The sequence below is a fragment of the Vigna umbellata genome, chromosome 4 (genome assembly GCF_029865625.1).
Source record: "Vigna umbellata cultivar VRB3 chromosome 4, Vumbellata_1.0, whole genome shotgun sequence".
In the NCBI taxonomy this organism is placed as follows: domain Eukaryota; kingdom Viridiplantae; phylum Streptophyta; class Magnoliopsida; order Fabales; family Fabaceae; genus Vigna; species Vigna umbellata.
In genome coordinates this window covers 51,594,692-51,666,780 of record NC_142168.1, presented here as the reverse complement: position 1 = coordinate 51,666,780, position 72,089 = coordinate 51,594,692, and the positions used below count along the sequence as shown (strand labels likewise).

At 35.2% G+C, this 72,089-nt stretch overlaps 1 pseudogene; it reads right to left on the bottom strand.

The window, feature by feature from the left end:
* Positions 1–40,971: 40,971 nt before the first annotated feature.
* LOC148200550 (uncharacterized) lies at positions 40,972–44,100 on the bottom strand (annotated as a pseudogene).
* Positions 44,101–72,089: the final 27,989 nt, after the last annotated feature.

Below are 72,089 nucleotides of genomic sequence, written 5' to 3'. Positions count from 1 at the left end.
AGACCGAGCACCGCTTATGACGAACGCTAGGTAGATGACCGAGCACTGCTTATGACGAACGCTAGGTAGATGACCGAGCACTACTTATGACGAACGCGTGGTATAAGACCGAGCGTTATTTAGAACGAACGCTTGGTTTAAGACCGAGCGTTACAAATTTTAAAGTTTAAAGGTATTCATATATAGCTAAGCTGAACCGAACGCTCAGACATAGCATTTCATAGGAGGACGGTCGTTCTCAATCAGAGTTCTTTCCGAATGAAAGAATTCCATTTTAAATTATTTTACTAGGAAACCGAACAGTATAAGACCGTTCGATGACGAGCGTAATTTATCATAGGGAGTAATTTACATTTCAGATTTTTCATGTATTTCAACTCAATATGTCTCATACAATTCATACTTTATAATTTCATATCCATCGTTAATTCACATACTTTATAGAATTCATCATATTAACAACTCATACTATACATTAATCATCCATCTTTCAACTCATACGTATCACAATCAACATACAGTTCAACCAACATAAATCACATTCATCCAGTACAACAGTGCTAGTTCAAGCATACTCAATCAGCCCATATTCATACATATATCATACATTCAATCCATATCATGATTTCATACAACATACAAGTATAAATTAAATTAATAAGCTTCCCTTACCCGGATCAGTGAGTGATACGTCCTAATGCAAAGGTTTGGTTCGTCCTCTTACAACGTTCTACCCTCAGATTCACTCAATATCTTTCACTTAATCTAAACACCAAAATCAAAAATAACTCAGATATAACCCATGCATGAATCCAGAACCTAGTTTCGCATGAAAGCTAATGGACGAACGGTCAGAGACGAGAACTTACCAGCTCAGATTCTAATTCTGTTTGGATCAGAATAACGCTCACGTCTCAGGGAAACGTCCTCACGGTTCTGAAACGTGATCGAAGAAGAAAGTGATGAGTTACAGTAGAGAGAAGGTGAACTGGTTCTAGAGAGAAGGTGGAGAAAATGAAGAGTTGAGTTCTGAGGAAGAAGAAGAGTGCGTGCAGGTGAGTGGGAGGGTTTTTCTAAAATCCAGTTTTGTTCAATCCACGTCCGTTTGAACGAACGTCTCCTCTGCCGACACCTGCACACCCACTTCTGACTTTGGAAGCTTCTCTCGTGACACGTGGCGCTCGTGCATGTAGTGCAAAGTGCGTTTTTAATTACTCTGAACCATTGACGTGGGTGCATTAATTTGATGTGACAGAGATTTTCAGTGTTAATTATCTAGGGCCTCACAAAAATACTCAATAAAATATTAATGCAAATACATTATTTTAAAAAAAATTAAATGAATTTCATCAAAATTTAAATTTTAAAAATTAATCTTTTATAAAAATAAAAATATATGAAGTCAAAATTTGAATGATTATTTCAATATTAATATTTCTTTCACTAATAATTTTATTTTGGTCACTTAACTTAGAAAGAATTCTCAAACATATTATTAAAATAATTATTTGTGAGCAGGTATCCACGGGTTAGATTCCGTGTTTGAAGGATTGGATACTTTCTGGTTTTAAACTCTAAAAATTTGCTTGTATCATCATCAACATCCTCCCAATTCTTTAATAATGGAGATATATAAGAAGAAATTTCATTCTTTTTTATTGATATTCCATAACCAAATAGTACATTGAAGTTCTATATAACAGTCAATATCATACAATTTTATAAATATAATATTTTGTCAAGTCCATCTTGAACCTTATATCTAAAACTGAAGCAATTGTCAATGTATCATGAATATCAATCCAATAAATTTCAAAATTATATAACATTGTTTTACCATACTTTGAATGATTGTAATACAAGATTTAATCCAATCATCTATTTCATGCTTGACCTCATAAATCTTTAGGAAAAAAATGTTGTTAGTCAGGTATTTTGAGATACAAATGATTTTTGTGATATCACTAAACAATCTTAGTCTTTAACAACCCTTTGTTTTTTTGCAAATTCTCACCACAAAATTAGCTCTCAAATAAATGTATTAAGCTCCACATTGCTTTAACAAAAAAAAAACATATCCTTATATCATATCAAAATATCAAGCATCTTATAAGTGAAATTCCATCTACTTGAACTTAACTTTCAGTGAAAGAAATTCAAAGTTATTCAGTTGTTTCCTCACATTTTTCCATCCGTTTAGATGATTGTTGTCCAATATTTTACACTTTCTCAAATTTTTTCCACCCTCTTTTCTATAACTGTTAAGGACTCTTAATAATACGGGAGTGATAATGTCCACCCTACATGGCTATTAAATCTCCAATTGAGGATGACACCATCATTATTGTAGAGGTTGATCCACTAGTAAAAAAAAGGTTTTTTTAACGCGCTATATACGCCTCGGTTCTACTGAAACCGAAGCGTATAAAAGTGCGGTGGCATTTCGGTAAATATTAAGTGGTTATATGTCTCGGTTATATATGAACTGATGCCTATAGATGTTACTACCTCGAGTAGAAGACCAACCGAGGCATATAATATGAATTTTAATTGGTTTAGGCACCGGTTTGCTGTGTAACTAATGAACTTAAAGGTTTAGGCACCGGTTTTAAATATAACTAAGGTGGTAACCCTTAGGTTAAAATCAAACAATTTCTCTCTCGCACTCTCGCTATTCTCTCATCTTTGCCTCCCTCTGCCTCACGATTTCTCCTCTCCACTAAACCCCATCATCAGGTCGCCACCATCACCAGCCATTAGGATCGCCGCAAGCACCATCGTTCAACCACGCCGCCGGCCACCACGCGCAAACCCGCAAGCCGCCACCATAGCGCCTTCGTTCTCGTCCAAACTCCATGGACGCCGCGACCACCATCTTCATCTTCTCATGCCACGCGAATAGGGTTTTGTCTTCCTCCTTGAGCATCGAGAGCTTTCTTCTTCCTTCTCCACGAGCTTTCTTCATCATCCACAACACAAACAGGTTTTAATTTTTATTTTATTTTCTGAGTTTTGTATCAGATAACCCAAATTAAGTGGGCGTTTGTATCATCACAAAGAGGGATTTCTCTTTTGTGTCGTCGAGAGGGAGGCGCGTCGGAGACGCGACGGAGGCAAAAGGCGCAGTAGCCGTTCTTGTTCTTGCGGCGGAGGCGCAAGGGCGCAAGGGCTCCTCCTCGGGTACTTGGGTGGTTCTCGAGTGGTTCCTCCTCAACCCCAAAACGCCACCTTTCGCTTCTCACAAGACCCTCTTCGCTTTCCTGTGGGTGGCGGCGCTGGCCTCGCTTTTCGTCTGGCAGAGGAACACGATCAATGGCTTTCTAGTGTTGGGTGGTGTTCTGGTGCAGCCGCCGCCGAAGCTGCGGGCCGGTGGTTTTCTGTTTGATTGAGTTTGGTGGGGTCGGTGGTGGCGTTACTCTCAACATTGAGGCGTTTGAGAAAGGTGTTAGGGCCATTTCCTTCCTGAAGCTTTTTCATTCCTGCCTCTATTTATATTTTCCCTTCATCTTTCTTCTGAATTTGCCCAATTTGATAAATGGGTATGATGATTCCACTATGCTTTGTCCTTTCTTCTTTGAAGAAGAATTTTCAGTTTTTGAGTTCACATTCTTACATACCTGCACAGCTAAAATGGTTGCTGTTATTTTAGTTAATTGTGTGTTCTTCTAACTTATGTTCAGATCTTTGTATTTTGTAGTGAAAGAGCTTGAAGGGGGAAAGGAGAATTGGTATGAGAAAGTGAATAATGTTCTTGTTCAGAGGATGACATTCACATAGGATACCCAATCTGAAACCAATATGAAGAACCAATCTGAAAGGATACCCAATCTGAAACCAATTTGAAACCAATCTGAAGGCTCTTGGAAGAACTGATACTGACTCGGTTCAAAGAGAACTGAGTCGAATCCTAAATATTGCTTATGTTAAAGAAAACCGAGGCGAATCGTAGTGACTTTTTACCTCGTCTACATATGCCTCGATTCCCAAATCGAGGTCTATGGCCAAAAATAACTGGTGTCAATTCGTTTAACTGCACTAGTGATCCTAAGGAATCTAAAAAATACTACGTCATTAGCCTAAAAGCCACATCTTACTCCTTGAAGACCTCTACCACTAATGACACTACTTAATGGATAAGGTACTGTAGTTACTCAAACTAATCAAAGCCCAACAAAAGATCCAAAACAAGCAACGCATCACATTGAGGAGATATTCTGATATCCCTTTTTAGCTAACAAGTGAAATCTTGTGCCTTTTGCCAACAAGATTGACCTTAAACCTAAAGTTGAATTTGAGGAATCTAAGCCTACCTTTGATGTGATAATGGTCAACCTTTAGTTAGGTCACAAATTGACTTAACGTACAAATGTTGACAATATAATTAATCATATCCACAAAGTGAGATAGACGAGTATTGACAAAAAATTATTTACCTCTTTTTATGGGTGTCAAACTAATATGCCAAATATTAATCCAAAGTTTATTTCCACAAGCTTGCGATTCTTCCCCAAGCTATGCTATCTAGTGGAGAGAAAATGTGATCCTAGGGATGAAAGACATGTAACGATTGACGAGAAATTTTTCATTTTGGTGGGTTTGAAGCTAGCCAAGTTTGGTGGTGAAAGTTGGCTAAGTTGGTGTTTGGTGCCAAGTTTCGGGGCCCCCGCCGACGTCTCCGGACTCCCTAACGTTGCCGTCAGCCGCCACGTCCCGGTTCAGGAATTTTAACCCGATTCCCTTTCAGAGTACGCGCTGAAAACACTATCAGACGGGCTTCCCCCGTCCCTTAGGATCGACTAACCCATGTGCAAGTGCCGTTCACATGGAACCTTTCCCTCAGAAAGCTCTTATAAGCCGAACTCAACAAAGAGATCATGTAGATAAGATGACTTGCATGTTATGGTCAAGAAATCAAATGACTTGGGATGGAAACAATTCACAAGTTTTTAAACTTCGTAACGAGGATGAGGATGGATATATATATATATATATATATCTAGGGTTTGCTAACTTATGTATCCTCTTAAAGTGTGTCAAATTTTAGTTGAAAATTTTTTTTTATTCATAAAGAAGACATACTTTAAATATAATGGTATTTTAATAATTTTTATTTTTAATTTAAAATAAAAAAGATCAAAAAATATTCAAATACTCCTAACCTTAAAACTTAAAATTCATAATATACTTAAAATTCATAATATATGAAGGTATTTTTATCAACTAAAATTTGGTACACTTTAGAAAGTTACAACAAACTTATATATATATATATATATATATATATATATATATATATATATATATATATATATATATATATATATGTCATTCTCATACACATTTTAAATTATTAAAACCTATCTTTAAATTATTTCATACTTTTTTTTTGAAATCTATGCAATTATAATATTTTTACTTATTATTTAACATTGAAGAGAAGAAAATGTGTATCCTTTTGACATTGAATTCTCGATAATGTTTTTTTACTGTGGTTTTTTATTTTTTTTAAAAGAGTATTTAATAAATATTTGTGAGAGTACGAATTTGTCAAAATAAGTGCAGCTATTACTCTACATAGATAAAGATAGGTTTAATAGCCAATTTAGTCCCCACTTTGGTTGAAAAATCTCAATTTAGTCCCTCGTTATAAAAGTGTTTTACATTAGTCCTAACTTTTAAAATAGTGGGTCAGATTGGTCCCTTTCGTTAAATATAAGTTAATGAAATTAATGGATGATGATGTGACACAGCTTAAAGCTGATGTGTTAGATTGGTCCCTCATTAGCTTTAAGTTGTGTCACATCATCATCCATTAATTTTGTTAACTTATATTTAATAGAAAGGACCAATCTGACCCACTATTTTAAAAGTTAGGACTAATTCAAAACACTTTTATAACGAGGACTAAATTGAGATTTTTCAACCAAAGTGAGGATTAAATTGGCTATTAAACCATAAAGATATAACAAATGTCATACTTATAAGATATAAAAACTAAGACGTGTATGAATTTTTAGATTTGGAGATTAAGACAAGTATAATCAAACTCACATTTGTTTATTTTCACTATCATCCCTAAATTACAAAATATGTAAAATTAGAAAAGAATTTCACAATTTTACCTGCATGATTATAAATTTAACATTTTCAAAAAGTTTAGTTGATAAGGACATTCAACATGCAAAATAAATAACATGTACAGTATAAACTTTAAACAACTTTTTGGACATTTTCAAATTCAACTAAGTACACAATTTAATATGTATAAGATAAAAAAATATTAGAAATAAAGAATTATATATATATATATATATATATATATATATATATATATATATATATATATATATAGACGAGAAATAAAAAAAATGTAATGAACTTTTAATATATTTACTGACAAAGTCATTTATCTAAAAATAACTAATCTACACTCTAATTTTATAAAATTAATTTCATTTTGAATCTATTAAGTATCATTTATACTTATAGTATTTATTCTTTCATGTTTAAAATTATATTAATTTACTGAATATTACAGTGTCGCAATTGAAACTTAAATGTTACGAATTGTTGCTATAAACAATTATAGTTCTAAGACAATTCATATTGTTATCACATTTTAGTTCATGGAAGAATTAAAATTAAGAAATTGTTATGCATGATAAACCATCTGTACAATTGAAACATATTTGTTTTTTGTTTGAAAGTATGAAATTAACACAAATAAATTTAAAACATTTAAATTTTCACCATTGCAAGAGGGAAGAACTTTATTGTGTGTATATTAATCTTAAAATCATAGTGAAAGTGAATGTAGAAAATCTTGTTATTCTTATTTAACTATAAGATTTTATGTGAAAACGTGTAATGTTGGGATGAATCTGCGGAAAAATAACATGATCCGTCTTCAGTTTCTTCGGAGTCGGTGGTAGTTGGACTTCAAAGTCAAAACGGTGTCGGTGGGTCTATCTATCCACCAACTTTCCCTTTTCCCTTTTTTATGTATTTTATTTTTTCTTTCGGCATTCTAATTCATTTTTCTTAAATTTTTTCCCCTCAAATGAATAGGATAATCAAAATCTTTTTGTATTTTAATTCTTAAAATAGGAACACGCGTGCCCAACCGTTTCTGTTATTGATTTCAAACTGTGTAAAGATTTCTCATTGGCAGTGTTATAATTACACATTACTTTCTTTTAGGAATAATTATATATTGTTTACTACTTTAAGATACTGATAATGTTATAGGTTTGACAATCATTCTTTGTTATCCATTTTTATTTTTTTATATAAAGGAATCTTATTCTGACGTGGATTAGAACTTTAGTTTGGATATGTTTATTCTCCACTTCCATGTTTCATTAGCATATACTTTAATTTTCTAATTAACTAATACAAATAAAGTTTCTTTGAACAGATTATATATACACATTTCTCTTTATGTTAAGATCTTAATTTGTGAAAATTCAAAATAGATAATTCTCACCTACTTGTCTTAAAAATGATACCAAGTTTCTTTCTCCGTAAGTAAAGGTATGTTGCCGTCATTATGCTTGTATTATATTATAAAGAAATTTTAGTTAATAAATTTGAGGTAAAATTAAAATTTGTTTTATTTTAAATTTTAATACAGTTTAGTTTTCAAAAATTCTAAAAGTAAATAAATATAGTTATTTTAATAGTATTATATTAAATTTTTTAAATGTGATGAATTTTTTAGGTTAATACTTGATGTATTTACCTTATTTGTCACGTTCTAACTTAAATATTAGTTTGAAATATCATTTAACATAAAAAAAAATTATCACTTTTAAACTAAAATGACTATATACATTCATTTTTAAAATTTTCATATTAAATATATCAAATTTTGAAACTGAAATTGGGATAAATATCAATTCCATATTTAATCATGTTATAAATCTATTAGAAAACTTGTACAAAACTCATAACAATCTAAAATATAACCTTTATATATATATATATAACTTAACATGTCACAATAATTCAATTGCATTCAAAATTCAACATACAACCACGTACACTACACATAAATATATACATCAAGGATATTCACACAAGATATACGAAGATTTATATCACAAAATTTCATCATGCTTTTTTAACATCATATTCATTGAGTTCAGACATTAAATTTGTGATTTGGTTGGTTCTTTTTCCACTCATGGTGATCAAGCTTCACTACATAGAAAATCATTATAAAAATACAAATTAAGTATTGTGTGGATGTGATGACATACTCTCTAACCACGACCAAGCACACTCAAGTAGATTTAGAGTCATATGTAAAAAGTAGGCCCAAGTTCTTATCATTATGGGTCACTAGTGAGTTCTTAATATAGTAAATTTATTTTGAGCTTGTATTATGGACCTAGTCATATAGGGTTTTTCTTTTGAGCCATATATAATATGGTAAGTAGTCTAGGTTTTCATTTGGGTCAAGTAGTATTGTGTTTTTGGGCTTGTAAATGACCTAGGAGGGGTGCATTTTGTAGTTGACTACAAAGTCAACATGTGCCTATATAGAAGGCTAGCTCTCCAATGTTGAGGGCTTCTTGCATTTTCATCATTAAGAGAGTAATGCCCATGTGTCATGCTCCTAATGGAGAATATTTCTCCTTAGCAGTGGCAACATGTTATTCTCCTAATGAAGAGAATTTCTCCTTAGTAGTGTCCATGTGCCATGCTCATTAGTGGTCGTGTGTCATGATCTTAATGGAAAGCATTTTACCTTGGTCTCTAAATTAGAGTTTTAAAGTTTTTGCTTCTACAAGTTGGAGACACCTTTAAGGTTACCTATTATTGATATTTGCAAGTGCACCAAATCCCACAAGTAATAAAGTGAGAAAGTCCAAATATCCTTTTTTCCAAGAGACTTGCGATGTTAGAAAAACTATGTTTATTTACAAAGTAAGGATAAGACTTTTGAATAATAAAAAGTATGGATTTTTAATAAAATTATTCAAAATATTAGAAAACAATTAACTTAATGAAATTAACTATATGAAAGAAACTTCATCGAGGATAAATTTCATGTATTAAATCAATATGAAAACATTAAATAATATACTTTTAATTTTTAATGTATCATTTACACCACAAATTAACAAACCCTAATTCCTTAGAGGCAAGTTTAAACCTTAATAGTAAAATAATACTAATTTCTTAGATATTTTGCCAAAGTTTGCACTAAGTTATGAGATTCACATAAGGACAAAAACCAAGAGGAGGATGAATTGGTTTACTTAACAAAATTGTGCCTTCTAAAATTTTTCTCTTTTTATAAACATATTGTATAACAAAAATTGATTCTTTATAACAAGAACAAGAAAGATAAAGAGTGTAGAGAAAGAGAAAGTTGAACAAGTATTTTTATACTAGCTCGAATCAAAAGACCCTATGTCAAGTTGTTAATCTCTCTAAAGAGAGATTAATCACTAGGAAATAACCACAACTTACAATCATAAATAGTAGAGTAAAAGGTAGAAAACACCTCTCTTGAAGACACAAGAGATGAATAACACTTTGACACACAAAGGATGGACAACTTTTCCTAGCCACAGTAGACGTATACAATCACTTAAGACACACTCAATAAAAGCTCTCACTTATACCAACACTAGGTTTTACAAACCTCTTTTCAAAACATAGAGAGAGTTTCTTTTGTAGCACAACACTAAACCTTTGAATAAAACATTTTTTTTTAAATTAGGTTTAGCCAAAATATATAGACTCTTATTTTTAATGTAGCATTTAGCGGTCATATGTTAGACGATGTATTTCATAAGCTGCTTTCCTTGAGTTAACACTATATTGAATATAGCTTTTTTTAGATTCAGTGTTATAAAAGAGATAAACTTTGTTCATAAGTATTTCAAAATCACTTTCTTTCCTTAGACATTGTTCATAAACTTTGTTCATGAGACATTTCTATCTAGAAAACGTTATTGTAAGCTTGATTTTTTCTAGAAAGAATGTTACAAAATATTTTTCCTTTAGACATTATTTCTTTAAATACATCTTTTCATGCATAACAATATTTCGTTTAATGTTTTTACTAAACTTCAAAACCTGAGTTTGTTTAGACGGTCTAATCTCTAAATAATATTGTATTAATACTGCTTGCTATGTTTTAAATAGAATTCTTATTAGATTAATTTTTGAAAATTACTCTTTATGAAATTTTTAAAGGAGAAAGCCAAATGATTCTCATTTAAAAATCTTTGGACGTAAATGATTTTCCTTAAATAATGGAAAAGAGAATTTTGGAAAATTTGACTCCAAAACTGATGAATCAATATTTTTGGGATATTCTCTCACAAGTAAAACATATAGAGTTTTTAATAGAAGAACTTTAAATACTAAAGAATTTATGCATGTTATTTTTTATGAAATTATGGACCTTAAGGAAAACCCTCTTAAGTCAGATAAGCCAATTACAAGAGATGAAGAATATTTAAAGAAGGATCTTGATGAGATGTACCTCGATGAGAATCCTATTCCTCAATTTGACAATCTTACAAAAAGTTGGCAATCATGAAGAGGATTGTCATTAGACAATATAATAGGAGACATCTTAAACGGAGTAACTACAAGAAGAAACTTAACAAACTTTTGTATGATTGTAGCTTTTTTTTTGATAGATAGAGCCAAAGAAAAAAGAAGAAGCTCTTCAAGATGACAAGTAGTCCATTGCAATGCAAGAGGAATTGAATCAATTTGAAAGGAATGGTCTTTGGAAACTCATTCCTAGAAAAGAAACACACCAAGTCATAGAAACAAAATGAGTGTTTAGAAATAAACTGGATGAATATGGACATATAACCAAGAATAAAACTAATCTTGTTGCAAAAGGATACAATCAAGAAAAAAGGTATAGATTAAGATGAAACTTAGGCTTTTGTTGCAAGGTTAGAGATTATATGCTTACTTTTTGGTTATGCTTCAATTATAAAATTTAAATTATATCAAATGGATGTTAAGAGCGTTGTCTTAAATGGATTTATCAAGGGAGATATGTGTGTAGAACAATCCCCTGGATTGAAATCACAAGAAAACACTAGGGGGAAGGTGTTTTTAAAACTTTTCAATAACAACTAATAGGTTTTTAAAAAGATTAATAACTAAGAATATGTTCAGACGATGATGTTTAAAAGAGCTTTAGGAAGCGTTTGAAGAAGCAAAACAATAAAGCACAAATTTTATACTAGTTTACTCAACCCGAGCTACGTTTAGTTCTCCCTTAAGAACTCTTAAGGGGTTCCACTAATCTTCAATTTTACCTCTCCAGGTTTATAACAAGTATTCTTACTACTCTTGGTTCACTTAGTTAACACGACTGGTCCATGTTTAATCAGTCCTGGTTTATAAGTATTCTAACCACTTTTGGTCTAAGTATTCTAAGCTCTTCTGTTATCAACCCTAGACAACATGTCTAGACAGTTTAACTCAACTAAGTTAAACATCAAGTGTTTAATTCTATTCAGAATGTACAACACAATCATAGTTATGAGCAAATACAAATTAATAAATCCCAAAGAGAGGATAAAAGCAATACAAAGAAATATGAGATTTTGCTAAGGATTTTCTTTCTTTGAAAATATTTTGCTTCAGACAATGTATGAGCACAATGAGACTGTTTGAGCATTCATGACTTCACTATATTATCCTTTTTATCTTCTGTTCATGCTTTCATCTATTTATAACTTTTCTTGAGAGATGGTCGTTAGACAAAGAGATTGAATGTACGATGTGACAAAGCAAAAGGCTTTGTAAAGGTGTAGCCTTTTGGTGAGAAGTCAGACTCAAGTCTACTTTGAAGAGGTATAGTGCTTTGTCACAGCCTTTATCAAAACATAGCTTGTACGATGTGACAAAGCAAAAGGCTTTAAGGAAAACGTTTCCAAAATGTTCTTCATATCTATCAATAACTTTTTCTTAGATGTAGTGATTTTGGTAATATCACTAGTGCAAACACAACGTATTACGTCATTTACTTTTGGCTTTTAACGACGAATTAGAGACCGACGTCATAGAAGGTGACGTAAATTTTACGTTGAAGATTACGAAGTGACGTTAATAGGACAATTTCACGTCGATTATATCGATATTTGTCGTAAACCTAACGTCGACATTGTGCAATGACGTCAGGTTATGTCCGTTAGTAAAGATATTGACGTTCAATATTTGAATAAATATTTATATTTATAGTAAGTGTCAACACTCAATTTTGTCCGGGTTGTAAAAATTCTATTGGTTATTTATTATTTTCCTTTTATCTTATTTTACCTTTTTGTTTTATTCTATTTTTATGCTTTTAATTCAATTTCTATTTTATTTCTTATTTTCAATTTGTTTTAATAGAGTTAATTAATCAAAATAATTAAAAAAATTAATTAATTAAAAAAATTGAAAAATAATATTAAAAATAATTGAAAAATAAAATAAAATTGAGATAAAAAAAAATAGAAAACGTGGAAAAGGGGATATGGGGGACGTGTCTGAAGGAGGGAGACAAGGTTGTTAGAAAGGACTTTTCTAAGATTTTTTTTGGAAAAAAAAGAGGGGACCAGGTGGTTAGAGGGGATTTTGAGGGGGGCCCGAGATCTTTGGAAAGAGAGAGCGGAGAGAGGGATCAGAGGAGAAAAGAAAGGTTTTAGAGAGTGACGGGGGGAGATCATCGGAAGGAGGCGGAGGAGGTCTGAAGTGACGAATACCAGAGGCATTCTCAGGTATGCATTTTATCCTTTATTCTCTTTCTCATGGTATGATAAAATTAGAATGATAACGCATACGAGGATTACCTATAATCTGTTCAAAAACACTATGGTGTGTGGTCATCATCCTTCTCCATGACCGCTTGCTATCATCATCGGTCAGCTTGATTCCATAGTTACCATATACATACATCATACTCTCGTGGGAAACTCAGTAAAAATCACTGCCAAAAAACGCTAACCCAGTAATATCCACTTTACTCATTGCACCATTTTTCGTGAAACCCTTACGTCCCAAGACTCAAGTGGACCCTCTGAAATTCGAAGTCTCCTCCACTGGAATCGCCCTTTCGGTGAAGATGAATGGGACGATGGAGGCGATGGCTTAATACCCCTACTTTGAGCAGGCTTGAGATGAAGAGAGTGGCTGGTTGTTTCGTGGTTGGCGGGTTGGAAGTGGTAGTCTGCTGTGTGGTGGTGGCAGTGGCGTTGCTAAGGTTGTCCTGGTAGGTGATGGTGGCCGTGTAGGGGGCCGTGGAGGTGGTCGAGGAAGTGGACGGGGATAGGCACGGGGAGCCTTATCGTGGCAGTGGTTGTGGTCGTCGTGGAGGTTTTAGCAATGGTGAAGTTGACGATGATGGGTGTGGATGACGTGAAGGGATCGGAGATGAAGGCGGAGGAAAATCTTCGCTGAGAATCGCTGGTTTTTGAAGAGAGAAGAGTGGAGATGGTGGTGTCTTGGCTGACGGTGGTTCTGGTGGCGCGAGGTGCCGCCGGCGAGGCCAAGGCGTGTTCTGGTTGGGGCGACGGTGCCCGGTTATAGTAGAGGCGACGGTGAGTACGTGGTGCAGAGTAGAAGACCTTAGGTCTCTATAGAAGGCGCGAGTTGGAGAGTGAGAAATGGGGATGAACCTTCTGAACCCCTAGAAAATTCTAGGTTAGAAATCATTCCATTGGGCCTGGCCCAGAAATGAGCGTACGTCCGGGAGCCTTGGGCCTCTTTTGGAACGCTCGTTATATAGCGTCCGTTCGCCATCTCCCCAACACGAACGCTCGTTATCAAAATGAACGAGCGCTCGTTAAACTTAAGCCTTTTCGACCGTTCGCTCATCCTTCTCCCTAACGAACGTTCGTTATCCAAACGAATGAGCGCTCGTTAGCTAAAGGAATGAGCGTTCGTTAACCTTAAGCCTTTACGTCCGTTCGCCATTTCAATAACGAACGTTCGTCCTTAAGCTTCCATTTTTGAACGTCCGTTCGTCATGTCAATAACGAACGTTCGTCCTTAAGCTTCCATTTTTGAACGTCCGTTCGTCATGTCAATAACGAACGTTCGTCCTTAAGCTTCCATTTCTGAACGTCCGTTCGTCATGTCAATAACGAATGTTCGTCCTTAAGCTTCCATTTTTGAACGTCCGTTCGTCATGTCAATAACGAACGTTCGTCCTTAAGTTTCCATTTCTGAATGACCGTTCGTCATTTCAATAACGAACGTTCGTCCTTAAGCTTCCATTTTTGAACGTCCGTTCGTCATGTCAATAACGAACGTTCGTCCTTAAGCTTCCATTTTTGAACGTCCGTTCGTCGTTTCGAACAACGAGTGTTCATCCTTAAGCTTCCATATCTGAACGTCCGTTCGTCATGTCAATAACGAACGTTCGTCCTTAAGCTTTCATTTTTGAATGACCGTTCGTCATGTCAATAACGAACGTTCGTCCTTAAGCTTCCATTTTTGAACGTCCGTTCGTTGTTTCAAACAATGAGCATTCGTCTTTAAGTTTCCATTGTTGAACGTTCGTTCGTCATTTCAATAACGAGCATTCGTCACAGCCTCAATTTCTCAACGTCCGTTCGTCATCTCTTCAACGAGCGTTCGTTATTCAGCCTTCATTCCCAACGTTCGTCCGTTATATCTCTCGACGAACGCTCGCTATCCTTAATATTGTCCCCAACGGACGTTCGTCCTCTCCCCAACGAACGCTCGCTATCCTTAATATTGTCCCCAACGTCCGTTCAGTCTCTCCAATTTCTTTTGTTTATTTATTTTTCTTTATTGTCTTATTTTATTTTGTTCTATTTATTTATTTTAGACATTCACTTATCCTAAAATATATATTTAATAATACGATATTGATAATTTAAATAAAAAGAATTTACAAGAAAAGTTTTAAAGGTTTAAGCGCACGTGTGACCGCTCGCGTCGTCCTTGTGCTAAAAACCTTTTCTTCTTTTCTTAAATAAAATTTCAAAAATACGTTTTAAAGGTTTAAGCACACGTGTGACCGCTCGCGTCGTCCTTGTGCTAAAAACCTCTTCTTCTTCTTAAATAAATTTACAAAAAAGTTTTAAAGGTTTAAGCACACGTGTGACCGCTCGCGTCGTCCTTGTGCTAAAAACCTTTTTCTTCTTCTTAAATAAAATTTCAAAACGTGTAAAGGTTTAAGCGCACGTGTGACCGCTCGCGTCGTCCTTGTGCTAAAAACCTTTTCTTCTTTTCTTAAATAAAATTTCAAAAATACGTTTAAAGGTTGAACACTCGTGTGATCGTTCGCATCGTCCTAGTGTTCAATACTTTTCTCTCTTATTTACGTAATATTAAACGAGGGTATGAGTGCTCGTGCGATCGTCCGCATCAGCCTAGCACTCAATACTCTCAAGTCTTCCTAAATAAGTAGATAACGGTATGAGTGCTCGTGTGATCGTTCGCATCGGCCTAGTGCTTAATATCGTTATCTCTCTTTTCAAAAATAATTAAAAATATTTAAATATCATTTTAAAGGTATGAGTACTCGTGCGACCGTTCGCGTCGGCCTAGTACTCATTACCTTCTTTTTCTCGAAAATATTAAAAACATAAAAATCTCCAAAAATTAAAAACATCTGCTTTTCCAAACAACAAACAATCTTTAACTAGAACTACGTAACCCTGATTTCTCATTTTGAATGAGAATACGTAGGAGCAAGGTCAATCCTTGTCGGGCCCAAAAAACTAAAAAATATGTTTTGTTTATTTAGAATTTTATTTTAGGGGATAATTAAACATTTTGAAAAACCACATCATATTCGTGCATTTAGTTAAAGGTACTGCCTTAGGGCAGGCGTTGTGGGGTGCTAACACCTTCCCCACGCGTAACCGACTCCCGAACCCAATCTTTGGTTTTCGTGGACCGTGCTTTATCGTTTTGAGGTTTTTCCATAGTTTTCCATAATAAACTATGGTGGCGACTCCAAATCTCTTTTCAAAACCCGTTTCTTTTTGGATCGTCGTCCCGTCGCGATTCCGGTTGCGACAGATGGCGACTCCACTGGGGACGTCTAGAGAGTCGAGCCATTTAATTAGATGCGCGAATTTGGTGTGGTTTTGCTTTGTGTTTTTCTTTCCCTTTTCTCTATCTATGTGTGATATTTGGAATAACTGCAATAACTGTGGAATATTGAACCCTAGGGTAGACAATATGTTTATATCTGCCTGGGAATTTTTCTGGTTGTTTTGCAGGTGAGGGTTTGGGTGTGCATAATTTCCTCCCTTCACACACACACTTTTGGCATATCATGAGTGGGGCCCTATACCCGGGTCTGAGCGTAGCTTAGAATTAGAGGAGTTGTGTAGCGGTGTCACTCTGGGATGTACTTCCTGTTTGGCTATCGTGAGAACTCCAGCTAGAGTCTGTTCTCTTCATATGTGTTTTCACACCTAGTTGATTACTCGACTGTTGTGGAATGCTATGAAGGGGGCCATAGCTCTAGTGACCTTTGACCTTTAGGTTCAGGAAATCATCCTTGTGAGATTGCATATACTTGACCTTGAACTCAAAGCAATGAACCTTTGTAGGGCACGATGGGAGGAATATATGCTTCTGTAACCCTCACGCTGTTCGTTTTTTTATGATATTACATTTCATACCATGCATGTGTTTTGTTTTGTCATGTTATTTTATTATCATGCATCATATTCATACATCATTTAGTAACATGTTAATTTTAAGGGAAATCACAGGTACCTACTTGACTTCATACGAGATGGATGTTAACACAAGATCCGATGCTACACGGCACACCGACTCTTCCGATTTAAGAAAGAAGTATAGTCTAAGGACTCATGTTGGAAATTTGACCGGGCTGATAAACTTGGGCAAAAGGCTTAAGACTATAAAAGAGAAACCTTTCAGAGAAGATATGGAAATTTGTTGAATTTAATGGAGGTTGAAGTACAAATACCCGCTATCACAGCCTTGGCACAATATTATGATTCTCCGCTTCGATGTTTCACATTTCAAGACTTTCAGTTGGCGCCAACCATAGAGGAGTTCGAGCATATCTTGGGTTTGCCATTGGAGGGCACCACTCCCTATCAACATTTAGAGCATCATGCCTCTATACCCACTATTGCTACCATCATGAAATTACATCCCAAGGAGCTTGAAGACAGGATGATGATGAGGAATCAAGTGCATGGGTTATCACAGGGATATCTAGAGCAGTATTTACATCATCTGGCTGATAAAGAGGATTGGGAAACTTTCATGGATGTATTAGCCCTCACCATATATGGCATTGTCTTGTTTCCCAAAATAGAAGAATTTGTGGATTACACCGCGATAGACGTCTTCGTGGCGAGTAAAACCAGATCAGAGAATCCTGTAACAGCAGTTCTTGCGGATGTTTATGGGACTTTGAGTTTTTGCCATGAGAGAAAGGGAAAGAAGATTCTTTGTTGCTTACCGGCGTTGTATACATGGATGACAACGCGCGTGTTTAAGGAATGGTCGACGTTAAGAGTCTATCGGAGACTTTGTCACACCAAGGGCTTAAAGGTAAAGGAGGAAACGATTGGGCCCGATTCCTTGCCGGCTTGAGCGAAAGAAGTATAAAATGGCGCCTTCCTTGGCTCGGAAATAAACTGGCTATACAACATTGTGGTAGTTTTCCTAATGTGCCTCTCATAGGTGCCCGGTACTGTAAATTACAACCCTCTTTTGGTGCAAAGACAATTTGGGCATCCATAAAAGGGGCACCTTCATCAGATTACCTTGCTACCCTATTCATTTATTACGAAGACGGGCATTTCATCGAATTGTTAAGAAAGGTTAAAAGCGCCTGGGAAAATGTTGTTCGAGCAGAGAAGGACTTGAGGGATGGAGTAGTGGATAGCAGTGTTAGTTATCACACCTGGATTCTGGAGAGAGTGAAAGTAGTCAAGCTGCCTTTCAAGCCAATCAAGGATCAATCAGCTAGTGAAGGACCATCCCAAGCTCCAGAAAGTGAAGAGGTGCAACAATTAAAAGCTGAGATGGAGAAATTGAAAATTAGGAATGCTAGGTTGGAAAACGAATTACAAAGGGCGCGTAATGATCTTGTGGATATGAAAAATGATAATGAAGAAAAGTCGCGGGCTTATGAAAACCTTGTCAAAAGCCAGAAGGCTGAGAGGGATTACACATTTCGAGTGAAACAGGATCTAGCTGCCGCGAGTAAGGAATTATCCATGAGGGTAAATGAGAAGAAGGTGGCTTTAGAAGAGGGAAAGGAGTGGAAGCACCTCTACGAAGAAGCCAAAAGAGATAAACGAGAAGCCCTGAAGAGATTAAGAGAAGCGCAGATTCAGATAGAAAAAGCGGGGCATGAGATGAAAGAGATGGCCATGTCGTTTGAGGCGGATATGAATAGGGAGCGTTGGAAGCTAACAGAAGCAGAGGAAGAGCATCGAACTCTGATAAAACAAATGGAGGAATATATCGAGGAACAGGAGGAGCGATGGAGGTCGATAGAATTTGAAGAAAGGCATCAGGCCTTGATAAAGCGAATGGAAGAGCACATCGCCGAGCAAGAAATGGCTGTAAAGCACTGGAAGGAAAGATTCTCTCAGTTGGCTGCTTTGGCAAAGGGGCAATTGAAGACATCCCCAGGATGGTGTCGAATGCTGAAGCAAGCACTCATTTTTGTAACTCACCAGCGGAAATAGAATTGTTTATTAATCATTGTAAATGGTTGGTGGGAGAGATGAAATCTTTCATTGCCCGGGCGCGGGATTGATGTACATCAGAATTATGGTTTTGTTCCTTAGACTATGTAATGGATCAAATTTTCTTTAAATGAAAGAAGGGATGTTTGTTGGTATCGGCTTGTGTTAATTTTCCATCAGTATTGTCATCGTTATCCTGTGATTTCCACTTATCACTAGCATGCATCATGTTTTCTTGTTTTGCATTTTTCATCCTTATCTAATTTAATTTAATAAAAATAATAATCAGCAGTACAAGTGAGAAAACAACGACAAATTTTCCACGACATCCGTACAGGACCAGAGCTAACTCGAAGGTCATGGAGAATTGGGAGCAGTCACACGAATCTATTAAGGCTGATGTCAGCCAGTTGAAGGATCAGATGGCCCAGATTTTGGCGGCTCTCGAAGCCCTAAAGACTACGGGAGGGGCGACGCCTGCGCAAGTTGAGGGAAGTGCTCAATATTACCCTCCGGTGTTCAGTTCTGGGAGCCAGTCTGTTCCGTTCCCAATGTATGGATTACCTCCAGGTTACACCCCACCTGTGGGAGAATACACAGAAGGGGAGCAGGCTTCATTCTCTTTCCCTACCACTGTCAACATACCGCCAATCAGTATTCAGGGACCTGTTGTAATGTCCGCACCCATGGTAAATGAAGGAATGCATGCAAGCATGTCTGATGGAATACGAGTAACTCCGGTGCCACCTGTGATTACCGGAGAGGGCTTTTCTACAGGGGCTGCACCATATACTTTGTGTCAGGGAGTAACTAGTAATGTCGATGGGGCAAAGGATAAACTCGAGAGCCTAGAGGCAAGATTGAGGGCTGTGGAGGGGTATGAAAGTTATGGATTTGGGGATGTTTCTAGATTGAGCTTGGTTCCTGGCGTCAAAATTCCACATAAGTTCAAGGCGCCAGATTTTGAGAAGTATAAGGGAAATACATGCCCAAAGAGCCATCTAACCATGTTTTGCAGAAAGATGGCTGCATATGCTATGATGAGCAGCTGCTCATTCATGTTTTTCAAGATAGTTTGGCTGGAGTGGCATTAAACTGGTATACCCATTTGGAGCCGACTCGAATTCGTTGTTGGGGACTTGGCTGATGCTTTTGTGAAGCAGTACATATACAATACACATGTGCGCCAGATCGTTTACAGCTGCAAAACATGTCGAAGAAAGAAAACGAAACTTTTAAGGAGTATGCTCAGCGGTGGAGGGAATTGGCTGCACAAGTTGAGCCGCCTTTGTATGATAAAGAAATGGTGGCAATGTTTGTAAATATGCTCCAACCACCATTTTATGAACATATGGTGGGAAATGTATCTTCAAATTTTGACGATATCATCGTGATAGGCGAGCGAATAGAGATCGGGTTGAAAAATGGGAAGATTGCATATGGCTCGTCGGCGGGTGCAAATTCCAAAAAACCCAATTTCAACTCAGGGAAAAGAAAAGAGGGAGATGTGCATGCAACATCTGTAACCCCCGTGTGGAGAGGTCAGGCTCCCACCCATAACTATCGACCATACTAGGGTCAACATCCACATGCAGCCAACGCGTCATTTGGTCAACAAATTAGGCCTCAACAACAACCAGGGTACTATCAACCACAATACATTCCGATGAATAATTGGAGGGGAGGGGCAAACGTAGGTTCCAATATGAATGTGGGTCCCAATACTTATCCAAGAAGGAACCAGGAAAGAAATTATGTTAACTTTACTCCAATTCCTACAACTTATACGGAATTATTGCCTCATCTTATCAAACAAGGTTTAGTTGTGGTTTGTCCCCTGAAGCCTTTGCAGCCTCCGTACCCAAGAGGTTATGATGCAGATGCAAAGTGTAGTTATCATGGAGGGGCCGCTGGTCATTCCACTGAGAGGTGTCTGGCTTTCAAGCATAAAGTGCAGACTCTAATTGATTCTGGGTGGTTAAAGTTCCAAGAGGATAAGCCTAATGTCGAGGCCAATCCTTTATCAGGGCATGGAAGTGCTTCGACGAATGCTGTCGAAGTGAAAGAACATGAGCTGGTGAGAAATGTGGAAGAAGTCAAGAGCTCTAGGAGGTTTATTTTGGAGGCATTGCTGAAAGTGGGTATCTTGAAGGGTGATTATGATGAGAGTATGGCATGCGCGCTCCACCCAGAGGCTGAGCACTCTATTGAGGAGTGTGTTGAATTTGAAGAAATTCTGCAAGACCTGCTAGATCGTGGTCTGATGCAGGTATGCTACAAGAGGGATGAAGGTGATGTATTTGCACAAACTGGTGATGAATCTGGTATGATTGTACCGGAACCATTGGTGATTCATTTCACTAAGACTACCTCTATCCCACCAGCTCAAGGAAGGTCGCCCGTTGTTATCCGTGTACCAGCTCCTTTTCCTTACAAGAACGAAAAAGCCGTCCCATGGAGATACGGGACGCATGCGTCAGGCGAAACGCAAAGCGTTGACCCTGTCGTCAAAAACGTATCAGGGATAGGGGGAATGACTAGGAGTGGTCGAATTTTCACGTCACCAGAGTTGGCACGAGAAAGGGTTAATGATAAGGAAGCAACGATGGCCGCGAAGGCAAAAGAATTCTTAAAGGGGAAGGGTGCACAGACAGAGGAAATCCCCGACAAGGGAGAGAGGAGAGAAGTTTCTGAAGAGGAGGCTTGCGAATTTTTAAAATTCATACAACAAAGTGAATATAAGGTGGTGGAACAGTTAAACCGTATGCCTGCTCGTATATCCTTGTTAGATTTGCTCATGCATTCGGCATCACACAGAAAGTTGCTAATGAAGATACTCAGTGAGGCTCACGTGGAGCAAGGTATTTCGTTGAATAAATTCGAAGGTATTGTTGGCAATATTGTTGCTAATAATTATCTCACTTTTACGGATGATGAGATACCAGCTGAGGGAAGAGGGCATAACAAGGCTCTTCACGTCTCTGTGAAATGCCTGGATCATGTTATTGCACGTGTTTTAGTGGACAATGGGTCCTCCTTGAATGTCATGCCGAAAGCAACTCTGGAAAAGCTACCTTGCGAAGGAATGCATATGAGGCCAAGTTCAATGATTGTGAGGGCGTTTGATGGCAGTAAAAGAGAAGTGATGGGAGAAGTGGATTTACCAATGCAAGTTGGCCATGCGTTTTTCAAATAACATTCCAGGTTATGGATATCCTGCCAGCTTATAGTTGTCTGTTGGGGCGCCCATGGATTCATTCGGCGGGAGTTGTGCCTTCTACACTACACCAGAAGTTGAAGTATGTGATAGGAGATAAGCTGGTGATAGTATCAGGAGAAGAGGATCTTCTTGTGAGTGGGCCATCATCCACGCGCTACATCGAGGCGGTTGAAGAAGCTCTCGAGACAGCCTTCCAATCGTTGGAAATTGTGGGAAATGCTTGTGTGGAACCGTTTCCAGTAAATCCTCGTCTATCATGTGCTTCTATTATGATGGCCAAGATTATGCTAAGAGAGGGCTATATATATGGGGAAGGTTTGGGCAAATATCGGCAGGGGCGAACATTCCCTCTAGAAATCGTTGAAAACAAGAACAGATATGGCTTGGGGTATAAACCGACCAAGGAAGACAGGAAAAGGGTGATTGAAGAAAGAAAAGAGCGCAGTCTGGCCCGTGTAGAAAGACGAGGGCCCAGAGAGAGCAAAATTCACATTGTTGACATCAAGGAAAGCTTTCGTAGTGCTAGGTGGATCAACACTGGCCAGATAGCAGCCATGGAGGATGAAGAAAGGCCTCAAAGTTCTAGCTTTGTGTGGGCTTGCTCCCCTGATACTCAACTCAACAATTGGGAAACACTGGATTTACTTGTGATGCTTAATGTGAACAAAATGTAATAGTTTTAATTAAGCTTATAGTTTCGATTGGGGCTTTAGAACTGAGGTTTTGCGGATTGATTCTTTTTACTTTTCACTCAGCGTGATAATAAAGTTGCATTTCATCATCATTTGGCATTTTTCTTTGTTTATCTTATTTATTTATACTTTTTCATAAATTTAAATGATGCAGATGTGACAATGATTGTTTTGAAAATAATGATATCAATGTTCCTAATTTTGAGCACCCTATCAATAATACGGAAGATGATTTCGAAGATGATGTGGAACCCTCTCCAGAATTGTTGAGATTAGTGGAACAAGAGTCTAAGGAGATAAAACCCCATCAGGAGGAGATTGAAATACTCAACTTGGGAGAGAAGGATGAGATAAAAGAGGTGAAAATCGGTACTAGTATGAAAACGGAAGTGAGGGAAAGATTGCGTGTCCTGTTGAAAGAGTTTAAAGATGTGTTCGCGTGGTCTTACAATGACATGCCGGGTCTAGATACCGATATTGTGCAGCATAGGCTCCCACTCAAGCCGGAATGCCCTCCAGTCAAGCAAAAACTGAGAAGAATGAAGCCGGAAATGTCACTAAAAATTAAAGAAGAGGTCCAAAAGCAATTTGACGCAGGATTTTTGGCTGTGGCAAGATACCCACAATGGGTAGCGAATGTGGTACCAGTGCCTAAGAAGGATGGGAAAGTTCGGATGTGTGTTGACTATCGTGATTTGAATCGTGCAAGTCCGAAGGATAATTTCCCGTTACCACACATCGATACTCTGGTTGATAATACGGCCAAATTTTCGTTATTTTCGTTCATGGATGGATTCTCGGGATATAATCAAATTAAAATGGCATCGGAAGATATGGAAAAAACGACCTTTATCACGTTATGGGGAACATTCTGTTATAAGGTGATGTCTTTCGGACTCAAGAATGCTGGGGCAACATACCAAAGGGCAATGGTGACACTCTTTCATGATATGATGCATAAGGAAATTGAAGTTTATGTGGATGACATGATTGCAAAGTCGGAATCAGAAGAGGAGCATATTTTCAATCTAAGGAAATTATTTGAGAGACTGAGAAAGTACAAACTCAGGTTAAATCCTGCCAAATGCACGTTTGGAGTAAAGTCTGGAAAATTGTTGGGCTTTATTGTCAGCCAAAGAGGGATAGAAGTTGATCTGGACAAAGTAAGAGCGATAACGGAAATGCCTGCGCCCAAAACAGAAAAGGAGGTTCGAGGTTTTTTAGGAAGATTGAACTACATTGCTAGGTTCATCTCCCAATTAACTGCTACTTGTGAACCAATGTTCAAGTTACTACGGAAAAATCAGGCCGTAGTCTGGAATGAAGATTGTCAAGTTGCTTTTGAAAAGGTCAAACAATACCTGCAAGACCCTCCTGTATTGCGTCCACCTATGCCAGGAAGACCGCTCATTTTGTATTTGACCGTATTGGATAATTCAATGGGTTGTGTATTGGGTCAGCATGATGAAGACGGGAAAAGAGAGCATGCCATATATTACTTGAGCAAGAGATTCACAGATTGCGAGCAACGATATTCGTCGTTAGAGCGAACTTGTTGTGCACTAGCGTGGGCTGCTCATCGTCTAAGGCAATACATGTTGAGCCACTCTACTTGGTTGATATCCAAGATGGATCCTATCAAGTATATTTTTGAAAAGCCTGCTCTCACTGGAAGGATAGCTCGATGGCAGATGCTACTATCGGAGTATGACATTGTATATGTTACTCAGAAATCTATCAAGGGTAGCGCTTTAGCGGAATATTTAGCCCATCAGCCCATTAATGATTATCAGCCAATGCAACCTGAATTTCCTGATGAAGATATCATGGCTTTATTTGCTGAGAACAAAGAGGACAAAGATGAAAAAGCCTGGACGGTATTATTCGATGGGGCTTCGAATGTAATGGGGCATGGAATAGGGGCAGTGCTTATCTCTCCTAAGAATCAATACATTCCAATGACGGCAAGGTTGTGTTTTAATTGCACGAATAATATCGCAGAATATGAAGCCTGTGCCATGGGAATTCGAGCAGCAATAGAGTCTAAAGCAAAAATTCTGGATGTATATGGAGATTCAGCTTTGGTCATCCATCAATTGAATGGAGAATGGGAGACTAGGGATACTAAATTAATTCCATACCAAGCTTACATCAGGGGATTAATTGAGTATTTCGATTCCATCACGTTTAATCATATACCGCGAGAAGATAATCAATTAGCAGACGCATTGGCTACCTTGTCATCGATGTTTGAAGTTGATCAAGATGCAGAATTGCCAATGATTGAAATGAAGAGTCATGCGAAGGCAGCGTACTGTCATTTCATCGAAGAAGAGGTAGATGGTAAACCCTGGTACTTTGATATTAAGCATTATCTTAGGACCCGAGAATATCCAGAGAAGGCATCAGAAAACGACAAAAGGGCGTTAAGGAGGTTGGTTGGCAGTTTCATTTTGAGTGGGGATATTCTATATAAGAGGAATCATGATATGGTTCTCCTTAGATGCGTAGATGCAAAAGAAGCCGAGCTGATACTAAAAGAAGTACACGAGGGTACATTTGGCACGCACATGAATGGGCACTCAATGGCCAGGAAGATACTGAGAGCGGGGTATTTTTGGTTGACTATGGAAAATGATTGCTGTACACATGTGAGAAAGTGTGAGAAATGCCAGGTATACGCAAGTAATATCAATGTTCCACCCACGACCTTGAACGTGTTGTCTGCACCATGGCCCTTTTCGATGTGGGGAATAGATGTCATCGGAGCTATAGAGCCAAAGGCGTCAAATGGACACCGTTTCATATTAGTCGCAATCGACTACTTCACTAAGTGGGTTGAGGCCGCTTCTTATGCTAATGTGACTAGAAAGGTGGTGACCAAGTTCATAAAAAGGGAGTTGATTTGCAGATACGGGCTCCCTAACAGGATCATCACTGATAATGCCACTAACTTGAACAACCAGATGATGACAGAGTTATGTGAGGAGTTCAAAATTCATCATCTTAATTCTTCTCCTTATCGTCCAAAGATGAATGGGGCAGTAGAGGCTGCTAACAAAAATATCAAGAAGATTGTGCAGAAAATGGTGGTCACATATAAGGATTGGCATGAAATGCTTCCTTTTGCTTTGCATGGTTATCGCACTTCGGTACGAACATCGACTGGGCAACACCTTTCTCGCTTGTATATGGAATGGAGGCAGTACTTCCGTTTGAAGTGGAAATTCCGTCCTTACGAGTTTTAATGGAAACTCAATTAGAAGAGGCGGAATGGGTTCAAGCTCGTTTCGACCAGCTCAATCTCATCGATGAAAAAAGACTAACAGCAGTATGCCATGGACAATTGTACCAAAGAAGAATGAAGAAGGCATTTGACAAAAAGGTACACCCAAGAGAATTTCATGAAGGTGAGCTGGTGTTGAAGAAGATTCTACCCATACAAAAGGATCATAGAGGCAAATGGACTCCAAATTATGAAGGGCCATTTGTAGTGAAGAAAGCATTTTCTGGTGGGGCACTAATTCTCACGAGAATGGACGGAGAGGAGTTACCATTGCCAGTTAATTCTGATGCAGTAAAAAAGTTTTACGCATGATGATTCCGTGATAGTGGTTGCTATTAAAGGGATGTTGATATTGTCTTTAACGCTTATTGTACTCTGTGTTTTATTCAATAAATAAATTTCACGTGATTTCATTCATATTTTGGTTGTTTGCATTCCATCTGAAATATTGCATGTCACGCTGAGCTGTTAAGTAGTCAAGTGGAAATGAAAATGAAAATAAGTAAACGCGTATTGATAAAAGCATCACAGGTATATCAGGTTGGCAAGCTTGGTCCTGGAGGATGTCGAAAAGGAAAAACGAAAAAAAGAAAAAAAAAAGAGGTTACATGTTGAGTTTGTTGTTAATAAAGTTGTCAAGGACATAGTATTTTCGAAAAAAAGTTTTGAAAAATACCGTTGGTGAGTACTTCCCTGATTCAAGGTTTTGGGAGTAACCGGTGTTCTTTTTTTGATAAAGCATCTGCATTCACATTACTTGAACCCTAATTTTTGTTTCCCACAAGATGAAGGATTTCGCCATACGTCTAATATTGGGGCAGTTTTCATCATGTTACATACTACTGATAATCCATTGATTAAAAAAAAAAAATTAAAAAAAAAAAAAAGAAAGAAAAGAAAGGAAAAGAAAGAAGGAGAAAACAAAAGAAACAAAAAAAAGGAAAAATGAAGTTGATGTGTCAAGCACTACATAGTTTAGTTTCAGGGTTAAATTCAAGAGAAAGTCAGACAAACAAGATTCGGAGTGACGTGTGGCCGTTTTTCGTTATCCAATCGTTAAAAAACAGTTCATCCAATTGCACCCCTTTTGAGCCAAAATGCATAATTGTTTTCATCACCCTAGACAAGAATCATTAACAGGTCGACGTCAATTTAAAAGGGTACATCATAAGCATCCAAAGATGAGAAAAAATGAATGAAAAGGAAAGTATCATAAAGGATCACAACAGGGGCAACGATAAGAATGATCCAAAAGGAAAGAAAGAAAAAAAACAACAATAAAGGATGCTTGAAGTTCAAATCTCTAAAGACAGTTGACTGGGCACCTTGCAAATGATTCTTGTTTAAAAACTTTAACCGTCAAACACTTATTTGGGCCTTCATTATCCTTTCTTTCAAAACCTTTTGACCTTTAACCACGGTACAAGCTAATAAAAGTCCACGCTGACTGAAAACTGTTTGTCCTAATCTTTCTCACGAATTTAGCTTGGAAACAGAATGATGTGGTGAACGACGCATTCAGTTAAAAAAAAAAAAATGGGTCTCCCTGTCAATTGAAGATCATCCAATTTGGGGGGAATTCTTCATACACAAATCTTTTCACTTTTCCAAAGCATACTTATTGTGCAAAATTGGGGCAATATGGGAGCCCAACATGTTAATAGCACTTTCCCCCAAATAAAGGACACGCATACGTTAATATTTGCTCACAGAAAATCATTATTCATCTGCTTTTCATAACCATTCTTCCACATCCTACAGGGTTCAAGTTAATTTGGATTGCAAAAAGCGATAAAAAGAATTTTAACTCAGGGTTACGCTTTCTTCCTGCTCATCAAAGGGTTTTATACATATCAACGTTGTTTTTAAGGAATGCGTTTTGAACGTACATCGTGTTTGATGACAATATTAACAATGGATTCCAAGCATGGAACTTTAAAAAAAAAAAAAAATGATGATGATGAGAAGCGAGAGTAAAAGAAAAGAACAAAATGAAAGTCTCATGTGTCTATGCATTCATGCACCATCATGACATAACATCATCTCAGAGGAAGCGAGGAGAATTGTTTGCAAAATCTTCATGTTTAACTCGGCATTTATCAACTTTTCAAAGCTACAAATCATGTTTTAATTTTCTGTTATCGGCCCTCCACATGGCAATGGCCGGATTTAAATTTCTGTTCTGTGAGTTTGGCCCTCTGCGAGGCAATGGTCAAATCCAGGTTTTAATTTTCTGTTATCGACCCTCTGCATGGCAATGGTCGGATTTAAATTTCCGTTCTGTGAGTTTGGCCCTCTGCGAGGCAATGGTCAAATCCAGGTTTTAATTTTCTGTTATCGACCCTCTGCATGGCAATGGTCAGATTTAAATTTCTGTTCTGTGAGTTTGGCCCTCTGCCAGGCAATGGTCAAATCCAGGTTTTAATTTTCTGTTATCGACCCTCTGCATGGCAATGGTCAGATTTAAATTTCTGTTCTGTGAGTTTGGCCCTCTGCGAGGCAATGGTCAAATCCAGGTTTTAATTTTCTGTTATCGACCCTCTGCATGGCAATGGTCGGATTTAAATTTCCGTTCTGTGAGTTTGGCCCTCTGCGAGGCAATGGTCAAATCCAGGTTTTAATTTTCTGTTATCGACCCTCTGCATTGCAATGGTCGGATTTAAATTTTCGTTCTGTGAGTTTGGCCCTCTACGAGGCAATGGTCAAATCCAGGTTTTAATTTTCTGTTATCGGCCCTCTGCATGGCAATGGTCGAATTTAAATTTATGTTCTGCGAGTTTGGCCCTCTTCGAGGCAATGGTCAAATCCAGGTTTTAGTTTTTGTTACTGATACTTTACTTGACATTGGTCGTTTGGCATCGTGACTTGAATCATTTTGTTCGTTTTGTTTTCATGATTGAAATGTTAGCAAAATGATGAAGATGAAGTTTTGATGATGTCCAAATCAAGTCAAGAGAAATCAAGATTCAAGATGTTATGAAGACTTGTATTGCTATGGAAAGCTTTTGTAATAATTGTAGTTTAGTGTCTAGGACTTAGATTTTTAGTGGTTTTGATTCCATGTAATTTTATATTATATAATTAATGTCCAGAGTCAAAATCGCACTGTATTAATCGATTAAAACAAGTATTAATCGATTAAAACAGAGGCTGGCCCTGAAAACCCAAGTGCCACTAGAATAATCGATTAAAGTGTATAATAATCGATTAGCTAATCGATTAATCTTGAGAATAATCGATTAACACTGACCGTTGGGGTTTTCAGATTTGAAAAACTAGCCGTTGTACTCATTTTAATCGATTAATACTTATGTTAATCGATTAAATGCGTTAGATGGCCCGTTTTCGAAGAATGGAAGAGTATTTGGCTGAGTCTATAAATTGGCTCTCTGTTTATCTCAAAAACAACTCTTCCCTTGTGCTCTAGTACTCAGAAATCATTGAGACTTGTGTGTTCTTGTTCGGCTTGTGAAACTCGTGTCTGTGGAGCTGGTGAAGTGCTGCTACGGTGACAGAGGAAATAGCCAGGTTCATCCTTGGTGTGTCTAAGGAGGTGTTCGGAAGAGAATCATCCTTCGTGAAGTATTCGGAGGAGGTGTTCATCCTTTGTGAAGACTCAAAGGAGGTGTAGGTTCATCTCTTGTGGTATCAAGAGAGGTGGTTTCTAAACTTTTACAAATTGTGTTTCTTTGTGATTCTAATTTGTAATTGTTTTGTGTTAGTGAAAAAGGTTTATCTTGTTTGAGATAAGCGACTGGACGTAGGATTGGTAAGATCCGAACCAGGATAAAATCATCTGTGCAAATTTCTCTCAACCTTACTCTCTTTATTTGTCTTTATTATTTGCTTGGTAAGTTTAATTGAGTAGAAATTAAAAGGCACACGTTCGTATTAAAAACCCTCTTGGTTTGTTATTCCACGCTAACAATTCCGCTGCAGCGATTCTAACAATTGGTATCAGAGCTTGCTTTGATAGTCATTCAAATGGCAGGATCACATCAAACCTTTGCAGAGGGTGCTTCAATCAATAGACCCCCACTATTTACAGGTGAGAACTATGCATTCTGGAAGGTAAGGATGCAAATATTTATTGAATCTATTGATTGTGAAATTTGGGATGTTATTGCGTCTGGTTCTTCTGTTCCTACTAACAATATACAGGAAACAAAGCCCCGTGGTCAATGGACCATTGAAGAAAAGAAAAGAATTCAGAATGATGTAAAAGCTCGGAATATTATTGCATCAGCATTGACTATTGATGAGTTCTACAGGGTTTCTGTCTGCAAAACTGCTCAAGAAATGTGGGACGTGCTCAGAGTGACACATGAAGGAACGGACGACGTAAAGAGGGCAAGAAAGAACTCCCTAATTCAAGAGTATGAAATGTTCCGGATGAAGCAAGGAGAAACAATTTCCGACGTTCAAAAACGCTTCACCAACATTGTCAATCATCTCATTGGACTAGGTAAGTCATTTGATACTGATGAATTAAACATTAAAATCTTGAAGTCTTTAGACAGGTCGTGGCAACCTAAGGTGACTGCAATCTCGGAGTCACAAAATCTCAACACCATGACTATGGCGGCACTTTTTGGAAAGTTGAGGGAACATGAACTTGACCTCGGAAGACTAGATGAAGAAGAAGCAAAAGCAAAAACCAAGAAAAAGAGTCTAGCCTTGAAATCTGAGGTAGAAAGGAGCAAGAGCAAAATGGAAGATGAAGATTCAGAAGATGAAGAAAATTTGAGACTCATGATAAAAAGGCTCAACAGGTTCATGAAATCAAAAGACAAAGGAAGATTAAAATTCGAAAAGAAAGAAAATCAAGGATCTTCCTCACACTATAAATGTTATGGTTGCGGAGAAATGGGGCACTTAAAAGCGGACTGCCCAAATCAAAAAAAGAATGAAGAAATAAAGGAAAAGAAAAACTTCAAGAAAAAGAAAGCCTACATCGCATGGGACGATGACAACGAAACAATTTCCGATTTGAGCGAATCTGATGAAGAAGCAAACATTTGTCTAGTGGTGAACGACGACGCTGGAAGCCAAGTAAGTACATCTAGCGATTTTGATAATTATAGTCAAATTAGTGAAGATGAATTGCATGAAACTTATGCTGCTTTAATAGTAGAATCTGAAAAATTAGATAAAGCTCATAAGAAATTGAAAAAGGATTTCAAAAATTTAAAATTAAATTTTGAAAATATTTCTGAAGAAAATAAAAATTTGAAATCAGACTTTGAAAATATTTTTGAAGAAAATAAAGATTTGAAAAATAAAGTTTTATTTTTTGAAAAAGGTAAATTTACTAGTAGTGATGAATGTGCTTCTTGTGAAAATTTTAAGAAACTACTAGAACACACAACCTTAGGAGAATGTAGTAAAAATAATGAAAATAAGGTTGTTAAAAATAAGTATGTTCCTAAAATTAAAAATAAACATAATAATAGAACCCGTAGAACATGGGTAGAAAAAGGAACAACTTATAGGAACACAAACTTTGTATCATGCTTTTATTGTATGAAAAAGGGTCATACTTTAAATAAATGTAAAATTAAGCATTATGGTGTTCCAAGTGGTAGATATGTTTGGGTTGTAAAATGATTTTTTTTAAATCTAACCCAAAGGACCCATACAAGTAGTTGGGTACCTATTGTTTAATATTTAGAATTTCTTTAAAACAAAATTTAAGAAAATTTTATTCCAAGGCCGATGAAACTATTTTTTTTTGGATATCTTCTAATATACAAAGCATATATAGTTTTCAATCGGAAAACATTTGAAATAGAAGAATGTGTGCATGTTGTCTTTGATAAAATTGTAGACCTTGAGGCAAAACCTCTTGAGTCAGTTGAATTAGATGCAGGCAATGATGAAGAGTTGTAGAAGACAACAAATGAAGCGAAGAATGATGACAATCCTCAAGATGAAGATCTAAACAAAATATGGAAACAACCTAGAGGATTATCATTACGAAGTTGGAGGCGTATCTACAGGGGTAAACATTAGAAGAGATCTAGGAATTTTTTAGAAATATCTTAGGATTGCATTTTTTTAAAATTCCTATCTTATATAGTTCAATATATGATTAAACAATGTTTTATAAGTTCTTTAATCCTAAAAATATTTGCTTTATATATCCTTTTGTGCATGTTTGAATGAATCTTTAAATTTAAAATATTTTTAGCTCATATGCATACTTGCTTTTATTAAGGGGGAGTATTATCTTAGGAGGAGAACATCAAACACAACTTTTTAATTATGATAAAAAAGGGGGAGAAAATGTTTAAAGCTTATTTGCCTATTTGTGCTATTTGTGCTTATTCACTAATGCACTTTTTCTTCCGTAAGTTGTGTTTTATCCAGATTATTACTAAAAGCTTTAAATCAAAGGAGTTTTTGATCATCATCAAAAAGGGGGAGAATGTTAGCAAAATGATGAAGATGAAGTTTTGATGATGTCCAAATCAAGTCAAGAGAAATCAAGATTCAAGATGTTATGAAGACTTGTATTGCTATGGAAAGCTTTTGTAATAATTGTAGTTTAGTGTCTAGGACTTAGATTTTTAGTGGTTTTGATTCCATGTAATTTTATATTATATAATTAATGTCCAGAGTCAAAATCGCACTGTATTAATCGATTAAAACAAGTATTAATCGATTAAAACAGAGGCTGGCCCTGAAAACCCAAGTGCCACTAGAATAATCGATTAAAGTGTATAATAATCGATTAGCTAATCGATTAATCTTGAGAATAATCGATTAACACTGACCGTTGGGGTTTTCAGATTTGAAAAACTAGCCGTTGTACTCATTTTAATCGATTAATACTTATGTTAATCGATTAAATGCGTTAGATGGCCCGTTTTCGAAGAATGGAAGAGTATTTGGCTGAGTCTATAAATTGGCTCTCTGTTTATCTCAAAAACAACTCTTCCCTTGTGCTCTAGTACTCAGAAATCATTGAGACTTGTGTGTTCTTGTTCGGCTTGTGAAACTCGTGTCTGTGGAGCTGGTGAAGTGCTGCTACGGTGACAGAGGAAATAGCCGGTTCATCCTTGGTGTGTCTAAGGAGGTGTTCGGAAGAGAATCATCCTTCGTGAAGTATTCGGAGGAGGTGTTCATCCTTTGTGAAGACTCAAAGGAGGTGTAGGTTCATCTCTTGTGGTATCAAGAGAGGTGGTTTCTAAACTTTTACAAATTGTGTTTCTTTGTGATTCTAATTTGTAATTGTTTTGTGTTAGTGAAAAAGGTTTATCTTGTTTGAGATAAGCGACTGGACGTAGGATTGGTAAGATCCGAACCAGGATAAAATCATCTGTGCAAATTTCTCTCAACCTTACTCTCTTTATTTGTCTTTATTATTTGCTTGGTAAGTTTAATTGAGTAGAAATTAAAAGGCACACGTTCGTATTAAAAACCCTCTTGGTTTGTTATTCCACGCTAACAATTCCGCTGCAGCGATTCTAACATGAAACCCAGACAAAATTAGTGTTTTTATCTTTACTTAGCTTTACTTAAATAATACGAAAAGATTAAATTTTCATATTATTTAGTAATATCTAAGTAAAGAGGGGCAGCTGTCAACACTCAATTTTGTCCGGGTTGTAAAAATTCTATTGGTTATTTATTATTTTCCTTTTATCTTATTTTACCTTTTTGTTTTATTCTATTTTTATGCTTTTAATTCAATTTCTATTTTATTTCTTATTTTCAATTTGTTTTAATAGAGTTAATTAATCAAAATAATTAAAAAAATTAATTAATTAAAAAAATTGAAAAATAATATTAAAAATAATTGAAAAATAAAATAAAATTGAGATAAAAAAAAATAGAAAACGTGGAAAAGGGGATATGGGGGACGTGTCTGAAGGAGGGAGACAAGGTTGTTAGAAAGGACTTTTCTAAGATTTTTTTTGGAAAAAAAAGAGGGGACCAGGTGGTTAGAGGGGATTTTGAGGGGGGCCCGAGATCTTTGGAAAGAGAGAGCGGAGAGAGGGATCAGAGGAGAAAAGAAAGGTTTTAGAGAGTGACGGGGGAGATCATCGGAAGGAGGCGGAGGAGGTCTGAAGTGACGAATACCAGAGGCATTCTCAGGTATGCAGTTTATCCTTTATTCTCTTTCTCATGGTATGATAAAATTAGAATGATAACGCATACGAGGATTACCTATAATCTGTTCAAAAACACTATGGTGTGTGGTCATCATCCTTCTCCATGACCGCTTGCTATCATCATCGGTCAGCTTGATTCCATAGTTACCATATACATACATCATACTCTCGTGGGAAACTCAGTAAAAATCACTGCCAAAAAACGCTAACCCAGTAATATCCACTTTACTCATTGCACCATTTTTCGTGAAACCCTTACGTCCCAAGACTCAAGTGGACCCTCTGAAATTCGAAGTCTCCTCCACTGGAATCGCTCTTTCGGTGAAGATGAATGGGACGATGGAGGCGATGGCTTAATACCCCTACTTTGGGCAGGCTTGAGATGAAGAGAGTGGCTGGTTGTTTCGTGGTTGGCGGGTTGGAAGTGGTAGTCTGCTGTGTGGTGGTGGCAGTGGCGTTGCTAAGGTTGTCCTGGTAGGTGATGGTGGCCGTGTAGGGGGCCGTGGAGGTGGTCGAGGAAGTGGACGGGGATAGGCACGGGGAGCCTTATCGTGGCAGTGGTTGTGGTCGTCGTGGAGGTTTTAGCAATGGTGAAGTTGATGATGATGGGTGTGGATGACGTGAAGGGATCGGAGATGAAGGCGGAGGAAAATCTTCGCTGAGAATCGCTGGTTTTTGAAGAGAGAAGAGTGGAGATGGTGGTGTCTTGGCTGACGGTGGTTCTGGTGGCGCGAGGTGCCGCCGGCGAGGCCAAGGCGTGTTCTGGTTGGGGCGACGGTGGCCGGTTATAGTAGAGGCGACGGTGAGTACGTGGTGCAGAGTAGAAGACCTTAGGTCTCTATAGAAGGCGCGAGTTGGAGAGTGAGAAATGGGGATGAACCTTCTGAACCCGTAGAAAATTCTAGGTTAGAAATCATTCCATTGGGCCTGGCCCAGAAATGAGCGTACGTCCGGGAGCCTTGGGCCTCTTTTGGAACGCTCGTTATATAGCGTCCGTTCGCCATCTCCCCAACACGAACGCTCGTTATCAAAATGAACGAGCGCTCGTTAAACTTAAGCCTTTTCGACCGTTCGCTCATCCTTCTCCCTAACGAACGTTCGTTATCCAAACGAATGAGCGCTCGTTAGCTAAAGGAATGAGCGTTCGTTAACCTTAAGCCTTTACGTCCGTTCGCCATTTCAATAACGAACGTTCGTCCTTAAGCTTCCATTTTTGAACGTCCGTTCGTCATGTCAATAACGAACGTTCGTCCTTAAGCTTCCATTTTTGAACGTCCGTTCGTCATGTCAATAACGAACGTTCGTCCTTAAGCTTCCATTTCTGAACGTCCGTTCGTCATGTCAATAACGAACGTTCGTCCTTAAGCTTCCATTTTTGAACGTCCGTTCGTCATGTCAATAACGAACGTTCGTCCTTAAGTTTCCATTTCTGAATGACCGTTCGTCATGTCAATAACGAACGTTCGTCCTTAAGCTTCCATTTTTGAACGTCCGTTCGTCATGTCAATAACGAACGTTCGTCCTTAAGCTTCCATTTTTGAACGTCCGTTCGTCGTTTCGAACAACGAGCGTTCGTCCTTAAGCTTCCATATCTGAACGTCCGTTCGTCATGTCAATAACGAACGTTCGTCCTTAAGCTTTCATTTTTAAATGACCGTTCGTCATGTCAATAACGAACGTTCGTCCTTAAGCTTCCATTTTTGAACGTCCGTTCGTTGTTTCAAACAATGAGCGTTCGTCTTTAAGTTTCCATTGTTGAACGTTCGTTCGTCATTTCAATAACGAGCGTTCGTCACAGCCTCAATTTCTCAACGTCCGTTCGTCATCTCTTCAACGAGCGTTCGTTATTCAGCCTTCATTCCCAACGTTCGTCCGTTATATCTCTCGACGAACGCTCGCTATCCTTAATATTGTCCCCAATGGACGTTCGTCCTCTCCCCAACGAACGCTCGCTATCCTTAATATTGTCCCCAACGTCCGTTCAGTCTCTCCAATTTCTTTTGTTTATTTATTTTTCTTTATTGTCTTATTTTATTTTGTTCTATTTATTTATTTTAGACATTCACTTATCCTAAAATATATATTTAATAATACGATATTGATAGTTTAAATAAAAAGAATTTACAAGAAAAGTTTTAAAGGTTTAAAGCGCACGTGTGACCGCTCGCGTCGTCCTTGTGCTAAAAACCTTTTCTTCTTTTCTTAAATAAAATTTCAAAAATACGTTTTAAAGGTTTAAGCAAACGTGTGACCGCTCGCGTCGTCCTTGTGCTAAAAACCTCTTCTTCTTCCTTAAATAAATTTACAAGAAAAGTTTTAAAGGTTTAAGCGCACGTGTGACCGCTCGCGTCGTCCTTGTGCTAAAAACCTTTTCTTCTTTTCTTAAATAAAATTTCAAGAAACATTGTAAAGGTTTAAGCGCACGTGTGACCGCTCGCGTCGTCCTTGTGCTAAAAACCTTTTCTTCTTTTCTTAAATAAAATTTCAAAAAATACGTTTAAAGGTTGAATACTCGTGTGATCGTTCGCATCGTCCTAGTGTTTAATACTTTTCTCTCTTATTTACGTAATATTAAACGAGGGTATGTGTGCTTGTGCGATCGTCCGCATCAGCCTAGCACTCAATACTCTCAAGTCTTCCTAAATAAGTAGATAACGGTATGAGTGCTCGTGTGATCGTTCGCATCGGCCTAGTGCTTAATATCGTTATCTCTCTGTTCAAAAATAATTAAAAATATTTAAATATCATTTTAAAGGTATGAGTACTCGTGCGACCGTTCGCGTCGGCCTAGTACTCATTACCTTCTTTTTCTCAAAAATATTAAAAACATAAAAATCTCCAAAAATTAAAAACATCTGCTTTTCCAAACAACAAACAATCTTTTAACTAGAACTACGTAACCCTGATTTCTCATTTTGAATGAGAATACGTAGGAGCAAGGTCAATCCTTGTCGGGCCCAAAAAACTAAAAAAATATGTTTTGTTTATTTAGAATTTTATTTTAGGGGATAATTAAACATTTTGAAAAACCACATCATATTCGTGCATTTAGTTAAAGGTACTACCTTAGGGCAGGCGTTGTGGGGTGCTAACACCTTCCCCACGCGTAACCGACTCCCGAACCCAATCTTTGGTTTTCGTGGACCGTGCTTTATCGTTTTGAGGTTTTTCCATAGTTTTCCATAATAAACTATGGTGGCGACTCCAAATCTCTTTTCAAAACCCGTTTCTTATTTGGATTGTCGTCCCGTCGCGATTCCGGTTGCGACAGTAAGATTTGTCGTCTTATGTAGTAGGGAATGGACGTAAACTTAACGTCCATGCGGTTGATAAAGGACGTAATTTTCACGTTGAATTTCAGAGAAGACGTCAATTTTTGAGTAATATTTGAATAAATATTTATATTTAAAGGAATATTTGACATCAAGCATAAGGGTATGGACATAAGGTTAACGTCGAAGTTTTCTATATGTGACGTTACTATCGATGTTTGAACGTCAAATGGTGTATACTCGACGCTACCTTCAGTGTTTTTTTTTGGATTTGATTCGGTTTAGCTATTTCAACCAAACCTGAAATACAGAAACTAGTTTTCCAATTCAGATATATTCACAGAATTAATTAATTTAAACCATGCTACCATCAATTCATCAATTCCAATTAAATAGTAAAACTAAAAGACACTAATGCTAACATCAAAACTTTAAAGAACTCAGTTTTCTATTCATCTATTCACAATATTCATCTATTCACAATAATCAATTAACATTTTAAAAGATGCACAAGTAAGCAAATGCTACTATCATGAAAGGGAAAACCTAAAGCTATATAGCTATTTAAAATGTTTATTCAAATATCGTGCCAAATCCTCTCTTATCGTTGGTATTACTGAAGTGGACAATGGAGAGGTAGTGTTGAACCGCTGCATAATCAAGGAAACTTTATTATATTATATTCATTTTAATGTCAAAAGTTTATTGATATTTCTAAATTTTCAAATGTAAATTTTTACCTCACTCAATTTCCCTCTAATTTCTGCTTGGATGATTGCCTTCATCCATGACATGATGTAGTAGCCTCATGTCCAGGAATCATTCTGCTTATTACACTAAACATGTGAAAGAACTTAGTCAAATGTGATGGTTTAAATTTGACTACAAAAATTAAAGGTTAAAGATAAACGAATTCCAACCTTAGGATATATAATTTCAAGTTGTTGTCCTCTGGTCCTAGTCAAAACTCTAAACAAATTTGAAACATTAGAAACATAAGTTAATATATTAATATCATAATGAATTGATAAGAATGAATGTAATACTTACGTTTGTATCAAGGACTTCAACTCCGCTTTAATCTTCCTATGAAGAGAACAAAACCATACAACTTGTGCTTGTTTTGGAATGATCACCCTGAGTTGCCAATGGCCCCTGTCATGTACCAACAACTAGTGAGTTTGTTTATCGATTAAAATTTGATAAAAGTTGACAATATTGGGAAACACATACGCATCAATATATGGCGCGATATATATCTCTCTGTTAGACTCAATCATCCATGTTTGAATATATGATTTTCTGGAATCTAATATGTTTCCAGATGGTTGAATGGTCTGAGGTTCAAGAAAGCCATAAACTGACACCCGACCTGATTCAACTACGACGGTGTCCATGTACCTGTAAGAATAAAGTTAAGTATATTTATTAAAAATTAATAATACTAATATACAAATCGGAAAATAACAAATAAAAAACTTACATGCACCATAGTCGTATGCATGAAATGTTGAGCATTTTTTCTCTACCAATGATCTCATATGCATCATCGAAATTAATATACAATGGAACATGGCACTCGAGGCCGTATGTTCTTAACTCCCACAGCATCTCTACCGGTCATTTTCTAAACTTATTTAATCTAGAGGTCAATATGGATATATCATCATGGTCTTCTGATTCCTCACGAGCCTCGTTCACAGGTTGAGCAATTGGTTGTTTCTTAGGACGGTAGACCTGCAACTCCCATTTACAAAAGTTAGGAATCGTTTAATTATAACTTGAACATTTAAGATAATAAAAAGAAGAATATAATACCGTTGGTGGGCCAAAATATGGCATCATCATGGCCTTAGGCCAAGCTATAAATGTGCCTAAGGCCTCCCCCACGAATTGGATTTCAGATGTAGGCACTAGCACTCAAGCCTGGGGTCTCTTGGATCATCAATCATTACCCGCGCGTGAGTAGGCAATAAGGGAGCATCATGAATGGTCTGGCCTCCTGCAATTTGTCGTCCCACGACCACTACGCTCGGAGGATCCTCATAAACCAAAAACTCATACTGAATATTGTAATCAGTACGATCTGCAGTAGAGCATGAGCCTTTGGTGCTCACACGAGGTTCAGTAGGATCATCTATAGGGGCCTCCTCCTGCCGTGACTGTTGTTCTTGCTCTTGTTGTTGCTCTTGTTGTTGTTGTTGCTGCTGTTGATGTTGTTGGGTGATCATCGCAAGTTTTTCTTCGAGCATTCTGAAGCGTTCACCCATGCTTTCCTCTAATTCGACTTGGACCTGTTGCCTGATGCTACTAACCATTTCCTGAGTCATGACTTTTGCGCTTCTTGGTTTAGGGCCAAAGTAGTCCCTCAATCCAACAGCTCCTTCAATAGCACGCACACGACCTGGACGGTCTAGCCGACTTGGGGCTACTATTAGTAGGTCCTCTCTACCTTGTGCCACAAATGTGCCTTTACTCTGTTGTTCAACCAAGTCATCCTGCAGACACATTAAAAAGTTTGTTACATAATTATTTTAGGAACTATGGTAATTAATGCTGCATAATTCAAGTTTTGTGTAAAAATAGGTTACCGTTTTTTCTGTTATTGTATTGTGTGCATGTATATAAACCTTACGTCTTTGTGAATAAAGTTAGTGAAGTTATCTTTCTTCATTTTCAGTCTTCGTTATTATGCTAAGAATAAAATCTTCCTTAAATTCATTGCTTCCAGTTTCAATAGCAATTAGTTAAAAGTTTCCACTTACAATTCTCTGCGATGTAAACTGGCCATTGGACTTTGTCCGTGCAGCCTTCCACAATTTATGTATGGCTGGTGGAGGTACTAGATCAGGTGACTCAAGACCTAACTCATCAGCGTGACGTTTTCTCATCTTTTTCTCTAATAACGCATAACCACCACGTGACAGTACGTGTGGTGTATCATTAAGCTTCTGCCTCTGTTGGGCGGCTATCCTTTTCACCTATGAAAAAATGAAAATCATTAAGCATAAATCACAAATTAACATCTTGTGTGACTAGAGCAAAATATTAAAAAACATACTTGCCACTCAGGAGTAAGTCTAGATTCTTTAAATTGCACCCACTCCTGCTTAGTTATTTTATATTTTGTACAGAGAGTGTCGTTCTGTTTAGAGCCAAAGACGTATTGACGTGTCATACTCGTCTTGAAGTCCCTCCACCGAACTATAATGTGGGATAAAATCTTCTTCCTTATCCTCTCATCATTAGGGATATCCCAATTTGCCTGTTAAGAACAAAATTAAAGTTAAAGCATGATCAACAAAAATAAATCAATGATGGAAGTAAAACATCTTAAACATACCAAAATATCCTGCCATAATAGATTTTTGTCAACCTGTGGGACATCATCCCAACAGGTAGCGGCAATAGGGACATGTGCTTTTGCCATCATGCCCAAGTAACTTTTGAACGATGTTGCATGTTCCCCAATAGGCACAAATGTTCGGGGATCAAACTCCACCGTCACTGGTTTCTCATTAACCCGACGGGATGTGACATCAGGCATCCGAGTCACAGATCTACCCCCTCCTCCCGTCGGACCTGATCCAGAGCTCGTCATACCTGTTTATAAAGTGTTAATACATTATAGTTAGAACAGACAAAACAAATAAATTGTACAAGTAATTAAAACAATGTTAAGACACCTATTTATCCCATATGCCTTCGTTGTGATCACATCGAGTTGCATGTATTTCATCGAGTACCTCATCAACCTTATTTTCAACGGTTCTTGATGAGAAGGAGCTTGTCTCAAGTATATCTAGAGAGTCTTCATCATGAGTTGTGTGCATGGCTCTGCCTTCCAATACCACTGGCCATTTATGATTCACTAGGTCAGTGACATAGAATATTTGTCTTGCTTGACTAGCCATAATAAATGGCTCATCCGTGTAACTCATTTTGTTAAGATCCACCAAAGTGAATCCGAGGTCTTTTGTCACCACACCAGAATTACTGTCAACCCATTTACACTTGAAAACTGGAACTCTAAAAGTGACAATCGATTTCCCAAATTTCTTGAATTATTCCAAAATAACTGATTGATGATGTAATTGGATTATTATCCTTGGAACTGGAAAAGTGGAAGGCCTCAGCCTGTAGGGTAACTCCACTGTTTTGAACTCTACTTTTATCGTCTTCCTCCTTTGAATAGAATAAGTAATTGTTTATGTAATAGCTGCCGAAAGTGATCACATCAGTGTTAGGTCCACGAGCTAGTCTCAATAGATTTTCATAAACATTCGGAGTCTCATAAATCTTTTTCTTAAACCAAGCTAAAAAGGATTTGTTATGTTCATTAAGTGTCCACTTTTCACTCATACGTGGATGTGCTGACTTAATTTCATAAATGTGTTGTGAAATGTAAGGAATAACATCCTCTGTGTTGTTTAAAATGTACAAATGTGCTTGATTAACTTCTCTTCCACTAACACTTTCAATCCTTACTCCTCGAACTCCCTTTCCTTCACGTCTGCTCTCATGTATTTTCTTTGGAAGTCCTATTGGGTCACAACTTGGCATATAACTTGAGCAGAATTCAATTGCTTCCTCTGCAATGTAGCGCTCTATAATCGAAGCTTTCGGTCTCAATTGATTCTTAATATATCCCTTTAAGATCTTCATGTATCTTTCAATTGGGTACATCCACCTAAAGAAAACCAGCCCACATATTCGAATCTCTCTCACTAGATGGACAATCAAATGAACCATGATATCAAAAATTGAGGGTGGGAAATACATTTCCAATTGGCACAATAGTCTCATGGCCTCATTTTGAAAATCATCTAACTGTAGAGGATCAACAACTTTCTTGCAAATGACATTGAAAAACAAACTCAAACGTGTTAGAATACCTCTAACAGAGGCAGGTAATATGGCTCGAATAACTACTGGTAAAAGTTGTTGCATTAAGACATGACAATCGTGAGACTTTAAACCAACCAACTTCAAATCTTTCATAGAAACAAGGCTACTAATATTCGACGAATAACCTTGTGGAACCTTCACACTATGTAAACATTGACAAAAAAATTGTTTTTCTTTTTTTGAAAGAGTGTGACAAGCTGGAGGAAGTTAGGTGCGTCTTCCTATGGATTGCGGATGTAACTCAGAACGGATTCCCATGTCAACCAGGTCTTGTCGTGCTTTCACTCCATCTTTTATCTTTCCTTTAATGTTTAGTAAAGTCCCAAGAACACTATCACATACATTTTTTTCAACATGCATCACGTCTATGTAGTGTCGCACATCAAGTTTACACCAATATGGAAGATTAAAGAATATTGATCTCTTTTTCCAAATGTTTTTCTCAACGGTCTTCTTTTTATGTTTTCCGAAGACAACATCAATGTTCCTCACCTGGGCGTATACTTCTTCGCCATTACGTGGTCTGCACACTACATCATCCTCAAGACTTCCATTAAACGCTTTTTTCAATCTACGGTAAGGGTGATTTCAAGGAAGGAATCTTTGGTGTCTTGTGTACACAGTTTTCTTCACAAATCAGACATGCAAAATGACCTTTAACACTATAACCACTCAAGTTCCCATATGCTGGGAAATCATTTATGGTGCAAAACAACATTGCACGCAGACGAAAGTTTTCTTTTGAATATGAATCGAAGACCTCGACGCCCTCTTCCCACAACATTTTTAAATCGTCAACTAACGGTTTTATATAAACATCAATGTCATTTCTAGGTTTTCTAGGACCTGATATCATCATAGACAACATCATGTATTTTCTCTTCATGCACAACATAGGAGATATATTGTAAATCATCAAAATAACTGGCCATGAACTATGTTTTCTACTTAAGTTGCCATAAGGATTCATACCATTGGTAGCAAGGGCAAGTCTTAAGTTTCTCGACTCTACACTAAATTCGGGAAATGTGTCGTCAATGTTCTTCCATTGTGGGGAATCAGCTGGGTGTCGAAGAAGATTATCACATTTTCTTCCATCAACGTGCCACATAAGATTCTTCGCATCTTCTTTAACAAAAAACAATCGTTTCAACCTAGGTACTATAGGTAAATACCACATGACCTTAGTCGGTGGACCTTCACTATGTTCATCGTTATTTCCATAAACTTTCTTCTTAAATCGTGACGAACCACACGTCGGACACACCTTCATTGAAGCACAATGATCTCTATACAATACAAAGTCATTGGGGGCATGCATGTATCTTTTGGTATTCCAAACCCATTGGACATAGAATTTTCTTCGCGTCATAATTACGCATAGGTAACATGTTATTTTCTGGTAGCATCTCCTTCAACAACTCCAACAATTCCGTGAAACTTTTATCAGTCCATCCGTTTCTTGCTTTCAAACAAAACAATTTCAAAGTAGCCGATAACCTTGTAAAATTCATGCATCCTGGATACAGCTCTTGCTCCGAATTGTTCTTAAGACTATCGTATAAATGAGCTCTTCCAAAATTTTATTCGCCAATGTCACGTACCATTTCGTCTAAATGATCACCCATCCATTCGTCCATGTAATCTGAACCTCTTAAAGTTGTTGGGTTATATAATACTTCCCCATGCCAAGCCCAAACTGTATAACTTCTCATTATTCCATAGATGAACAAATGATCACGGATGTTGTCCAAGTCTTCATATACTTGATTGAGACAACGAACACAAGGGCAAAAATATGCCTCGTTCACTGGTTTTTCATGTTCTTTAACATATTGTATGAACTCAGAAACCCTTCTGTCATACTCTTCACTAATACGACGCTGATGAATCCATCTTCGATCCATACTACTAAACCAAACGAAAAAAATCCACAGAAAAAAAAACTAACTTACGTAGAGAAACAAAAATAAATACCTATCATACTTTGAAGGAAAAAAAATAAACTATCATAGTATACGTACACCAACATAATATATCTATCGTTATACATATATCTTACGTCCAGAATCGACAAACACGAACACATATATCACACGTAAGAGATATTGAAGGAAAAAAAAAATTCAAACTTGAAATGGTGTCACTGGAGAAGATGAGGAAGTTCGCTGACAACGAACTTACACAAATATCATACGTTAAAGGAGAAAAAAACTATCATAGTATCGTTATACATATAGATATCATACATCCAGAATCTAAAAACACAACACATACACGAGCACATAAATCATACGTAAGAGTATTTTAAGGAAAAAAAACATACTTCAAATGGTGTCACTTGAGAAGATGATGAACTTCGCTGTTCCCGTACAAAAAACAACCTAAAGATAAACGAAAAACAATCGGTCAACCTTAGAAATGAGAACCAAATGACATTACAAATACAGAAACGACTTAAAAGGAACTTTTTTTTTATCACAGTCGTCCACCAAGAAGAAAGTTCAAGCAGAAATGGAAGCACGAACAAACAGTGAAACTGTGTTTTGTTTTTACATTCACTAGTACAATTTGACGTCGAAGACAAAAAAGTTTGACGTTATGTTTAAAAAACAACGTCGAACTCCCAAACCAGTCGACGTTTTATCTTAAAACAGTGCGCCTTTTTATTAAAATTTTTCCTATAATTTGCAAAAGTTACGTCGAATTTGTAGGGGCTTGGACGTAGTATTGGAAGCCAAAATTTAAAGTTTCTACCTTTTTAATTCTTTTTAGTTTATTGTTTTAAAAATTAAGCATTAATACAACATTAGTTTTGTTGGAATGGACGTTTTGTGCCATACTTCAGGATCTTTTTTCTTTTCTTCCTTGCAATAGAACGTCGTAGGCTGCTGGGCTGGGACGTGAAGGGAATTGAAGTACTTGGCAACATTAATTGTGTTCTTAATAGAACGACGTATTCGATGGGGATTTGACGTTTTTTTCTGCCGCTCTTATGATTTTTTTTCTTAAAAATCAAACATGAATTTTTATTTTTTCTTCTTCCTTAATCGATTCAAGTTAGCAGAGTAATAAAATTTGCACTTTTAAACCAGTGATCAGTTTTTTATCAATATCAGAACTGCATAATCTTCTCTTCTCAACTAGATTGAGGGTTAGTCCTCATACAATGCAATCTTCATTCACAATTCACATATTGTTTACTAAAATAAATCTTCATTTCATTTTAAAATAAAACCGAAGCAGTACCTAAAACCAGACGTCACTTAATGGCACGATTACAAAATATAAATAATAAAATGCACATAGAAAAGTAGTCCCTATTCTTACGAAGAATATTACATTCAATCTTCATCAGTTGACTCATCATCAAAATCTTCAGTTTCAAAGCCAATGCAATTCTTGTTTCCCTTCTTCTCCCATCTCACAAGAGTATCTTCAACTCTCTCATCCCTTTCAAACTTCTTCCTAAATTGATCAACAACATATTTCTCAAAATCAGATTGTGGAATGAAGGCAGTATGATCTGCAGCCGGAGTAGGTGTACTTCCAACAATTAGCTCATCTCTGAAGAACCATCCATTCACAGTCCTTTCCAGCCCAATAGAAAACAGACTTATTATACCAATTTCTTGTGACTTGTTGCACACAAGTCTGACTTCTTGAGATACATCTACTCCTTGGAGTATCAACACCTGGCTGATAAATACACCATATGGCAATTGGTGTGCATATTGATCTCTTGCAGCGATCATGTGTTCTTTGAGTACCGCAACCTAGTTGGTTGGGATTCTAGTCTTGATAACATTCAACAGAAATACATCTTTTGTTGATATTCTGTCCTGGACATATCTTTCAAGCAGCAGTAGCCAAGTCAGGACATAAGCAATCATTTTCTCCTCCTTGTTTAAGCCATGATGTAGGTACTGCTTATCCACCCTGTACCTTCGTGGATATCTTAAGCAGTTTATATAGATAGCTCTCTTTGTTAGCCATCTGTTTGACTCAGAATCACAGAGATGAGAATCGAAACCTTCAGCTTTCAGTCCACCAATATCTAACCAAACATTATCGTCAATAGTAATGTTAACACCTTTGACCCTTGAATGAATGACCCCATTTACAACCCTCAGGTTTGTGTAGAAAACCTCTACCAAATCTGGATAACAATCTCCATTCATCTTGACAAAATCAGTAAGCCCTTGATACTCAATCCATTCTTGAAAAAGGAACCCTTCTTTCTTGAACAATTACACGGCCAGATACTTGTGAGGAACTACATATTTTATAAGTCTCTAGTATAAAAACTTTCCTAGGATCTCTTCATCACTTATCTATCCAGATGGGTTTGTGTTTCTTGTAACCCGGGCAAACTTCTCTCTTCTTGTAGATGATGAAGAATCCATGTCTGGATAGAATTCTTGGAGCCTCTTTCACAATCTAGTAGTTTTTAATTTATCAACATCGAAGCTTAAAATATCCAATGGTTACGTTGAATTTTACTAGGTTTTGACGTACTAATGGTCAGCCAAAAGACAAAGAGTTTCACAAAAGACAAAGGCTACCTCCTATTCTGCGAATATACGACATTTTCTTCTTCAGCCTCCCGCCCTTTTTCTGTCATTTTGTTGGTGTGAAATTTAAAGAGAATAAAATTGTATTTGTTTTTATGAATCGAACGAAATTTATTCATTTTTCACTGAATGATGTGTGAACGTCGAATTCAGAGGGGTTCGACGTTCATACAAGAAAGTGGTAGTTTCTAAGCATTTTCACAAAAGACAAAGGCTACGTCCTATTCTGCAGATATACGACGTTTTCCTCTTCATTCCTTGTGCCTCTTTTTTCCTTTTTACAACCTCTCATATCATAACCTCCCAGTACCATTATATTTTAATATAAGATTTACATTTTAAGATAACCTCCCATAATGCAACGTTGCCGATATTCGATGTTTTCTTCTTCAGCCTCCCGCCCTTTTCTGTGATTTTTTCCTTTATAAACCTCTCGTAACCCATTATTACCTTGATATTTAAAGATAAGATTTACAATTATTTTTAATTTTTTATTATATAAATTTGTTTAAATTTATCTTATAATACTTACATATTATAAAATATGAGAACGATTTGTCGGTGAAATTTAAAGAGAATAAAATTTTGATTCTTTAAAATATTAATTTTATTTCATATGGAAAATAATAATAATAATATTTCATGAGAGTTGTGTTTTAGTTATATAGATCACAATAATTAAAATCATAATAACTATTTTTATATTATTAAAAGTAAATTGAAATGAATGTTTTCGGCTATAAAGAAAGGTATGATTATTCAAAAGACTTTGATTGATTTTTAAATTATAATACTATAAGTTTGAGAAAAAATTAAGTTGAGTGTGAAACTAAAGGTTAAGATAGAATATCGTGGACACAAATTGAGATAGCTCATTTAGTCATAAATATTTAGGCATGTTAACAACAGAGATGCATCACACAAAGAGGAAGGTCGTGAACAGAAAGCGTGTATGGAGAATAGTCAGACACATATAGACCAAAAACTAAGACAGAAAGGGTTTGGTCGAAGATTAAGGTAGCTTAACTTTCACGGCGGAGACTTTGACCCAAAATGAATGTTCGGAGAGTAAGACTTAAGGTCCAGCCAAACTAACATAAGTTGAAGGTCGAAACGGGGTCGGCCTGAGCCAAAGGTACGAATGGGCTGACCCGAGCCAAAGGTAGGATAGAGGACTATCTCCTGAATAATAATTAGTATAGGAAATAAAATAAATTGTATTTTTCTTATTAAAGATTAACATCTTTGTGGAGAATCTTTCTCTTAGGGTTTTTTAGGTGTCTTAAACATTTATACCTATATTTGTACATAGGGACACCAAATACATATATAGACATTTTGGAAGTCATAATTATGCATTTGCAACGTTGAGGGAGGATTCTTTTGGTTCTTGGTCTTCAACTCTTATTCTTATTAAAGATTAACATCTTTGTGGCAAATATTTCTTTTACGGTTTATTAGGTTCCTTAAACATTTATACCTATACATATTGTGGTGTTTCCATGTTGGTCTTACGAACCTCGAGAAAAAATATAAAAAAGTCGAGACAGACGGGTCAGGAAATGAAAGAGATATCAAAAAATGGACCGATCACGACTACCACATAAGCGTTTATGAAAGATTCGAATTTAAAAAGTAGACGACGATCAAAGATCAAACGAAATTAGAAGAACTTTTATTGACCACATTGAAATAAATTATTTAGAATAATTTAATAATTATAAATAGTTATTAGTATAAATGATTATGATATCAAAAAATACTATGATTAACATTATTAGAAAAACAAATTTGAGACCTCTCATACATTATTTCTTCGTTTTTTAGTATTTTAACAAACATGTGATCAATATCAAGCCATGTTGTCATTAATATGACCGTAAATAATCATTATAAAAACTCATTTGCATTTCTTAATTTATAACGCTTTGAATCGATTCATTATTACGTAGAATCAATTATATTAACTTAGCAATTTTGAGAGTGGAATTATATGAATATAGAGGGGCACATCAAACTTTTTAATTTTGAGCCCTCCAAATATCCCCTTCTTCGCGGGTGATTCAAAAGTATACAATTTCTGGGGAGCGTGACGTTAATTTGTTTTTAAATAAATCCAACGAAATTCATTCATTTTTTACTGATTGATGTGCGAACGTCGAATTCGGCGGGACTTCAACGTTCATACAAGAAAGTGCAGTGTGACAGTTATTAATCATAATTACACGATGTACGTCCGTTCATCTATAAATATAGCTTGCATTTCACATAATCTCTGCCTCGTGTTTCGGTATTGAACATATTAGGATGCAAAGACATGGAGTTTATTCATTGTTCACATAAATTTTGTGTGATAATGACGTCCTATACCCCTTAAAACACAACATTTAAAATGAATCTAAAGATATTTATTACTTTTTTACCGAATGACGTTTTAACGTGCATTTGCTGGATCAAAAAGTACATTTCGATGAAGTATATTTGTATATTTTTTTCCCTCTCATTGAATGTCGAAGGAAGCGGGGCAATGACGTGAAGGGAATTGCAGTATAATGGGAGCATTATTGGTAACCTTTTAACTTCACATTAATATAACATCTAATTCGATAGGCTTTGACGTTTTCTTCTTAAGCAATAGCAAAATGTGGCGTCTAATGATTCTTTTTTCTTTATAATCAGACATGAAATTTTTTCTTTTTACTTCTTCCTTAATTGATTCAAATAAGCAGTGTACTGAAATTTGAACTTTTAACCAGTCATCAGTTTTTTATCAATATCAAAACAACATAATCTGCTTTCTCAACTAGATTGAGGGTTGGTCCACATACATCACAATCAACATTCAAAATTCAAATATCGTTTAGTAAATTAAAATATTCATTTCGTTTCAATCTAAAACCGAAAGAAATACAGAAACCATAGTTGGCTTACTATCCTTGATTACAAAATTAAAAACAAAAAACATAGAAAAGTAGGTGGACTTCCAACAATTTCCTCATCAAAGAAGAACCATCCATTCACAATCTTTTTCAGCCCAATAGATGACAGACTTGGTATACCAATTTCTTCTGACCTTTTGCAAACAATTCTTTCTTCTTCAGACACTTCTACTCCTTGGACTTCCAACACCTTGCTGATAAATACTCCATATGGTAATTTGCGTGCGTAATCATCTCCTATAGCGATCATGTGGTGTTTGAGTACCGCAACCCAATTGGTTGGGATTCTAGTCTTGATAGCATTCAATAGAAATACATCTTCTGTTAACATTTTGTCCTCGTTCAATCTTCTAGGAAGCAGTAGCCAAGTCAGGACATAAGCAATCATTTTCTCCTCCTTGTTTAAGTCATCATGTACGTACTGCTTATCTACCCTGTACCTTCCTAGGTATCTTAAGCAGTTTATATATATGACTCTCTTTGTTAAAAATCTGTTTGACTTAGAATCACGGACATGAAAATCCAAACCTTCAGCTTTCAGTCCACCAATATGTGACCAAACATTATTGTCAATAGTAATGTTAACACCTTTGACCCTTGAGTGAATGAACCCATTTACAACCCTCAGGTATGTGTAGAAATCCTTTACCAAATCTGGATAGCAATGTCCTTTCATTTGAACAAAATCAGTAAGCCCTTGATACGCAATCCATTCTTGAAAAAGGAACCCTTCGTTCTTGAACAATTGCAGGTCCAGATACTTGTGAGGAACTACATTTTTTATATGTGACCAGTATAAAAACTTTACTCGCGTGTCTCGATCACTTATCCATCCAGATGGGCTTGCGTTTCTTGTAACCCGGGCAACCTTCTCTTTTCCTCTTGATGATGACCATGGAGAAGCCATTTCTGAATATAATTCTAGGAACGTCTTTCACAATATCGACTTCTTAATTTGATAAGTGTGAGGAGACGTCAAATTATAGAGGGCAACAACATCATAATTGTCAGCCAAAACACAAAGAGTTAGGAAAAGACGTCCTGATTATGAATATTCGACGTTTTCTTTTTCATCCTCCCCCTCCTACTTCTCTTTTTCCTTTATAGAACCGCTCACGAACTCCCATTACCATTATATTTCAGTATAATATTTACATTTTAAGATAACCTCCCCCATTAGAATTGCAACGTTACCAATATTCGAGGTTTTTTTAATCAGCCTCCCGCCCTTAATTTGGTGAAATTTAAAGAGAATAAAATTGTATTTATTTAAATGAATCCAACGAAATTTATTTCTGAATGATGTTTGAACGTCGAATTCGGCGGGGTTTGGACGTTCATACAAGAAGGTGGAGTGTGGCAGTTATTAAGCATAATTACATGATGTACGTTATCAGTTCATCTATAAATATAGCTTGCATTTCACATTATTCCTGCCTCCGGTTTCCATATTGAACATAGTAGTATTCATGTTTTTTATCTCCTTTGCATTTTCTTTTCCTTAGATATCTAAGCATTTTTGTTCTTCATATTGCAGTTTTGATAACTTGAACTTGAAAGTGGTTCATTCATCGTCATTTCATATGAAGGAGCCCTTTCAAGTTCAACTTAACAAAATCTTTTTGTAGTAGAGATATGGTTAACATATCTTACTGAAAGGGAAGTGCTTAGGAAAAAGAAATATGGTTCACAATATGTTTGATGCTGAAACAATTTTGATATCTAAAATAATTAGAAAAAAATGTTGTTCAACTTCATCAATTAAAATTGTGTGATTCTTTTTTAAATTGTCCATGTGTTGGACTTCTCTATTAGATTTCAGAGCTATCTTTTTTCTAAGAGAGTGTCCAACTTATGGACAACTTAAATTTGGAATCTATTTACACAGTTGACGTCGAATGTCGAGTACCCTCGATGCAAAGACCTGGAGTTTATTCATTTTTCACATCCATTTTATGTGATAATCGACGTCCTATACCCCCTTAAAAACAACATCTAAAATGAATCTAAAGATATTTATTACTTTTTCACTGAATGATGTTTTAACGTCACATGCAGCTTGGAATTGACGTACATTTGGATCAAAATGTACATTTCGAAGAAGTACATTTCACTGGATCAAAATGTACCGTGCATTTTGAACGTCATTTTGTGCGGGGCTTCGACAGTTCAGGATATTGATGTCAATTATTTGTGCTCGAGGACGTCCTATATCATTATTCATCACAGTAATGTCTACGTTTCGTCATCAAGGAGTCTTAAGAATCCAAAGAGATGTTTTACTTTTTCAGTGATGTTTGAACGTCGAATATTGTGGGGCTTCGACGTGTAGGGTATTAATCATGTGTAATGCTTTTAAAATGATGTAATTTTGCTACGCGATGAATCTAATTTTTAGTATTTTTTTGTTTTTTCTTTTTAATCATTTAGTGGCACGTCCAACTCTGTGGAGCAGTGGGACATTAATGGTGTGCATTTTCCAACGATATTTTTAACGTCTTTTGTTGGGGGTGGGACGTCAATATGTTCTTATGGTGGAAACAACTGAAATATAAATTAAACTTATACAATTGACGTCAAGTATAGAATGCAATCGATGCAATGGTCTGGAAATTGGGTTAAATATTTGTGATCAATGACGTCCTATATCATTATTTATCGTAGAATGTGTTCGATTAGTCAGTAAGGAGATAATATCGAATCCAAAGAGATTTTTTACTTTTTTGGTGAGTGATGTTTGAACGTCCTGTTATGCAGAGCTTCGACGTGCATACAATGTGGCAGTTTCTAGTCATAATTACACGATGTACTATTTTTATAATGATTTAATATTTGTCAGTGGATCATCTAATTTTTAATATTTTTTTCTTTTTAACTTTTAATCATTCAATAGCATGTCTTACTTTGTGGTGGAGTAGTGGGATCATGTTTCCAACGATGTTTTTCACATCCGACTCCTTGACGTCGTCATTTCATCTATAAATATAGCTTAAATTTAGTGTAATCCCTGCCATTCTATTTCTATGTTGAACATATTATGATTCATGGTTTTTATATCCTTTGTGTTTTCTTTTCCTTAGATTTCGAACCATTTCAGTTCCTCAAATTGCAATATGCTCACTTGAATTTCAAAGTGCCGCATTCAGGTCTCAGTTCATATGAAGGTGGCCTTTGAAATTCAAGTCAACAAAATGCTTTTTATATTACAGAAATGATTAAGTTATCTTACTGAAAGGGAAACGCTTAGGAAAAAGAATAATGGTTCACAATATGTTTAATGCTGAAACAATTTTACGATCTAAAATAATTATATAAAGAAGATGTTCAACTTCATCATTCAACAATGTATGAATCATTTTTTAAATTGTCTTGGAGTTGTCTTCTACCATTAGATTTCAGAGCTATTTGATTTCCTATGGTGGAAACAACTCCGAGGCAATTTAAATTTATGCAGCCGACGTCGAATATGGGGTGCTAGGACGTAAAGGCCTAGGTATTGAAGTCTATTATTTTGGATCACCGACGTCCTATAACTTAGAGGATTTCAAAAGGAAATCTCCTCTTACAAAACACTTAACCTAAAATGAACACCAAAGATGATGGAAGACATTACAACCAAAACCAGGAAGTAAAAAAAAACAAGGGAAAAAGATAACTTGAAATTGGTTGCGGAAGTAATTTAGGATAGGTTTTGAAAGGGTCTACTTGAAATTCATAAGTGTTAACTTTTTCTGTGTTTTCCCCCATGCTTTCATGGTTAACAAAGAAATGTCTTCGTTTAGTGAAGGAAAAGAACTGAAACAGTTGAAAAAAGTTAACATGAATTTGATTACCGAAGTTATGTAGGATAGGTTTTCAAAGGGTCTACTTGAAATTCATAAGTGTTAACATTTTCCACTGTTTTAGCCGCCCTTTGCCTTCATGGTTAACAAAGAAATGTCTTGGTTTAGTGAAGGAAAAGAACTAAAAAATTTGAAAAAAGTTAACATTAATTTGATTACCGAAGTTATGTAGGATAGGTTTTCAAATGATCTTTTTATTTATCGACGTGAAGGGCATTGGAGTGGTTGGGACCATTAATTGTGTGAACAGAATGTTACGTCAAATTCAGCTGGTATATGACGTTTTAATCTTCATCCAAAAGCCAAATTTCACTCCATTTGTTATTACTTTTTCTTTTTCCTTTTAAACTCTCACTTTATCGTCTAAGCTTTGTAGATCTTCAACGTTTTTTTCGTCAGAAGCAGTATAGATTTTTTTACTTTTTCACTGAATTTATTTACGACAATGCCACCGGTTATTGTTTACGTTGCCTGTTATTTTATTTGACGTTGAACGCGTGACGTTGCGCACCCTTATATACACTAAATTTGAAAATCTTATGTACACTGAGTTGTTTCTATATTGGTAAACCCTAATACTGGGGAAAATTATCTGGTATCCAAATTCAAATGACTTCTTCATCACATCCTTCAACAGATAGAGGAAAGGCTGTTGTGGCTGCAAGAAATGTTGATCTCTCCGGGTGGATTAGTGATGAGGAGACTCGTCTAGAGTTTTTGAGGTGGACGAAGTTTAAACATATTGTTCCTCACAAATATCTGAACCTCGACTTATTTGAAAAGGAGGGATTTCACTTCCAAGAATGGATTGAAACTCAAGGTCTCTTTACACTTGTCCAGATGAAGGGTGATTGGTACCCTGACTTAGTAAGGGTCTTCTACAACAATATGAGAAACATAGATGGTGTCCTTCATTCTCGAGTAAAAGGAGTAAATGTTCACATTGACAAGGATGTCTGGTTTCAACTTGCTGGATTAAAAGCCGAAGGGTTATTCTCTCACTTACGGTACTCAGAAACAAACAGATGGCTGAAGAAAAACAACGTGTATAGTAACTGGTTAAGGTTTCCTGGGAGATACACAATTGAAAGATTATATGTGCATGATGGACTGAATAAAGAAGAAAAGATGATAGCACACATTCTTGCCTGGGTGATTTTACCTGCTAGGTCTGTACAAGACAGAATGACAACTGAAGATGTTTTTCTGCTGTATGCCATCAAGAATGATGTTCCTACCAATTGGGTGGAAGTAGTAAAAGATCATATGATTGATGCAGGAACCAAACATGCACAACATCTACCATATGCTATGTTTATTAGCAAAATCCTGACCCTTCAAGGTGTGGATGTTAGTGGTGAAAAGAAATGCTCTTGTAACTGCTCAAATGTGATAAATCAAAACACCTTGAATTCCATTGGCCTTGTGAAGACCACAAATGGATGGTGCTTCAAGGATGAAGAGAATATGGTTCAAAGTTCTGGAAGCACGCCTGCACTAAATGAAGACCGCACCAACTTCGTCCCCGAAACAAATTTTGAAAGATTTGTTGTTGAAAAACTCAAGAGACTCGAACAGAAGATAAACACTCTGCATGTGAAAGAGAATAAAAATGATTCTCCAACTGAAGATTCAAGTGAAGAGTCTAGTGAGGAGGATTCAATGGAAATATTTTGAATGAGAATAGAGGCTTAGAATTTTAGTATGGAGTCGGTTTTGTGTTTATGTTGTTTCTGTTTTTCTTCTAATCTGATTGTAATCACTATGAATATGAATGAAATTGTACTACTTGAAATGAAATCCAAATTTGTTAACTTATTTCTTATGTTTTCTATAGCTCTTTCATACGTCACCCTAACTTTTGTGACCTTGAAAGAGCTATGAGGAAACATAAAAAATATGATATCAGAGTGACACGATATGTAACATTAACTTTTTCCTATTTTTATCTTTTAAAACATTGACGGTCTTAAGAATCGACGTAAAAAAACTTCAAGGATTTAAAAAAGAACCATAATAACATTAAACAAAGAAAAATATGAAAATATAACCACGAAAAGTATATATTAAAATTTCAAACAGAGTTCAAACATACAAAAATATACTAAAATATATTAGAATATTACATTAATTTTAGAAAAATAAACTAAAATGGACTCTTCTTCCTAATCTGAGTCAGATGTCTCCATAGACTCATCTTCTGTTGTGTCGTCTTCATCATCAGATTCACTTGCTGAGGGAGTTATGAGAGCATTGTCTTCATCTGATTTCTTGTGAATGATGATCAGAGATTTTTCAACTTTTGAAATTCTTGTTGAAAGCCTTTGAAATTGATCCACAACAAATCTTTCAAACTCAGTCTGTGGAGTGAAGGTAGTAGGAGTTTCGTCAACATCCTTGAACACCCAGCCATCTTCTGTTTTCTTTAGACCATTATGTCTCAATGCCGCTTTTCCTATTTCATTTGATTCGGTGCACCAAATTATTTTTTCAACAGTAAGATCAACTTGATGATGCTTCAATACACGGTTGATAAAAACACCATATGGCATAATATGTCCATGACTACTTGCAATTTCAATCATGTGCTCACTCATAACAGCAACCCAGTTGGTTGGTATCCGAGTTTTTATGGCATGAACCAAAAATAAATCTGCAGTAGTTAGACGATCACGTAAACATCTTCTAGGTAGTATTACCCAAGTAAGTACAAAAGCACACATTTTTTCTTCCATTTTGAAACCATTAAGTAGATACGGTTGTATACCTTTAGCCTTGTTGGACTTCTCAGATATTCCTTATAAATTTTCTTCTTGTTGGTCCATTGGTTGAGTTCAGAATTTCTTTCATGAGACATGAAGCCTTCTGCTTTGATACCAGTAAAAGATAGCCATATCTCGTCATCAATTTTAATATCGACACCTTTCACCCGAGAGCATATAACACCATCGACAACCTTCAGATTGTGGTAGAAGACCTGTACCAGGTCAGGATAGCAATCACCAGTCATTTCTACAAATTTTAGAAGACCAACATCTACAAGCCATTCTTGAAAGATAAACCCCTCCCTTTTGAATAATTCCACATCCAAGAACTTGTGAGGGACCACCTTGAAGAGTTTTCTACAATGATACATGATAGATTTAATCAAACTATGTGACGATTTATTTGCCTGCAGAAGTATTCATTTTTAAACCTTGAAGTTTATTAACTTCTAATTTCCCTGTTACAAACAAAACTACATAACTGTTAAAAAACTACATAACTATTAAAAACATAGGAATTAAATAAAAAAACCAGAAAAACAATGGAGAATGTTTTTGAAATTCATAACTGTTAACATTTTCCTCAGGATTTTACATGAACAAAAAACTACATTAAAAATAACACAAGCATTAAATAAAAAAAACAGAAAAGCAATGGAGAATGTTTTTGAAATTCATAAGTGCTAACATTTTCCTCAAGATTTCCATCGTGCCTTCATCAACAAAGAAGTGTCTTCGTTTAGTAGAGGAACTAATGGCAATCCTAAGCAAAAAGTTAACATGAATTTGGTTACGGAAGCTCTGTAGTGTAGGTTTTCAATGGGTAGTTCCAAAGGATCCGAAACTGTATTTAAAGAAAATGCTGGGAGCCACTAATGCGCCCAACTACTCCAGTGCCCATCAAGTCAATCCTTACATTGTCAGAGAATAAAACGTCGAACCCTATAGAAATTCATCGTTGCTGAAATTATTTTATTGGGATATATAAGATTGAAAATTATATTGTCAAAGTTCCACAAAATTAAATGTCGAACCCTTTAGAAATTCGTCGTTGCTGAAATTATTTTATTGGGATATATAATAAGATTGAAAATTATATTGTTAGAGTTCCGCATAATAAAACGTCGAACCCTTTACAAAATTCGTCGCCCATCAAGTCAATCCTTATATTGTCAAAGTTCATCTTCAACCGCATAATAAAACGTCGAACTCTTTATTCGTTGTTGCTTTAATTATTTTATTGGGATATATAAAAATGAAAGAGAGCACAAAGTGTTCTACCCTTTTTGAACCGTAAGCCTTAAACATATTATAAAAATCCTTTGTGAAAATCTTTACCTTGAGTTAAGTTGAGAATCATGGTGTGGTATTGATAACGGTTCAAGTTTGGGGTTGATTGGGAGAATTGAAAAAGAAAGTAATGAAAAGCATTGAGCTAAGTATTGAGCAAGTATGAAAAAGAGAAAAGAAAATAAAATGCAAAGAAAGAAAAGCTCAATGCAAAAAGGGGAAAGTTGGGAATGAGTAAGATTGGTTTGTCTAAAGAGAGATTGTATTTGAATGATAAATTTATGAATGACTCTCTTAACTCAAGGATTTTGTGATCTTGAAAAACCAATTTTTCTTCTTAGCCCAACCACGTTACAAGCCATGGAAAGTCCTTGTGATGATACTTGTTTGTGAGTATGTTTGATTGTGGTAAATGAAAGGCAATTTTGTTCTATGTGACATTGGGATAAGTAGAGTGAAGGAGGGACCTCTATATACACCTGTGTGATTAAGTGAAACACTTTCTCTAGTGAGGAATAGTTCCATGAATACATGATTACATCTATGCTTAGTTAATTGATCATTCATGAGAATAACATCTGTTGGATATTATGTGATTATGTGAACACCATGATGAGTGATTTTAATCAAGGCATGTGTACATCTTGACTGAATTCTGTTTGATGAGCTGATTTGAGTGATTACCTGTCTTGGAAGAAAGAGTTTCTGAATGTGTTGAACCATTGTATTAATTGGTGGAAGACTGAGTTTATATCTTATTTTCTGCATTATAAACACTATGATTTTGTTTACAAGTCTTAATTAATCAAGAACCCACATGAATGTCTAGGCCGTGAGTCTCTTGGAAAACGATACTTGGTCTTACCATTTATTATTACTTGATACGATTCGGTACACTTGCCGGAGTGTTAACAAATATCAACAAGGTATACAAGAATCAAAACACTTTTTCGTACATTCATTAAATGTTTTCAATGTTGATAAATGTTAAGTTGTAAATATTGAACATCAGATGGTGTAAAACATTAGATGCTTCGTAAAAGTTCTTTGTACAAGATAATGTTTAGTGGTCTTTTGCTAGACGATATGTTTCACAAGACGTTTGCTTGAATTTAACATTCTATGGAGAGATTAACAATTAGACGTAGGATTAAAATAATTAATTTTTAGTTATAAAATCAGTTTATAACAAAAACTACTCGTGCAACTTTGTCTTTCTCCATACTTTTTATCTTTCTTCTTCTTGTTTTAAAAGAATTATAATTTTAGTTATTAAATCATTTTACAAAAATAGAAAACTTTTAAAAGTCACAATTTTATTAAGTAAACTAATACACCCCATCTTGGTTTTTGTCCTTATGTGAACATTTCGTTGCACAATTATAACAAAAATACTAATAGATTACACCTTATGTCTAGAAAAAAATTATTAGTTGTTTTATCCCAATCAAGGTTCTAAATTATTTTCCAACAATTAAATATTAAAAATTTGCAATCAATGATTAGGTAGTTAAGAACAAAAATAGAATACAAGAATAATGGAAAAGAAGTATATTGAATAGTTGAAATCACAAAGATGGAATATACATTACATTCAATCCTAATGAATTATAGCGTTAGTTTCTCCTATACATTATCAGCATTAGAAATATGAAGAATAATGGTGATGATGAATGACTCCAACCTCCATAATGTATTTCTACCATCTTTCTCTTAGGGTTAGTTCCCTATTCTTAAAAGAATTATTTAAACTTATATAAATCCTTCTTTATAAATATTTTAAGAACGCACAGTTCACTCGGTGAATTACACTCGTTGGGCGACCAAACCTCTCTTCGCTAGGTGATTTGGTTCATAGGCGAATGGGACGAATTGGATTGAGCTTGGAATTTATACTTGAGTTTGTAACTAGAGTAACCAACTTTAGATAATTAATTATGTTGATAATTTAATTATCCAATTATGTTGATAATCTTCTTAAGTCTTTTGAGATTTTCATTTTTCTACAAAATATTTCACAAATAAAATCCAAATACTCAGGGGTTAGACGGTCTACAGACAATGTTTATCACTAAAGGATTTTTAAGAAACACAATAAAAGGATAACAAAGATGAAACCTCATTTCTACCCTATTTCACTTCAATTGAGCTACGTCCAATTCTCCTTTAAGCACTCTTAAAGGGTTCTTCTAACTTTTAAAAGGTTACAACGAGTTGCATCACTCCTGGTTTTACAACGAGTTTCATCTTTCTTAGTTTTACAAGAATTTTCACCACTCTTGGTTTTATACTAGGCCAACTAGCTAAAACTATTTAACTACCCCTGAGTTAAACAACCAAGTGCTATAAATCATTTTTTTATTATCGAGAAACAACATAGTGTTTTTCAAACAAGTACAGATGAAAAAATCTCTTAGAGAGGATATTAATCAATACAAATATATCTGAAAAGGCTTGTTAGAACATATTTTTAAATATAGATGATGTAATAACAATAGAGTGTTGGTAGCGTAAGAATATGTGCAGTTATGAATATTTTATGCTTATGATTTGATAATGGTGTGAACTTTGGATGTTACCGTTTTAATGATAATTGTGGTTTTATGAATGAAATTAGTTGTGTTAGTTGATGCCTTGTATCAACTTGTGTTGGATTTTAGTAATCATATGAATGTTGTTATTTTAAAGTTGGTAATGTTATTTTGGATTGAAAATGTTGAGGAGAAATGAGTTAGTAGAATTATAGGTCATTTTTACTCAAAAAGAGAGGTTTTGATGGGTGAGTTTCGGAATAAGAAGTCTAAAGGGAGAAATGGTGATTTAGAATTTGTGGTATGGTAATTTAAGAGTTGTTTGAGTTGTGAGTTAGCTAATATATGATTTAGAAATGGATAGTAGTCAATTGGTTATGTCTTGAGTTATGTCTTGAATGGTTTTTAAGTACAATTTAGAGGTTAAAGTGAAATTTTGATTTGTGAGGTCTGAGGCAATTTGGAGTGTTTGGGGTTTGTCTTTGAGTCATTTTGATGGTGGAATGTTATATTTAATGCTCAATGATGTGATTTTGAACATTATGATGGTATGGACATTGTGATTGAACTCAGGAATGGTTTGGAAAGAATTTATATGGTGAAATTCTTAGTGATTATTTCAAGTAAGTCATGTATTGATGTAGGGGCTTAGCCTTGGAAATTATCCTAATGCTCAAATAATCGCATCATCTCAGATAGAGAAGGTGATTATGTGGTAAGGAGTAGCAAGAGGTCCTAGTTTATGGTCTGATGTTCTTTGTTTGTAAGTAGTTGGATTAACCATGTGTGGTAGCTTGGGGGACTAGTTGTTTCACCACTAAAGGCACAAAACTTGCCCTAGTCTAACATCAATACATCTATTTAGGTGGTTTTATCTAGGTCAATGACATGATTATGATGATTTGTGTGAATTGGTTGAAATAGAATGTATAATAAAATCTTAATATGCTAAGTTTGTGTCTTCTACAATATTAGCTTACCCTTACTTATGTGTTTGTCTATTTTGTATGTCATCTTATTATTTGCGATGATCACCTTAATGGTGGAAGCAGATAAGGATGTCTTTTTAGTTACTCCAGCAAGGGGTTAGAGTGAACACTAGTACAAAAACAACGTATAACGTCACACGTTCAACATTGAACCACTAAATAACTAACGTTAAAAATGACCGATGGTAGTTTTGTAAATAAATACAATTATTAAATGTCGTTTAAAATTGTAATTCAACGTAAAAGGATATAAAACGTCGAATGCCATAGCGTTCGACGTCAAAAGGTTAGTGAATTCAATAAAAATTTGAGCGGGAGATTGAAAATTTATTCCTTTATCTTAACGCGCGAGACGCTCTTCTCTTCTCAAACTGTTTTCAAACAAAGTTTGATGACCATCACATGTAATTTTTCTTTCATTTGATACAAATGCATGTTAATTAACTACTTTATGTATGATTTTTGTTTGTTTTGACCGATTATTTTCTTGTTCTTGTCCTTTATAGGTGCATTTTGCTTTCTCTCTCACTGGTGACGAGACTTTATTCCGACGAACGTACCTTTTTAAGGTTAGTTTTCGTTTTCGTTTTGAAAAACTTATTTTTTGAACTTGTTTGTTGTTTTTTTTGTTGAACTTGTTTGAACTTGTTTGTTGTTGTTGTGGTTTAATTGAACTTGTTTGTTGTTGGTTATTGTTGTTTGTTGTTGGTTATTGTTGTTTGTTGTTGATACTACACTACACGTTCATAGTTCTTGCTTTGTAAAATGCCAAAAACTGAAATTTGTTGTTTTTCTGTTTTTCATGTCTCGTAGAGTTGTAAAAAAATATCACAATTAATTAAAAAAACAAAAAAAAGTTGATTAACGTCGTATATTGACAAAATTCGATGTTAATTTAACTTCAAATTTTTTAAATTTGACGTTAATTTAACGTCTCTTGATATGACGTCGTTCGCGAATTCACCTTTAAAAGCCCAAAATATTCGACGTTGTACGCGATTTTTGTACTAGTGGAAGCACATGCGTAGTGAGGTGGTTCTATAGATGTAGATCTTTCACTTGGTAAGTTTTACATGCGTAGTTGATTTATTATCATCTTTGTAACGTTTTATTTTAATTTTATACTATTAAAATGGAATGTTACAATATTGACAAAATATAAAGAAATCTTGGATAAAGAAACTACTTTTTAAAGGTTAAAAAAGAATGGTGGATTTTATAAAAAAAATTAATTTTAATTAAAAAATAAAATTAAACACATAGAAGATTAAACATGTGACAACCACGTCTCACTATAGAACAATCAATTACTAAAATCATTGGTTTAAAATATTGAAGATAAAATGCTTCAAAGTTTCGTGCATGGACCAATTTCTAATATTACGTATAAGAAAAACAAACATATTTAACCTAAATTCTTTTTAATGTCTCTCTACTTAATATCAACCTTGTCAATGAACGGCTAAATAACATTTTATGAAAGAATGACTAATCATATTGTGTTTTATTTATGTGATAAGTCTATTCATTTATATAAGTTTTCATACTGTCTTTTAGTTATGATTTTTTTTAACTATTTTTGTGTGTATTTGAAATAGGTGGAATAATTCACTGAATGACACTTTTATTTCAACAATTTTAGTTAATTTTTGTGTTTTGACTTTTAAAATTGATATGAGTACTCTGTCCTAAAATATTCCAATTGAAACATTCTAAATTTTTTTTAGCAAATGGATCATAGTTTGAAAGAATTAAGCTATGTTGAACCATATTTCAAAAAAAAAACAAGTTTCTTCAACTTGAAAATTTAACCTAATTTATTCTCTTTCAATTTTTATGCAACTAAATAGTGACTTTCATATAACCTACTAAAATATTCAATTAAAAAAAAGAAGAAAACCTAAATCTCTCACACAATTAAAAGAAAAAGAAAAAACGTAAAAAAATAGAAGCAAATTGAGTTTCATAACCTACTAAAATATTCAATTTTAAAATATGCTTTAATATTTTAAATTGTTTAGTTGAAACAAGATATTTAAACAATAGAAAAAATTAAAATAACAATTATTTAAATTTTTTAAAATTTGTAAAACTGTGTCCCTTAATTATTATAAGGACTTGAAGAATGTGAAACATGTTAGATGCAAACAAAATTTTATATCGAATAAAATAAAAGATAAATATAAATTTATATATACATAAAAAATAGTTTCCATATATATTTATTGTTCTTCTCTTAAAAGACATGCCTGAGTGAATTGTTGACTTTTGGTAAAATTCAATTGACAGCAGAAATGCTGACAAGGAGACCAACCACATCTAAACTCTATTGGACAAATTCAGATTTGTGGGAATCCTTCTTTGGTAAACGTGCTTTTAAATAATTGCGTTTTGGGAGCTTTTTCCTTCTGCTCCCCAAAAGGCTTAGCCTATTTGTTTTGCATTTAATCATTCTATGTGTTGTGTGATACACGGTCACTAACAAAACAAATATATATATATATATATATGTATTGTTTATCAGCAAGACATTAAAGAATTTATTCAAAAGATTAGGAACTTATTCCTAGAATCTTTAGAGAGAGAAAAAAACTAAAAAAATAGAAGAGAAGATTTTTTTAAAAAAAGTAATTACTTATCTCTTTTTATACACAAACACATAAAAGAAATGAGATAATACTTATATTTTTATTTATTTTTTCCATCAAACACACTGTTAAATTGAATAAGTATATTTTAAAGTTAAGGTAAAACCATGACGAAAATCATGTTGATATTTTTTTACCAAATTATACTTCTTGTTAATTTTTTTAATGGTTTTAATTTCATGATATATGCAGAATAATTAGAATTTAAGAATCGTGAACTTTTAAAAGGATATAATTTTATCTAAGTATATATATATATATATATATATATATATATATATATATATATATATATATATATATATATATAATAAAATGTTCAAGCCTAAATGTAATTAACATTTAATACATGTTAACACTTTATAAAACTTGTTAAAGATAACTCTTATCATTTATTTTAAATGATTTGAACTACTATTTTGCGCATTCAATGATTTTAATTTATTTTCAAAGTGTGTATTTCATGTGAAATATATATATATATATATATATATATATATATATATATATATATATATATATATATATATATATATATATATATATATATATATATATATATATTGCACCCACTATCTGAAATAAATTCAAGCAATCAATCTTTGACTTCATAAAGTTGGAATAAATTGTTTAGATAAGTATCCTTTTAAATTTGTATAATATAATAATAATAATTAAATTACAGCGCGTGGGTGTTCGATTACTTTTGCTTATCATATTGAGAGTAGCAGATGATGGTTGATCGTGGTTTTCTGGCTGCATATTGTACAATGCAATATTCTCTGAATATAAAACGAGGAATTTGTTTTTCTATTTTAAAATTTAACTTGAATGTGATGGAATTTACTGAGTACTAATCTTATACTTCAATGATTTCATATTTTTGTTGTTAATTTTTTAATTTTATTTATGGCGGTAGACCCTAAGTTTTAAAATAGTTATTACTGTTTAGGACATGTAGATCTACTTGTATTATTACATTCTTACCAAGAGATTATGGGGACATTTTTTTAAAAGAGTTAATATTTACAAAATCAAAAGCAACAAAAAATTAGGAAGAATAAATATTTAATAGAAAGTCTATAAAAGTATATTTTATGTTTAAATTTGAAATCTGGAAAATGTTAACATGACACATTAATGAATTTTAAAGTAAATATGCAAAGAAGTTTATAAATAGAATTTATAAAATCTTCAAAATCTCTAGTTTAGAAAATTCCAACTCTCTTTTCGTTTTTTTTAAGCAAGGAGTTCGGACCATTGTTTTCCTATGAGATTAAGGTTATGAAACTAGTAAAATTTAGAACATTTCGCAGCGATTAAAGTTTAATTTTAATGAGTATATATTGAACTTTATTAGTGTTTTAATACCTTTTTTTCTTCTCTTTTCAAATGTGTTGTTTAAGAGGAAGTGTTGTTTTATTGTTTAAAGACTTAGATGAATGGTGGGATTGCTAGAAAGAACTGTGAAACAATTATTGGATAAAGTCAAATATAAATCTAGATATGAAAACCTAATATTTTAAATTTTAAATTTTGTAATGAAATGGTTAGTTTGTAAGATATGCATATGAAAGTAGAAAATGTGAGTTGTATGTTTATGGAATTTGAGCAGAGAATACAATATCTAAAGATGTTTGTGTTCTCATTTATGAATTTGATTATTATTGTGTTTGAGAATGTTTATTTTACACCAATGTTAAACCCATAAAGTGTAGAATTGAATGGAAATGTGGAAAATACACTCTTTTAGTTTGTTTTAGTTGCTTTCATATTTGATATCACTTAAACAATGTTGTCACTGAATTGGGGATTAAATGATGTGCAATCAATTCATGCATTGCCTTAAGTCACTCAAGTAACAAGATGTTCATGGAGTATAGCTCAAGTGTTGGTCAATAGTTGGAGTGTTATAGATGTCGAGAAGCTTCTTTCTTTGATACAAGAATATCACTCAAGCATTGAGCCAACTACTCCAATAATATGACTTGTGGGTCAACCATTGGTTTTGAATGCCTAAGTATGGCATAAAGGAGATGTACATGTTTCATAACATGAGATAGTGTGCGACATGTGGCCTAGATACCCAAGCATTGGATAAACTCTCAAATTCCCTATGATAGTGGAGTTTCTTTAGAATCTTAATAAGTTCTTAAATTAAGGTAGTGTCACTAAAGCGTTAGTCATAATACCCAATTGATGAACACTTAAGCGACAAGCAAGTCGTTAAAACAAAAAGAAGCATGAGAAGGTTTTACTTGCATTTCGCCAAGTGACAAATGTGTCGCTCAAGCGAAAATGATTGAAACCTTGTTTATATTGAGGAGGTTGCTCAAGTAAGATGAGCTTGTTCATGAAACAATGTTTTACGAGTGTAATTATTTGTGCTACATTCCATTCTTTTATACATGTTTATATGGATGAAATGATGTATAAAATGTTAGATTGTTTTTATATGCTATGAATGATATATGAATAATATTGGGATGCATGACATGTTGTATTCACGACATATGTCCTTTTTAGGGTTTCCTTCATGAATGGTGGGTCCCAATTGGATGGTGGGTATAGGGAGGGGAATGTGAATACATTTATCATAAGGGATGAAGATGAGATAGTCAAACATGTATCCACCCACACCATTGTCATCCTTAGTTTGATCTTTATGAACATCATCATAAAATTAACTTCATTTACTCTTTTAGAAAGGTTGGTTTCATTTCAAACTTAAAGTCCAACTACTAACAAAGTACTTAATTTTAGAAGAGTACACAAACCAGTTCTAGATATGATGAGTACCTAAACCACTCTTAGTTATTCCTTTTTAATCTACCCTTGACATTATGAATCGAAGATTTCTTAGTGCCACTTATGGCTACAAAATAAAAGATTTTGTTTTAAGGAAGGTAACTCTATAGTTAGTATATGTAGATGAATTCCTCACAAAAGGCTTACTTATGAGAGTGAGAAATACAAATATTTTGTAAAATCTCGTTGAGAATATATTAGACACAAAGCTTAAAACAACTAGAAGCTTTGACTTTATATAGGTCTTTACAAATATGATCATTGTTGTGTAATTTTCATAAGATATAAACTTTGTGAATTCATAATGAAATATTTAAAACTTTTAATAAATGTATCCTTGATTCACATTGTTCATGTGATTAGTCTCTATATAGAAGGTCAAGTTTCCTTCTTAGTCTGTGAGCTATAAAATTGGAAACACTAGTGCAGGAAGTGGAAATGGCACCGGTTAATTTCATTCATAGGCAGCGGTTTTTGAATCGAGGCATATTCAGACGAGGCAAAGAGTGGTAGACTTTTTGCCTCGGTTCCAAACCGAGTTATTTTGTATGTCTCTACGGCCTCAGTTAGAACCTAATTTTGAATTTCTTTAGCGTGCTTCGGTTCTGATTTCAATTTCAGATTCTAATTTCGAACCCCAAACTGAAAAACGTTAAAAATGAACAAGACGGGGAGAATAATCCGAGGAGATAACCACGCTGTTTCACAAACTCAACAAACTCAAATAGCACAACTGGAACCCCAAAATTAGATGAATATCTGAAACCCTAAGTTGCAAAAAACAAGAACAAAAACCCCAAATCTGAAAATGAAAAACCTAATTCTCCAATTCTCAATTTCAGAAACCCTAAAATGCCAAATCGAAAAACGATTCATTCCGTTGCCGCCTTCCTCGCAACACGCCACCGCCGTCCTCGCGTAATTGTCGGAGTTGGAACCTTCGCGGAAGCACTGCCGCTATCAGACGCGACCTCGCCGCGCCTCGCCGCTATCAGACGTGACCTCGCCGCGCCTCGCTGTGCCTTGCCGCTATCAGACGCGACCTCGTCGTGCCTCGCCGCTATTAGACACGACCTCGCCGCGCCTCGCCGCTATCAGATGTGACCTCGTCGCGCCTCGCCGCGTCTCTCCACGTCTTCGTTGACCACTCACCTCCATCACAACACTCTCGCTGCTCGTCCGCATTCAAGGGAAGAAGAGAAAGGGAAGAAGCTTCAGTGAAACAGCGTGGCTGCTGGTGCGCGTTCAAGGGAAAGAGGAGGATCTGGTGCGGTGCGCGTTCAAGGGAAAGAAGCTTCACCCTTAATTAGGTCACTAGGCCCATTTGGTAATATCACAGAGAAAGGATCTGGGCCTATACGACCTCGGTTCAAAATATAACAGAGGTAATATTACTATGTTTCTGTTTCGGTTCTTCAACCTAACCGGTGCCTATTAATATTGACTTGACTGACTTGAAGTGCTATAGGCGTGTTTCAGGTCTTTATGCTTCGGTTCTGCGTGCAACCGAAGCAGTATCACATTTTCTGACCATTTCAACCGAAAAGCCTGGAAAGTTAGTATATGTTTAGGCACCAGTTGCCTTTGAAACCGAAGTGGTAGAGTTGTTCTGCACCGGTCTTCTTTGAACCGAGGCCTATAAGGTCTCCTTAATTGCGAAACTGCCACCGCGTCTGGATAGGCAGCGGTTTGGTATAAACAGAGGTCTAATGTGCGAGTTTAAAAGCACATTTTGTACTAGTGAAATAATGCATGCACTTACAATACATTAAAATATCTTAATTACATTTTACTTTTCACGTTTCTCATGCTTCTAATTGCTTTTAAAAATAACTTATTATTTATGTATATAATTTTCAAATGTTGCTAGAGTAATTTTTTTGTTTATATAGAAAGATGTGCATCAAATGTTGTTTTCTGTGTTTACTAGAAATTTCATTTTTAACAAATATGTATTGGTTTTAAATATAAAAATTAAGTTTGGTGTAACTTTGATTATGTGCTAGGTAATATTAATTCTTTAGAAATAAAGATGAAATATCTAATTAACACAAAGAGGTTTAGATGAATAAATAATAGTTATATTCTTCATGTGTAATAGTTTATAAAATATATGTAATAGTTTATTAAATTAGTTAAGTTATATTCATAAGTATCAAAACATTTTGTTGAGGAATGATGTAATGTTTCTTATACATGTTTTAGACGAATGAGTTTTAACAATCTTTTTTTCTTCATCATAATAAGTATTAGTTTTAAGTTATTTTTATTATGTAATAGCATATGAAAACATATAAGCAACCAAATTATAATATAACATGTTATGCAAATTATGCATGTTTAGTAATGTATTAGAGAGAGGCAAATATGTGTGGAAATAAGATAAATGTATTGACAGAAAAGATAAATTCATAAAGCAATGTCTCATAAAATAAAACAAAATTCAAAAGCTTTTTATTTCTCTCTCCACAACTCAAGAGATGTTAGAGGTGTCAAAGTCCATGGAATAAACAATATAGGCTAGGGAGAATGAACCATGGTGCATGATCGTCGATGTTGCGCTCGACTCAAATTAATATTGTAGATTAAATGCAGTAACTAGGAAATAACTCCTAGGTCATCTCTTAAGGACCAATTTTTAGTTTTGTCATAAGATCAATCACATAGTGTGGGGAATTTTTGAACAGATTGCGTGAACTAAAATTAACTGAATAATTAACACAAATTAAACACAGATTAGAAACAGGTTGGTCACTAGTTCAATTGCAAAGTTTCCTATCCTTGATTAACAACAATTATACGTTCCTCCCACCCCTAATCCAACACGAATTAACCAACTAAGCGAATGTTAATCTTGTCTTCAAAAATGTGAATTAAGCAAACACAATGCATATGTCTAATCAGTTTTCCACACACAAATTAATCATCTAAGAGGAGATTAAACACGAATTAGGCAACTAAGTGTGTACCTAATTACAAGCACATAACAGATTAACATTATGGAAGGTATGAGAAATAGAATCACAATGACACTTCAGAATTCTCAAGGAAAACAATTCAATCTCCTAGTGTCAAACCACACAAATTTAGCCTTCCACAAAAATAAAATGTAACACATCAAAATGAAATAGAAGCATCAAACACAGTAGAGACAGAGGAAATACAAAAATTACTAAATACAAAATTACTAAAATACAACCGGGAATCAGAGACAAAAACACAACAGAGAAAAATGCAAGATAACGAAATGAAAGTGCAACAAAACGAGATTGAATTGGAAACAAAGTGAATTGCAAAAAATGAAACAAAAAAATGCAACTGTAAAGACAACAACAATGAAACAAAATTGAAAGTGAAAAGAAACTAAAATGATGTAAACGAAATTGCTACCAGAAACATAAATGCTGAAAACGAAAATGAAAACCTAAGAGAAGAGCACTGGTCCAAGCACCAAAACGAAAATGCAATAAAATGAGAGATTTCACAATGTGTAGCTACATGGGCACTTAACCCGAGGCAGCAAGTCAACCCACTTTGGGCCTTTCCTAAATTACCAAAAATGGGCTTAATAAGTTAAAAGTCTGACCTAACATTACAAAAAGGAAATAAAAACGAAATTAAAACAAAAAAAAATTAATTGCTTAGGTGGAAAATGGTCGGCAACATGACAACTCTCTTTATGTCCTAAAATATAATTTCTAAAATTATCCTGAAAATAATAATGGAAATAATTAAGCTCAGATAATTCAAATTAATTAAAATAATAATTATTGGTCAAGTTAAGCCCAAATAGCGAAACTAAGGAAATATTGGATAGTTAAGCACAATTCACTAATTAAATTCATTGGGCAAAACTAAGTGAATAGAATAAAATAATGATTCATCAGTACACCATACTAACTAAAGGCTACGTGAATACCAAGGACTGCAACTTAATGTCTAATGTGTAACATTTACTTATTGTCTGACATGCATAATAGAAAACTAATTATCTAGCACATAAAATAAAACATATTGTTTAACGGGTATAAACTAAACTCAGATATTTTTCACTTGTTATATGACCTCTTAGTAAATTTCCTGTGGCCTAGTTGTATACAATTCTTTTTCACACCACCAACCTTGACGAAATAAATCTCCTTCAACCTTCACACTTATCTATGTTCTTCTATGTGAATTCGATAGCGAGTAGAGTCAAGATAATCTCCTATAAACGAGTTCTCTATTCAGTACACATACAATGCACACACAGTGGTTTCCCCTTAGAAGTACTTAACAAGCATGAATATAAATATAACTTTCATTTAGTTTCATAGTAGATTTTGGCATCAAAGTCTAGGATCTATGTAACACCACATAGTAGGTTATGACTACTTAGGCTCGACATAGCCTCTAAAATAGATATATGTTACCATCCTAGTTTACTTATTCACAATTAAATGTGGTTTCTTCATATTGAAGTCCTATAGGTTTCACACAATCAACCAAAGAAGGTATAGTCTTTCTAGTACATTGTCCACCTTATTCACTCCTTTCTTAATACCCCAGCCACCTTTAAATTTACTAAATTATTAAGCAATATTTTGTATTTACTAGAACGCTACTCAATAAATGAGTCACAACCTTGGAAACACCTTCCATTAGGCTCTTCTTGTGAGTTAGATTCAATTAAAGGGGGTATCTTCTAGTGTTCTGAATATGGAGACTAAAAATAATCTTTTCGCTAAACGGATGGTTGGCTCGTCTAATATGGGTATCGTCTAACCATACCCATCCGATGATTATATGGTCTAACGAGAGTTATGTCGACAAATGAATCATTGTTTAATAAGCACTTAGCATACTAAGTTCTTCATCTAACTAGTGTTTCATCTATAGCCGACTTAGTTAGGAGGCACCTATTCAATTTGGTTCCGATAACAAAGAAGTATTTCAATTTAGTATTATTGGCTTTTATTTAAATTATTTTTCTATTAAAACTCAATGAATTATAATTTAGTTTGTAAAAAGTGTTTTTCCTTAAGTCAAATAATTCTAAATTCACATTCCCATAGTCTCGTTTATAATTTATTCTGTACTAGTAATATGATGCTTAACTACATCAATTAGTCCTAGTGACCTACTTTAGTATACTTTTTAATTTAAAAACTTAAAATATTTTCTATGGGGTTTATAAAAATATTTTTCTTAAATTTCAATCACTAGATTCAACTAACATACTTAAGAACATTACGTTCTAATTTCTGAAAAAAAAACCGTAAAAGCATTATATTTTAACACAATTCACCCATCTCACTCCTTATTGTTTTAGTGACAACTTAATACAAACACCACAACTACACTCTCATTAAACATCAATAATTGTTCTTATCAAATAATACCAAAACTCCGGAATCATAGTTGACAGTAAGTTCATAATGTTATCAAAACTCCACAATGCATACAAATCATCTTGCAAATAATAAATAAAAGGAATACCAATCAAACAATTAGCTTCCCTTGAATTAATT